Genomic DNA, 72,089 nt, shown 5'->3' on the forward strand with positions numbered 1-72,089 from the left:
GAATAATAATAATGCTTTTGGGAATCGCAGAGAACTGATGGGGGACCTGCTGACGACTTTTCAGATCAAATCGGGATTGATGCTGTGATTTATGATAAATCTGGTACAGCGCTAAGCAACGTGCATCTTCTTGTTCGAGGATCTCAAATACGGCTTGTTGGTTTTTATTTGCTGATCTCATTGCTCTGCAACATAAATGAATGGGTGAAATTCTTCGTTTAACATATAAATTATATATAAATTATTATAAATTATCTCCATTTTCCATCTCACTGACATCCTCTTTTCAGACACTTTCCTTGTTTATTTGCCTCCAGAGTGTAGCCTGACATGAATATCAGTCGGCCATCGGCACCACAGAAACATGCCGCCTCAACAAGGTCGCCTCAGATTATACATTTGTCTGCGCAGACTTATTTTTTCCCACCCGCATTCCACGAAGACCCACCCTACTCTGAATGTGATTGGCTAGTACTCGTTGCCTCTGTTGGTTAAGGTTAGGCTAGGGTGCGGTTAGGGTTAAGGTTAGCCAATCAGAGGCAGAGTTAGGGGCGGGTCTACGCGAAATGCGCGTGGGAAAACTATAATGCATCTGCGCAGGGGGCCCGCCCATAGACATATATACGGGCCCGCCCAACACTTCCTCGCCCCCCCTGTGCGCATGGACAAATATTACGGTAATGGCGCCCCTCCCGCACTCGGCCTAGCTCCAGCCCGTCCTCCCATCCGTATCGATGAAGTTGTTTCAAAGATGGCGGACTTTCTGCCGTCCCGGTCCTTTTTATCTGTCTGTTTTCCCAACTGTCTCCTTACGAGCGGCGAGGCCGAACAGCTGCGGAAATCCAAGGAGATAGACAAGTGCCTCAACCGAGATAAGACGTATGTAAAACGGCTGGTGAAGATCCTGTTACTCGGAGCTGGTGAGAGCGGCAAGTCCACTTTCCTCAAGCAGATGCGCATCATCCACGGGCAGGACTTCGATCAGAGGGCCAAAGAAGAGTTCAGAGCCACGATTTTTAGCAACGTTATAAAGGGTGAGGTCCGGCCTGGCGGTTCTTTTATGCGACGGCGCTGATACGTTTCGAATCTCTTAAATTAGTCTCCTGATTTCAAGTAGCTAACGAGTAACGATTGGAAACGAGATAGCCAATGCTAGTCGTAGCCGCTCGCACCCTAGCGCCGATTGGAGGGGCTCTTTCTCTGTTCCGACAGCGGGCTAGCAGCACACGGTGCTAGCCCAGCCAGCTGGCTAAGCTATCAAGAAACGCCCATGTTATTTGTGTGCGTCTCTGGTGGGTCTGGGAGGACAGTTGTGCTTGCTCACGCTGATATTTATGGTTATTATAAAGCGATACGAGTCAGCGGTGATATCAATCGTGCAGCTGTTCATTGTTTAGTGCTCAGTGGAATCGCGTGGTAGTTTATCTTGTCATGACCAGTGCAACTTGTATTGTCAGTTTTTATGCAAACCCAATGTAAAATTGTGTGATCACACCAGCCCCGCTACAGCCAGGAAACTCGGTTGTTTGTGATACCATCCCGAAAGCGATATCTTGCGTTATTTTAGCAAACTTCTTATCTTTGTGGGATCTTAACGACGAACATGCTCCCAGCATTTGGCGTAACGTTAGCTAATCTGACTCACTGTTCATTAACTAACTACTTTGATTGCTATTTACTACTCCTTTAACTATAAAGCAAGCTCTAGACCCTTAAAGAGTGCATACAATTACAACACGCGCACGCACGCACACACGCACATATCCGGTTAGTTGAGCGTTCAGCTAAGCGTCAATTTAAATACTTGGGCTAAACAAACACAACCCTGCTAAAATGCAGATTGGGAAGTTTTATAGCAGTGAAATGAGAAGGGGGAAAAAACCCAGTCATGGTTCACAAATCCTATTTCTGCAATGGTTTAACTTGTAAATAAATCAGAATTTTTCATGCACATACATTTTCGCATTTTAACTTGGATGCTCACTGTAAAACTCAAAATACAACATTATTAAGTATAATATTTAATAGGTGTGTTCTATAAAGAATACAGGTAAGCGAAACTAACTTTACAACAGGGAACATGTGGATATCATAACGGTATTCACACTTTCAGCTTTGCTTGCATGTAGGCTAATAGCCTGACCATAAACCGATAAAAACTTTACAGACTTCATCAACAGCCATGAGTACACCTTTATCTGATTGTGTTAAGGTCAAAATCAGAGTAATCCTATAGCGTTAAGGCATTTAGAAATTTGCTCTGTCTTTTGATTTACTAGAATATCTAGGTCTATACAGAGTAAATAGATTTCATACAGCTTTTTGAACCTGTGCAAGCAAAACTACCAGATTCAGGGAATGAAATGTGGCATGAATAAGGAAAACAGTGTAATGCCATTTTTGTAGAAGACTTTCAAACCCTAAACAGCGATCAGCCACTTAGGTCTGCATACAGGTAGACAGCATAATGTTGCAAAATGACATTCACCATATGCCATTGCACTGTCAGTGATCTGAGCAGCAGATAAGTGAATGACTTTATTTCCAACTTTTATCACAAATTAAATGGCATAGCATAGGCTTATTATTAAAAGAATAAATGCATACCTGATTTTTTTTTAGAAATCACTATTTCAAACCTTTGTTAATCAAAATATTCAGAATCAGATTTATTGGCCATGTAGGTTGCACAGACATGGAATTTGACTCCGGTTTCGTGGCTCTATGTGTACTTAACATAGAATAGCAACACGACAACACAGCAATCTTCTGATATATACACAGGGATTGACTTGTACAGGCAAACTAAGAGGTGATAAAGTGCAGTGGTGCAAAGCATATATCAGAAATGCTGAAATAGATGTTAGCAGGTTGCTTATACACATGCCTGAGGTAGACGGACATGACAGAGCCTACCAGTATATGCACAATGTACAGTGTAGTATATACAAAATGGTTGGATTTATTTATTGTCTTAACTGATTATTCTGTGTAATTAGGGTATGGGTTTGCATGTAAAAGTAGTCATAGACTATTGCATTGGTATTGAACTTGTAACACCCAACACAATAATTTTATAAAACAAATGATAAATAAAACAGCCCTTTGTTAAAAAACCTAAATTGAAAAAATATTTTCGTTTCTATGTATTTAAAATATAACTTTGGCAGCGTGTGTCTGTGCCTGACTTGACTGTCGCCACTTCCTGTGTCCGTTTCAAATCAAACGCCCTCGTGTGTTTCATATGGTTTTTGGGTTTTTTTTGGGCGTTTCATACCGGGTTTTTTTTTTTTTTAACCCTGCGGTTAAGCAACTGTTGTCATCGACTGTTTGGTCGACTATAAGGGGCATCCCTAGTGTTAAGTGTGAATAGTTGATTTAGTAGTGTGAAATTAGGTGGTGGATTTCAGTGTAGAGTATTAGTTTCCATGATGATGCAGGGCTAATGGAAAGGCATGGGCTGTGGCGTCTGTACACTTCAGTTATAAAAGAGAGAGAACTGTTCTTATGTCTGTATGTTTTTATGGCTATTGCTGTTCATTGACATGAGAGTAAACTGTAGAATGCCAAGTTGCACCAATATAATTTCATTTGTAGTGATTATAGGGTCATATGGCATATTCAAGCCTTGTCTTTTCATTTGTCCCCCCCAGTGAGACATTCTGTTGATATAATTCTCAAACGAAAATTTTGGAACACTGCTCTACAACACTTTTTGGTGTCACCTCCAGAAATTTCCAGTTTTCCCCTCAATATTCTGCTGTCTTCTTTTCTCTGACATCTCTCCTTTATCCTTTAGTTTAATGCCGGGATCAGACTACACGATTTCAGCCCGATTTTTACACAATTTTGTCATCACCAACAAATTTCTAGCACCAGGCCCCCGATTATAAACGACAAAAGGGCGTCTTTATCCTGTGTAGCGTGACATATTCGAAGAATAGTGATGTGGCGTCAGGGACACCCCACAACACCCAGACAAAAAGTCTAGTATGTCAGAATTTTTTGTATTTTCCAGTCTAGTCTGACATCTCCTACAGTGTGTTCCTTGACGTTTACCAATTAGATGACAGATTGCTCTCCGGTGCACATATATGTGAACATGGCAAAGAGAAAGCGATGCTGCTATTGCTGCTGTCAGGTGGAACGATGGAAGCGAGAAAAGGTGCATTGAGCAGTGGCAACAATATGCCTTTTTGACATTTCTCTCGAAGGAGGACCATGACGGAGTCAAAAATAAGATAGTGGGTGTCTCACCTGGTAGAGCGTATACCACATAAGGCTGAGTCTTTATCACAGTGGCCTGGGTGCGTTCCGGCCTGGGCCCCTTGCTGCATGTCACCTCTTCTCTCTCCTCTGCATTTCCTGTCTCTTTCTCGACTATCGCTGTCAAATAAAGGCGGAAAATGCCAAAAAGGTAAAAAAAAAGGCTAAGTGATGGTGAGAAATAGCGCAGGCACTTCAGCAACCCAGTGAGTAGCTGGTTAAGCTATGCTAGGTTATCATTCCCCAGTAGCGCTAGCTGCAACAGCATCCACAATCGTTTTTTTCTTTCTTTTCTTTTTTGTTTCGGAACACAAGACTGCCATCATCACACATAGTGTATCTGTAGCCATGATTGGCAATTTCTTGACCCTCCTCCCCAACGACCTATGAAATTGCGCAAGATCATGAAAAGCAGCATACGATGATTGGTCGGGGTCATACTTGTAGTGTTGGCAGTCTCCCGGCCAAGACATGGTAAGAATTTATGGCACAATGATTGCCTAGTCTGACATGGTGACCATCGTGAAAGAAAAAAATATCGTGTAGTCTGATCCCAGCTTAACGGGACATGCTGCGATCTACTCATGGCTAGAGAATACGGCCTTTTTTCTTTTCTTTTTTTATTCCAAAAACGTTAGGATATATTGTAAGGGTCTTAGTTCAAATGTTTGTTTTTAAACAGTTCAGCTGTCTTTATTGTTCAGATAATGCACAGTCTGGATAATCTATTAATTACCTCAAACTAGAAATTCACAGTCATTTTATTACGGTTTGAAGAAAACATACATATGATGTCAATGGAGGTACCTTCTCAAATGGATTGCACTTTCGTTTTAACCTTAGACCTGGTCCGACCTGCTTACCTTTACCTATGCATGACGGCTACCTTGCTGAACTGTTGCGGTTCACATGCGTGTGGTGTCCACACAGACAGCATTGCTGCTGCGGCGCTGCTACTGCCAGCCCTATCATTCTACATCGAGTTTGCCTTTGATAATGGCCATCAATAATCGAATGTTTGATTTCATTTATATTTAGCTTAGACACATGTAGCCTCTGCTTTCCCCTAACGTGCAACTGCTAGCTAAAATGGTTAAAAAAAATTTTTTTTTCATGTCTGTGACATATTCTACAGATATGGACATTGAACGTATAGTGAATGGTGACAGTTATTTAATGTTGCTGGTACGATGTCAATATGACTATCAACAGATCATTTTCAGTGTTTTTGCTAAAAACCACCCACCTCACGCAGAGAACATAGGTTTGACGCTGAAACTAGATGACGTGTTGCCGCAGCGCGGCTCAAGCTGCACCTGAGCTACGCTGCTCATGCAGGCTGTGTGGCTGCTCTAACCTCTTAACACGGGCACTGAAATGAAAAGCAAGCAAGAGGTTCTGCAGCGCACATGCACTGCTCAGGTAGGCAGCGTGGCCTGGACCTTACTTTGCCTGTCTGCTAAGGACTTTCCATCGGCAATAGTGATAGTAAAAGCATCATTTGTACTACAAAGCCAGGGAGGGGGGATTATAGGCTGCAGCAGATTTTGTCATCCTCCGTGAAACTCCTCCTGACTGTATTTTCTTGACCAATATATAATACATTTGAACAATACACAATAATAGCATGTAAAATGCATAATAATAGCCCCCCCCCCCACTGAATTCCACTTTTGCTGAATTCATATCAGTCACTGTCGAAAGGTCAGCAGTCTAAACTCTTCCTCCATGATAAATAATCTTTTTTGTTGATTTTTCTCGCATTACCACTTAATTAAGGTGGTCAGGTAACAAATACCACATCTGCTGAGCGTTGCACAGTTAACAAGCTCTTTCGCTGAGAGTAGGCGGTCAAAAGCAGGAACTGTTTGACTAAACTTTAGCATAGTTGAGATGATGAGGGAAATGGGGAGGAAAATGTATATGTAATTTATAGGTAAATTACAATTAAAAATTAAAATGTATATGTAAATTAGAGTTTGCTCAAATAAAGTACTGAATCCATGATGTAGGGTGAAGGTCTTTGGCTGAGATGATGGAAAGAAAGGCCTTTTCAAAACATGTTATTATTTTACGTCAAAACATGTTATAATTATTTTGTGTCTGTTGAAAAATCACTTCTAAGACCCATAACTGGAAAGATTGATTTCCATTCTTAATGGGCAAGAGCCATAGTGGGGCATTCAGTGCTGAATATTTACACATTTTTGTGTTTTTCTCTTGATTTTTTTTTTGAATTATATATTCTGCAGTGATGTGGAAATGTGGGGTCTGCATCAAATAAACTACAAATTTTACAAAATTTAAGCAGTGGCACACAGTAGCACAGTCATTGACTGCTGTTGGGAAACGGCTCACTTGTAGTCTTTGCCTCCTCCTTCAAAAACACTCCTTCAAACTCCTTCAAAAACCCTGTTTAGGCCTCCTTAGTTAACTGATGGCAGTGGTGATAGTCAAATGAAGCTACGGTTGTTTGCTATTTGCATTCTACAGGGATGGCCTGTTTTTCAGGCTCGGCTTTGTCACAGCGCCATGGTCCTTGTGGTAAGACCCTATAGCCCCTGGCCTGTGTCCATTTTAAAGTAGGCTGTGCGTTAAATGCATTATGTGACGTGAATAACAACGACTCAGTGACTTAACCACAACAGTGTGTGAGCCACTATATCTGATTTTACAGAGATGTGAACGGCCAGGAGCTCTAGTTAATCACACATTGAATAAGTGTTTAACCAGGAAATTTGAACTGTATGGTTGCAAAGGCTTGTGCAGCTCTACTTGGAGGGAACTGATTAACAAAGAAATTTGTCATGGAGTTTCGCTTAATGTCCTTGAAAGCAAGAATAGACGTCTAGCCATCCCTTTGTTATTTTTGCCATACTTCAATTTGCTGCAAAACATTGATTATGGTCATTTTGAGTCATTAACATGCCTTCAGTTGTGGATGGCATTAAAATCTGATGCTCAGACTTAAGTTTGATTTACAATTAAAGCTACAATCATGTGGAAATTGATGTTTGAGTCATCCAAATCATAGGGATCCAATGGAAATTAATTATTTCTGTGTGGTTATGGGTTGTTTGTGAGAGTAAGTGCACATTTAAACTAGGGATGGGAGGTTTTTTCCAACTAGTCAATTAAACTAGTTGTGCTTGTCTACTTCAAACTAAACATGTCGGCTAAACTAAATTCAGTGCCTATTAGCCACATTTTGCCTTAACACTGTGCAAAGTCATTTTGTCTCAGCTATTCTACTGTGCCATGAGAAATTGGATCGAACTAAGACACAATGACATACTATATTTAGAGATGAAGCAAGTTGGCCACAACAAGCAGACCAGTATCTCTTCTTTGACTTCTCCAGCTAGCCAAGAGATGTGACTCTGTTCTGCAAAATGTAAAAGGATATAATGATAAACATATACTGTTACCAGAAATTAGTTTCCACCTCTTTTTTTTTCTTTTTCTTTTTTTTGCAAATTGAGTATCGGCATATATTCAGTGTTTTGATTGGGAAACATATGTTTTATTCAAAATTTAGTATAACTCTGTGTGTGTGTGTATGTGTGTGAACTCAATGAAATAGATCTCAAATTACATAAGTTTGGCATCTTAAAATTGTTTTAGACTAGTTGAATAGCATGTTGCATAACTTTGGTTTTTATTACGTTATTTTTGAAGACAATTTTCATCCTCATATTAAAAATCATTTTGTTATTAATTTAATGAGAATATATACATATACTGAATGAAAGCCTTTTGGGTAGAAAGTAAAAAGATTACCTGTATTGTATACAAGCATTGAGGTGTAAAAATCCATGTAGATTTTTGATGGTGGTTAAAAACCAAACTATGCTGATTCAAGTAAAAGATTGAATTTGTTTCGCTAATCACAGTCATTTGTTGCTGGTTAATTCAAGAGAAATGGGAGGTGTAGATTGAATGCAGGGGAGCTTTTGTGATGGTGTGGGTTAAATTCACACTGGCAGTGGTGTGTCCAGACTTTTTTGACTGGGGTGGCCTAAGTGGGGCACTGACTTCCGCAAGGGTGGCATGAATTACGAGCACACACACACGTTGGAATAATGCTAATTTTCCATTTTTGTCTCCATTGCCCATATCCACTTTAATTACTAACATTACAGTGTCTTACATTCCTGTGTTTTAAAGTTAATTTTTAAAGATCAATGTCTGGCAATTAACCACAGTGTCATTGATATTATCAAGGCAATCAAATAAGTGCTTACTAAAGACAAATTTGGAACTATCAGGATTTTACATACCCGTGTGTACAGCTAAAGCTGGAGGCTCCTGTTGTACATCCCTACTGATGTGAAGTTGGCTCTCATCCTCTGACTAACATTGCTGGCTGGTCTGTCCCGCTCTGCTGTTGTGGATTTCTTTGTTTTGAAGAAATCCTGAATGTTCTGATTTCGTTTCATACTGTTATTGTCGCATGACGCATGTCACTTTATATCTTGCAAAATACATTTAATTATGTATGCATGATTTAATGTGACATGCAAAACTTACTCAGGCCTTCAACGTTGCACAAGACAGATTTACATGGATGGCGTTGGCATCGTTGACAATAACCAAACAATGACGACAGGTTTGCTAGCAAGCTGAGAAGATGACAGACTTGTACCATATCATCATGAAAATCAAGAAGACGGGGGAAACGTTTAGTTTACTACAGCTAAAACTTTTAATGTCTGGAACAGTATGTGTATCAAAAAGTGTACTCGCATCTTTCAGGAGCGACAAGTATTGAGACAAGACCAGCGTAACAATGTAGCCCAGAATCCCAAGAGACATCTTAATGTGGGGTTGACTGCGCCACTCCAAATCAAAACAAGATCTTATGGGTTTTTGGCAGGCTAGACACTACTCTGGCACATTATTGCCTCTCAGGTTTAAGACTGAATTGCACCTATAAATGAAAGTTCAGTTTACTCGTCCAACAGTTAAAACTAAGTCCCGCCTCTCACTTGGCAATTAGCCAATCATAGTTTAGGATAATGGGTTGGCCAATCAGATTCCAGGGGTGACCTGTGCCACCCCTGGCCACTCCCTGGACATGCTCTTGCACATTGATAGGGCTGTTTTGTATAGCTTTTTTTTCAAGCTTCAGCTATTTTGCGCATTTTTCCGGACAAATATCAAAATATTCCTTCTAATTAAATTTGCCAGTAAAATCAAACCAAGGCCAAAGACAGGAGCCTAAATTGAATGCTGTCACAATGGTTAAAAAAAAACAAGGCTAGTATATTTTTTTAATATTATTAAAAAATGAACGCAGGAACATTTTGAGAACAGAAAAGCCTAAAATGTGTGTATATTTTGTCCCTGATGCCATAAGAGTCAATAAGGGTCAATTTTTTTAGGAATAGGCTTTCAGCTCATTGTTTGGTTTTGCTGGTCTGACAAAGGGCACCTCCCTCTCTGGTTGAGTCCCTCCTTCTCTCACCGGACAAACTCACCGCAGAGAGGAGGAAGCAAGTGGGATAACATAAAAGTATGTGAATTCAGCAAATTCCTAGGTGAACAAGGTTAGTAAATTGTGTACTTACACATCCAGAAGAAATGGAGCCATATCGGCGGCACTTATGACTCCTATGCGAGCACTATCCAGCTGAAAAAATGGATAGCAAGCATGCGCTGTTTATTACAGATTGGCCAGCATGCAGACATGGAGGGGTGAGGAGTGACCTAGTTGAATTAGACTTTAATATGTGTTTTAGAATCTGTTGCATTACTGATTGTATCTAGTGGTTTAAAATCACTTAATGCCGCTTTAAAAGAATAGTTTGGATTTTTTTTTTGTGTGTCTCTTTATATTCAATGCTCATGTAGTATATACTGTAAATTCTCAAACAGTAGCAAGGGCTTCTATTTACTTGGGCTGCCCGGAATACAATTTTTTGGGGCTCCAAAGCTTCGGTAGTAATCAACAGCGAATAACTTGGAGCTTTGGCCGGGGGGGAGGACTCGGGAAGGAGTCAGCCAGACATTTCTCCGTTGTTGGCTGAGATGGACGGCATAGCGCTGCAACATGTGTCTTCAGGTTTAATTAAAGACATTAATTGTTAATGATTCTGTTATTCTACAGTATTTTTGTATTGCTATTTATTAATAAGAAACACTTTCCAAAAGGTCTGTGTTTTATGCATGTTTGTAATCCCGAGGGATTTGCTTGAAGAAGGTCCTATCTGTGCAGTTTATGTGCCATTAAGGCTTGTGGCAATTTTTTCTTATCATGGGTACATTATAGATCTACATGAATGCTCATCAACGGATCAACTCTTTACCCTTGCGGAAGTGCTGAGGGGAACATGGGAGTTTAACCAGCCAGTCTACATGTGTTTTGTGGACTTGGAGAAGGCTTATGACCGTGTACCCCGGGGCACTCTGTGGGGGGTACTGCGGGAGTATGGGGTACTGGGGCAGTTGCTACAAGCCATCCGGTCCTTGTATAACCAAAGTGAGAGCTGTGTCCGCATTCTCGGCACAAAGTCAAACAAGTTTTTGGTGGGTGTCGGACTCTGCCAAGGTTGTCCCTGGTCTCCGATTCTGTTTGTGATATTCATGGACAGGATCTCAAGGTGCAGCCAAGGTGAGTAGTGTGTCCGTTTAGGGAACCTCAGAATTGCATCTCTGCTCTTTGCAGATGATGTGGTTTTGTTGGCTTCATCAGAACGCAAGCTCCAGCATGCACTAGAGCGGTTTGCAGCTGAGTGTGAAATGGCTGGGATGAGAGTCAGCACCTCCAAGTCTGAGGCCATGGTTCTCTACCGGAAAATGGTGGATTGCGCCTTCCGGGTTGGGGATGAGTTGTTGCCTCAAGTGAAGGAGTTCAACTATCTCGGGGTCTTGTTCATGAATGAGGGTAGGATGGAGTGGGAGATTGACAGGCAGATTGGTGCAGCATGAGCAGTAATGCGGCTGTTGTACCGGACTGTTGTGGTGAAGAGAGAGCTGAGCCGGAAGGCAAAGCTCCCAATTTACCAGTCAATCTTCGTTCCAAACCTCACCTATGGTCATGAGCTTTGGGTAGTGACTGAAAGGGTGAGATCGTGGATACAAGCAGCTGAAATAGTTTCCTCCGTAGGGTGTCTGGGCTCAGCCTTAGGGTGAGGAGCTTGGGCATCCGGAGGGAGCTCAGAGTAGAGCTGCTGCTCGTTCGCATAAAAGGAGCCAGTTGAGGTGGTTCGGGCATCTGATCAGGATGCCTCCTGGGCACCTTCATTTGGAGGTTTTCCAGGCACATCCATATGGGAGGAGACCCCAGAGTAGACTACATGTTCAGTCTGGCCTGGGAACGCCTTGGGATCCCCCAGGAGGAGCCGGAAGGCGTTGCTAGGGAGAGGGACGTCTGGAGTGCCCTACTTGGCTTGCTGCCACCGTGACCCAGACCGTTGTGGTGAAGAGAGAGCTGAGCCGGAGAAACGGCTGAAGATGAATGAATAAATGCTCATAATAGGCTCTGAATCCGAGAAAACGCCCGAGAAAGCGCTGTGAAACAAAAGCGCAGAAACGGCACACTAGCGGCGACAAATTTAAGATTTATATTTATTTATAATTTCTTTGTCATTTCTCTGTACTCGTATACGTTGAAAAGAAATATGTCGTCCACAATTAATCCTTCCTATACACTAGAAGCAGTGGGCAGGGCCAACTCCAGTTCCACATTCCGTCAGCTGTTAGCCTCAGTCTGTAACGTTTGTAACAGCTTTGTGTGGTTGTCAAGCTTTTAGCTAAGATGCTGGCAACACGTCTAGAGTCTGTCCTAACGACTATTCTTTCCACAGACCAAACAGGGTTTGTTAAGGACAGACACTCTTTTCATAATGTCAGACGGCAGTTTGATATATTATACTCACCTTCATCCTCAGATTACCTGGCATTGGTCAGTTCAGTGGATGCCGAGAAGGCATTTGACTGTGTGGACTGGCCCTATCTGTTTTATGCACTAAAAAGGTTTGGTTTTGGTAATACATTTATTTCATGGATTAAACATTTATATACAGTGGGGAAAATAATTATTTGACCCCTTGCTGATTTTGTAAGTTTGCCCGCTTACAAAGAGTGCAACAGTCTATAATTTTAAGCGTCGGTTCATTTTAACAGTGAGAGACAGAATATGACCCAAACAAATGGAATAAGACGTTGTATGAATTTTATGAATTTATTTGCATATTTTTGGTCCAAAATAAATATTTGAACCCCTGGACAAACATTATGTTAATATTTTTTTTTATATATATAAATTTATTTCTGATTTTTCCCTTTTTTCTCCCAATTTAGTGGCCAATTGATCCCTATTTTAATTCAAACACCCACCCTCGTATTGCATGCGTTCGCCAACTGCATCTCTCCGGCCGGCAGTCTCGAAGGAAAGCGCCTCCCCACCCTTGTCCTCTGATCATTTCCGCAGGACTTGGTCTGAGGATCTCAATATTGAAAAAGAGCCTGAGGTCTGACAGTCAGTTTTGAGGCGGGTCCACGCATCGTCTGTTTGTGCCCATCATAGGGTTTTACAATGTAAGGTGGCTCATAGAGTGCACTGGTCTAAAAGCAAACTAGCCCCCATCTACCCTGGAACTGGTCCAAACTGTGATAAATGTCACTCGGGACCAGCTAATCTCATCCACATGTTCTGGGCTTGTCTCACACTCTCCTTGTTTTGGAAATCAGTTTTTGATTCCTTTCAGCTATCACATCTACTTATATCTACCCCTCTCCGTTAGTTACCATTTGGTGTCCTACCCACTGGCCACTCTTTGCTGTCCTATTTTGCGGAACTTGTAGCTTTTTTCACATTGTTAGCGAGGCATGTTATTCTGATGCAGTGAAAGAGCCCTCATCCCCCCTCTCATGCCCACTGGATAAAGGATGCCTATCCTTTGTGAAGTTGGAGAAAATTAAACACTCCCTTCATGGTTCTAATGGACAATTTTATAAAATCTGGCAATCCTTCCTGGGACATGTCAGGTCCCTCCAACTGGATTTTGTCGCCATTGACTAGGTACCCCCCTTCCACTGTACCAACATCTTGCACTTCCTGGCTGAGTCCTGTTTTCCCCATATAAAAAGCACACAGATGTATAGTCTGTTACTGTCGCCAAATTGTCTCATTTGTCTTGAAAGTTTTTTTTATTGCTTTCTTTTAAAAATTGTGTATATGTGTTTTATGTTATGCTATGTAATGTTGTATGTGTTGAAAATCTTATGAATAAATCATATTTAAAGAAAAAAAAGTCAGAGATACAAAACATGCTTATTTCTGTTATAACAATACTTTTTATGAGCCGTAACAGTCGGCTTAACAGTGTAATACTCCGACATTTTTCTGACGAATGAATGTAAATGAATGGCCATATATAGAATAAGATGAACTGTAATAAATGGAACAAGGTAGGTAGTGCAATTAGCGTAGTTATAATAGCATCACACATTTTAATAAACAATTTCTTTCCAAACATTCAAAAAATAAATAAATAAAAAGCTACTTGCTTGTAATTTGGAATGGCAAATGCGTCCGCCGCTTCTCAGAGCTGTTGGGCAATGCTGACTTCCATGTGGCTCATCTCTATTACTTTGGTTTCCAATATGAAGGCACAGCATTCCCACTACTGAGTTATAAAGTGACAGGTGACAGCCATATATGCCTCCATACTCACCGAGGTCCAAATGTCTGTTGTGAAACTTAAGGCAGTTGAGTTTTCCAACTAGAGTTAAATTTTGGTCTCGCACATTGCTGTACTTCAGAGACAGGGCGTGTGAAATACTGGAGCATTTGGGGACATTGTAGCCAGGCTCCATCTTCATTAATTTTCTGAAGCCTCGACTACATTAATGGATCTCGTATCCATAGCGATGAACTCAACTATGGCATCTGTTATTTCTCTCTTTCTTTTCTCCTTTATTGGTTTTTGGAACTGTAGGCTCTGATGTATAGTTTTGGGTGTGGTTGAGGATGTTGATGGCTGCAATGCCTGGGGATGCAGCTATGGACAAATTATTATTAGGCTTTTTTATGCCAATAATTGCCTTAGCCCCAGATGTTCCCACATTACTCCTTAATGAGGAGTAAAATAAAACATAAGGAGTCCTTATGTTTTATTTTAACTATTCAGATCAGTTGAAACTATTTTCCAAGCACCGTAAGTGCACGTTTTTATCATGTGTAACATTACTTTTTAAACGGTGGGTAAAAGCAGCTTGATAATGGTGACTGGAAAACAGACATGAGCTAAGCTAAGTTTGCTAGCTAGTATAGTCTCAGTTTTTTACACCGTATGAGAAGAGCCTATTACTTACAGCATTCAGGTGATTTATCATGATTGTTGTGCTACTGCGGTAGGCCAGATTCAAATTGCATATTTGGCACACTGCCTTGTCATTGCTCAATTTAAAGTATTGCCACACAGTTGAGGTCTTTGGCAATTTGTTTTTCCTTTAATGGCCGAGGTGAACTGAAGTGTGACGTCACTGCTGTGGGTGAGAGGGATGTCAGGCACCACAGCTAAGACAGTATATAGTTCCCCATTTTAACAGTGCAATTAAAAAGTATAAATGTAGTACAAGAATAGGCTGATGAATGTACTTTGTAGTTCGCCTTTATTGACAGCCTACATTTAGCAAAAAAAACCAAAAACAAACCAAATGCCCGAATCCCAAAATTGAAACTGAATACCTACTCAACGAACGAATATCCAAATACTCGGATATTCGGGTCTGGCCGCACTATTTACTTATTTCTATTCTACATTTACAATATGAAATATACTTTTTCTGTCCCCTGTCCTCTCTGCACCAGGTATACGGGTGTTAGTGGATGCTCGAGAGAAGCTTCACATTCCATGGGGTAACCCATCAAACCAACGACATGGAGATACCATGATGGCATTCGATACCCGCACAGCCATGGCTCATGGCCATGGCATGGTTGAGACCAAGGTCTTCCTGCACTATTTCCCCTCCATCCGTGCACTTTGGGCTGACGAGGGCATCCAAAATGCCTACGACCGCCGACGAGAGTTCCAGTTGGTGAGTAACGCTAGAACTGGTTTTCCATCCTCAGAATTTTTGGAATGCCAGGCCAAATTTAGCAGTGCCCAACTCGTTCCTATAAGGCTTCATTAATTTTTGGATTTTGAATGAATTTTTGCTGCTACCACAATTGTTATGACTTTTTTTTCATGCGCTTTACTACATGGTTATGAGGAACAAAATTTGTGTTTTGATGCACACACTATCATTAGTAATAGTATATCAGTCCACAAAATTCAATAATTTGATGTTTTGTTTTGTTTTTTTGTTTTAATATACCACAGAGTATATAACATTCTAAACAAATTGGGTGGTGTGTCGTGTCATGGGAGGAAAAATGGAAATGTGCATGGTGTTTGTTTGTTAGTGCCCTGCAGGCTGCTTTTGATAAACCATAGCTAAATGAGCTAAGGAGACAAAAACTTGGTAAGTTGCTTTCTGCTCCTACAGCAAGCATGTGGGCACATTGTAGTTTCTTTGAGATTCAAGGGAAAAACACAGTTTAGAATTGCCCGACTACAAGCAAATTCCCACAAAGAGCTGTAGTTATCTAAGAATATGAGAAATGTGAGAAAATGCATTTCACCACACTTTTCACATTTCAACTTGAGTAGAGGAAAAAACAGCCAGTTTTTTTAGCAGCAGGGTTGGGTTTGTATTTTTATTTATCTATCTATTATTTATTTATTTTGAACTTTTATTTACCCAGGGTAGTACGCTGAGCACATGTGCTCTTTTTCAGCAACGCCCTGCTACACGTTCACACAGTTCCACACATTCACATCTGGGAGCTTCCCAGTACAACCATGGTCTTCACTGGTGGCCAATGAGCCGCTCCACTAGAGCAGTTGGCTGGGGGGGAGTGCCTTGCTGAAGGGCACATCAGCTGTGGGTATTGAGAGAGGGGAGAGCGCCGTTCATTCCCCCTCCCTCCCACATTTTCCTGCCGGTTCAGGGATTGGATTGCCGACCTTCTAGTCACAAGCCTGCTTCTGTAACCTTTAGGCCACAGCTGTCCCATTGATTGAGAAGTCGCTCTGACTTGGCGCTGGTTTGAAATTTCATAGAACTTATATGTTAAGAAACCCAAGTTTCGAAGCTGCTTATCAAATCCTTGAAGCGTAGTTTCAGTTGCATTCACAAAACAAGTGAAATAAATCAAGTAATGTACTGAGTATTAATTAAGTCTATAAAGAGGTTTTCGCCAACTGCCAGGAATTGCTGACCTGTTATCTTGCTCTATGGTTAGGTTGTGCCAACATAGCATGTAGACCGTTTATGACAGCAACACAGCAAATTGCCATTGCAGTATGATAATTTCATACAATGGAAGAATTAACTCCAATATGGCAAAACATTTACTAGAGAATGATTTATACCATGTCACCGAGCAGTGACATGATATTGTGTGAAGGAGTTACATTCCTTAACTGTTGAGCCTCCATCATTAAGATATGAAAAACACATGGTTGATATCAGATACTTGTTTTGCTGGTTGAAATTTGGACTTCAATGTTTGGATGTTTTGTTGTAACCCCCCCCCCCCCATACAGCTACATCAGGGGACTTTATATACAGCATCTTGACTGTTATGCTCATCTTCTTTATTGACTAATGAGTTGCGAAAGTGGATGACATGTATGTAGAGCTTGTGCCAAATTTTCGCTCCCCACCGGGATTCCATTCCCCTTAGAACAAGTGCACATTAAGCATCTCCATTGCTGTGTAAGCTGCAATAGTCTTGATTTCGTTTCAGTACCCTCCTGTTGTTGTTGTTGTTTTTTTGTTTTTTTTTAGATAAAATCTGTTATCAGAATGATTCAGCTCAGTTGGATGTTGTCTGTGATAGGTTTGCTAGCAATATAGTGTGTGTGTGTGTGTGTGTATGTATGTATGTATGTATGTATGTATGTATGTATGTATGTATGTATGTATGTATGTATGTGTGTGTGTGTGTGTGTGTGTGTGTGTGTGTGTGTGTGTGTGTGTGTGTGTGTGTGTGTGTGTATATATATATATATATATATATATATATGGTGATAGGTTCTTTTAGCAGAAATGCGAACAAGAGAGCCGAGCACGCAAGTCTCTCCCTGCCAGTACATAGCCTCTCCAACAGCAAGCCCCATGTAGCACCTCCTCGTGATAACACACGGTAACTGGGTACACCTTGGACCCTGGCTGAACTATAAGGGACTTGGAGGAGGTCTGACCCCTAGACGTGCGGTACGCAAGCCCACCGGTGTGTGGATATTCCCTGATGCCCACCAACCAGCCCCCAGCTATGGGTTAAGTAGTGTCACTGCCTAGTGGATACCTCGGGGGAGGAATAGGCTACGGGAGTAAACCCCTACAGAAAATCAACATCCACAGTGCTGTTGTTTTTTGTTTTTCTTGCCCTTTTGTATCTGTTTAAGTTGGAGAGTATTGCTGGCGTCCTGTGTGGCTGCCGCTTCTCCCTCTCGTAGCCCCCCCTTCCCATCCACCCCTGTATGTCTGTGTTATGTTTATCTGTTGTCTTGTTTCACCCCGTTTATTGTTAAGTGACTTTGAGTGTTAGAAAAGCGCTGTATAAGTTTAATTTATTATTATTATGACTTAATGATAAATAGGCTATGATCAGAAGAGAATCTGGTATTGTTTTCGAGTGCGCATATGACTGAGACACTACCCTCAAACAGTAACTGTGTGAACCGATTGGCTGGTTTTGATCTGTTACCTCCCAATGTGACAATCACAACCAGCTAGATTTTGAAACGGCTTGTAATTGCTGATTGCCTGGGCAGGCAGTGGCATAATACCAGGTCTTTAATGTCTGCAAGGCCAGGGTTTTGCAAGGCAACTTAGCTACTTTTGCAGAAACTGAGCTACTTTTGACACAAATAATATGATTATAGTTTGACAGCTTAATTTTGTTGAAAAATAATTGAAAAACATTAATGTAATTCTGCTGTAATGCAAGCCATTTTTTTCGTAATGCAGGGCTGTTCAATTTTCAAGCATATCTTACCCAAAATGAAAAGCTTTATAATTTAAATAGTCTAAAAAGTACCACTTGACAAAGACAAATCAACTTAATAGGTGTATGGAAGTTTGATTGCTAATGGGGGCGGGGGGGGGGCAGTTAAGTCCAGAAGGCAACAATAATGATATTGATAATAAAGATGAATAAATGTTGTGCATTGAGGGCGTCCGGGTAGCATAGCGTTCTATTCCGTTGTCTACCAACACGGGGAACGCCAGATGGAATCCCCTTGTTACCTCCGGCTTGGTCAGGCGTCACTATGGACACAATTGGCCGTGTCTGCAGGTGGGAAGCCGGATGTGGGTATGTGTTCTGGTCACTGCACTAGCGCCTCCTTTGGTCGATTGGGGCATATTGCCATATGAGAATGGCGATACGTCGAGCATGGCCACCCATTTGACGCGACATCACCCGGAATGTTTTCATTTAAGGCCATGGGCAAAAGGTCCTTGCTTGAAGTGTTTTACAGAATAAATAGAAAGCTAACTTGTCTTTTCTTTCTTTTTTTTGCGGAGAGCATGTCAAAGTGTCCTTGAGCAAGACACTGAACCCTTAACTGCTCCTGATGAACAGGTTGACACCTTGCATGGCAGCCTCCGCCATCAGTGTATGAATGTGTGTGTGAATGTGAGGCATGCACTGTAAAGCACTTTGAGTGGTCGGTAGACTAGAAAAGAGCTACAGTCTATTTATTTATTTATTTGTTAATTCATCCATTGCACCCTTAGGGCTTATTGTGTTTTTCCCTCCCCAATAAAAGTTGAAATTAGCTCCCTTGGTGCTTTTATTTATTTGTTTGTTTGATTGTTTGTTTATTTTATTGACCCCTTGACATTTAACAATTATTTTACAGAAACATAGGGGCACATTTTCCACCATGGAAATATATAGCTGCAGTGTTGATTGTTAATGAAAGCAGTGGGGAGAAAACAAAAACATATAAGTAACCAGTAACCGCCCACTGCCACCTCATGAACACAGTCACTCTTCCCACAATCCCTTCCTTAACCTGAAGACATGTTTAACACAGACCCATGCATGTTGTGCTTGTGTGTGACCGGAAACTACCCACACAAATGAAGTGTAGCATAGAATACCATAGAACATGGAAACAATGGCCTTCCTCTCTGCCTCCCCTTTTCTCTTCCGTTTGCATGTCTGGGTGAGACACCAAAGGGGCTGCTGCTCAGAGAGAGAGGCCGAATGTTGGACCGGAGATCTGCAGCTCTGAGTTGCAGACAGAACGGAAAAAGCGAGAGTGCAATTTAGGGGGATGCGTTGGTGAGAAATGTGCTTGAGAAAACTAGAGTAAGAACAAAACAGAGGGCTCAGAGTGAAAGAGGGGAGTTGAGTGAGGCACTAAGCAAATGCCGAAGAGAGAGGCTCTTCTCTCTTCTCTTCTCTAAGGCATTGAGCAAATGTCTGAGTGTCTTCTATCCTGATATCAAGTGACATCAGCACCCAGATGATTTCCTTTTCCCAACCCCTCTTTTTCCTTTACTCTTTTCTCTCATCTCTTCTCTTCAGTCAGAACAGAACAGAAATGGACTAAGAACAAAACTGTAGCAGTAGGGTTTTCTGATAACCATAAAACACTCCTCTTTTGACACCCCTACCAGGATATGTATCTGATAGTTTCACTGATTTGGCCACACCATATTTTGTCAACTATCAAACCTTTTGATCGAAGCGCTGCTGTACTGTCTCCAATGTCAAGTTTCATTCTGTGGCTTATCGTTCTACAAATGCAATACTGCAGAGATGTTGCATGGTTTCAACTTTAGCCAACTGTCAGCTGACATCTGTCCACTCTAGTGCTAAACATAGGCATGCACAAATACTGTCACCTCCAGAAAAAATTGTCAAAATAATTAGAAGATGATCTTTGTGAAATTTTGCTGAACCAGATCGATGACCACGTCTTTGTCTGTCAGATTGTTTGGTCCCCACTGTGTTTTTCTGTTACCAGCACTCCAGCAGTTGTACTTGGAAGACCTGAAGTGATGGAGCTGTGTGAACCTTCTGGCTCATTTTTGTTAGTTTCAAAATTTGGCCCACTTGTACATGCGTCATACAATGTTACAATCCAAACATGCTGTTTTCAAAGCTGAACAAGTGTTATATCTGTCAAAATACATATTTTTGTATATTTAGTAGGCTTGTCACAGTAAGCAGTGTTAACAGCAGCATACGTTTCTATGATCAACACCAGCGTTATTTATGCCACACTGTCAGTTCCATTTTGTAATGGAAAATAAATAGAATAAAAGCTTATATTTAGCGCTTGAATGGCACCTAGTGATTAACATTTTCCAAAAAAGTTCCCCATTTTCAAACCCAGGAATGTGTTCTCTCTCTCTCCTAGTTGTTCTGAGAATCCTATGCTGTTAACATAAGTTATGTGTAGCATGGACTGCAGAAGTTGCTTGCGCTGCTGTTTACAGAGGGGCTTATTATAGACTCACCAGACTTTTTCCTCATAATTCCTACAATATACAGATGCATCAGTGATAATATTGAGTATTTACAAAAAACAAAACAAAAACAAAATGCTCCATTAACAACAAAACGTAGGAATAAAGAAATTTGTGTCGTAGAATGAGTTGTGCATTTGCAAGAGAGGCAAGTCATGACATTCCTCGACTATAGACATACTGAGCATAAAGAAAAAAACTTAGGGTGCTCATGTTGTTTGATTAATGTTCTGAACTCAGCCACACTCTGTTAGGAAAGCAGGCTAGAGCTTATTTCTCTAATCTGAATTTGAGATCTAGTCTAGTTATGAGCTGCTTTCCTTTTTCCCAGTGTCCGCAGGAGGAGTTGCATACATGCAACTAGTGTTATCAGGCAATCAGTAGTTTACCCACACTTTGGAAATGCTAGAACAGATTGAAGAAGGTTGAATCAGTTCATCTGGACACGTTTATTGAGAGAGAAACATTTCATCACTCATTGAAGTGACCTCTTCAGTCTCCACTGCCTGCAGGTATCCCCACCTTGGTAAACAATACAGTGGCACAACAACCGAAAACAATCAGTTTCATATGTAAATTGCCGTGAGCATTAACTAGAGTTACAATGGCCATGTGTACTATTCACAGAGGATTGGGGAATGTTTGCATCGCAGCATGGTAAAATGGTGACAGATATACTCTTAGCCCGCCCCCGGTGTTCAGGGATGGAGGTTCCCTCTTCACATAGATGGCCTCTTTGACTCCCTGTTCAAACCAGCGTTCCTCTCTATCAAGGATGTGCACATCCTCATCCTTGGAAGAGTGGCCACTGGCCTGTAGATGGATGTAGACTGTTGAGTCCTGGCCTGACGTGTTAGCTCTTCTGTGTTGTGCCATCCCCTTAGCCAGCGTCTGTTTGGTTTCCCTGATGTACAAGTCACGGCAATCCTGGCACTTAATAGCATGCACTATATTGTTCTGGTTGTGCCAGCAAACCTGATCATTGGGGCAGACCAATTTCTGGCACAGTGTGTTTTGGAGGTTGAAAACAACTGAGACGCAATGTTTGGAAAATACGCATTCATCTTACAATGCTGTAATTGCGACCATTCCCCAATCCTCTGTGAATAGTACACATTGCCATTGAAACGCTAGATAATGCTCATGGCAATTTGCATATGAAACCGATCGTTTTCATGAAACTGATCATTTTCAGTCATTATGACACTGTATTGTTTATGAGGATGGGAATACCTGCAGTCAGTTGTGACGGAAGAGGTCACTTAGATGAGTGATGAAACCTTTCTCTCTCAATAAACGTTGTGTACAGATAAACTGATTCAACTTTCTGGGACTTTTTTACCTGGATTATTGAGCATGCATAAAGATGCTAGAATAAAGTTCTTAATTCATGAACTACCACGTTATTGAATTTGCATTGCCTTGCTTTTATAAACTACTTGCACATGTCAAATGGTTCATGTATTTTTTTTTCTCTTTAATTCACATCATTGTGGGCTGAAGAGGCTCAGGGTCTTGTTGTGAATGGTGGTGAAGTTTTAAATTTTGAATGGTGTGTTTGGTGCATAATTGATGTACAGTGTTGTTGTGAGACTTTGTGAAACTTTTTGTCTTTTTTGCACATCTAGTGTTTTTTGCATACTAAAACAAACAAAATTGCACCAAAGAAAAGTTGTGCAGTTAAGGACGAGGAAGTCGAGGACATATAGAAATCACTCAGCTTTATGTTAGAAGAGATTGCAACTATCTCTAAACAGGAAATGGTAATGGATTTGATGGGAGAGGTCAGGGAACTGAAAAGACAAAATGGCGAGAAGGATAAGACCCTCTTAGAATGTCAAGTAGCAGACCTTGAACAGTACTCCCGCATGAACAACACAATTATCAGACCCAGCACCGGTCATATGCGAGGACTGCTGTGGCTGCAAGTGGAGAACCGCCCCAAGCCTGAACTACACTCCCTTGAGCAGATCGCTTTCTTTGACAGCAAGAGCACATCCATAGACGGCAAGAATATCGTGGGGTGTTGGGGTGCCCCCCCAGAAAGACAATAGCGAGAAATCTACCATTATAATGTGCTTTGTGGACAGAAAAAAAAACACACCGCTCAGGCAGGGGAGAAAGCTGAAGGGATCCAACATGTACGTGAATGAACACCTGACAAAGAAGAACGCTGACATTGCCAGGTGGGCATGCTTCCTAAGAAAACAAAACAAGATCCAGTCAACGTGAGCAACAAACTGTAAGGTGTTCATTAAACTGAATGGGTCAACAGAGAACGTGGAAGTGCTGGTCATCAGGGAGATTGCAGAATTGGGCAAGTACCAGTGATGCCAACTCTAGGGAGAGCAGCACACCAAGGTAATGAACTAGCCGCTTGTTACTAACTTAAAATTGGTGGTTACTTGAACTTAGGACAGCTTGCTAAGAGCATGGAGCATGAGGCGTGTACTGACTGTGGACTGGGATGATGACGGAGTCGTGTAATGGAAGGGATTGTTTAAATCGTAAAGCAGCAGAAAATTAGCTTTGCAAAGATGGCAATATCAGTTTTCCATTTAACAGCACTGGTGATGAAGAGAGATCAAGTGTATAAACTTTTACATTGGCTGCAGAGGGCTGGAAGGCCTATGTGGAAAGTATGATTGTTGGAATCTCAAAACTTTTAAATACACTGAGCATAATGTGAATTTGAGCAAAATATTGACCTGTGTGAAAACTTTGAAAACATCCAAGAATATTTGTGTCAATTTAAGAAACCATTCAGTGTTATCGCTATATCTAAGACTTGGCTCAGCTCTGAGAAGGGTCTGGATCTTGACTTGAATGATACGAATTGGCGTATCTAAATTGGAAGATAAAAAGGAGAGGGTGTGGCTCTGTATGTGGATAAAAGCTTCAATTATAAGGTAGTGCAAAGTATGACAATGACTATTGATGATGTGCTGGGAGGTATTACCATAGAAATCTGTATGGGGGGGATTTAAGTGTTAGCTGTGTATATATAGTGCACCTGGATCTGACATTGAAATATTTAAGGATAGTATGGAGAGAATGTTTGTCAAGACAAGTCAGAAGGTTATGTGTATTTGTGGGGATTTCAATATAGATTTTGCGTCGAAAGAGCCAGTTGAGGTGGTTCGGGCATCTGATTAGGATGCCTCCCGGGTGCCTTCCTTTGGAGGTTTTCCGGGTACGTCCAACTGGGAGGAGGCCCCGGGGTAGACCCAGAACTCGCTGGAGGGGCTACATGTCCTATCTGGCCTGGGAATGCCTTGAGATCCCCCAGGAGGAGCTGGAGGGCGTTGCTGGGGAGAGGGACGTCTGGAGTGCCCTACTTGGCTTGCAGCCACCGCGACCCGACCCCAGGGAAGCAGCTGATGATGAGATTTAAATATAGATTTGTTTAATCCCAATAAGCACAAAATGACTTGAGTTTATTGATGCGATGTATAGTATGAGTTTATATCTAAAGATCACTACACCAAGTAGAATAATATCACACTGTGCCATTCTAATAAATAATGGATAATATACTTACACGTTATGGAGGGCTAACTAATAAATGACCTCAGTGACCATTTACCATTTATTTGTAGTCTATGACTGTAATTATAAGAAGGATAAGGATGCCAATAACTTTAAATACAAACGAGTGCGAATGGAAGAATCCATGAATGCGTTTAGAAGTGAATTACTAACACAAAACTGGAAAATAATGTATGAAGAAGATGACGTTGACAGAGCATATGAAACATTTTTTAAAATATTCAAATCATTGTATGACAAAAACTCCAACAAAACCATACAGCAGAAAACAAAACTAAACGGATAGTCCATGCCTGCAAAAAAATATACTCTATGTAGAGAATTCATAAAGTATAGAACTATATATTCAGAAAATAAATATAAAAATAAGTTAACTAATATTATGACTATATATAAGAAGGAATATTTTATAATTAAATATTAGGATAACAAAAATGGCATTGTTTGTTTGTTTCTCTAATTACACATATTACACATAGAGGCATAATTACACATGCACGGTGGCACAGTGTTAGGCGCTGTCGCCTCACAGCAAGAAGGTCCTGGGTTCGAACCCTGGGGTTGTCTAACCTTGGGAGGGGTCATCCCCAGTGTGGAGTTTGCATACTCTCCCTGTGTCTATGGTGGGTTTTCTCCAGGTGCGCCGGTTTCTCCCGCCATCAAAAAGACATGCATGTTAGGGTTAATACTCCTGTCTGTGCCCCTGATCGAGGCATGGCAAGATGAACTGGAGTTGGTCCCCTGGTGCTGCACTGCGGCTGCCCACTGCCCCTAGCTACACAGCTAGGATGGGTTAAATGCAGAGAAGAATTACCCCACGGGGATCAATAAAGTATCTCAAAATAATAAATAAATAAAGTATAGAACTATGGGTGCAGAAAATAAATATAAAAATAAGGTAACTAATATTATATCTAAGAAGGAATATTTTATAATTAAATATTAGAGGATAACAAAAACAGCATTGTTTGTTTAATTACACATATATAAAAAAAAGATACAATATATAATTGGAAACAGAATGTTAAGGAGAATTGCCTAAAAACTGTCAAGGAGCTTGAAAAGTGTCATTCTCCAGGTAGCACACTACAGGAAACAATCACAGCAATGCATTGTGCACAATTTGTATCTAGCAATAATTCCAGATATAGCGAAAGATGGAGACACAGTTCAGCACAGCACCCGACAGAATGCATCCCATAAACACCCATGTTACAACATTACAGTGAGTCATAGTCACAAGACACACACACGCACATGGACACTCATTCATGATACGTGCAAGTATACACAAACACTATCATTAACAGACTAAGAACAGACACTCATGTGATATGACTTCGAGTTTTCAGAAGACACGAAAGATAAAGGAGAAAATAAACACAAATATATGCACACACGCGCACACACACATACATAAAAAAGAAAAGAAAAACAAGCGATAGTCATAATAGGCCTTTAGACTGACAAAGGAAACTATTGGTTGGGTGGGTCTAGTTCATATAGGCAGACCATTTGGAGAATATTGGTTGGTTAGGAGAAGTGATTTCAGGGCTCTTTTAAGCTGTAGTGTGAATGCATTTCCTCAATCTGTCGGCAAAGGTAAAAGTCAACACCTACGCATTTTTGTGGCCAAATGCTGCTGTTATGTGACTTATTTTACTGCAACAGCAAAACAGAGCAACTTCATCTTTTGCAAATGATGGACACATTGGACAGCAGTACAGAATAATTTGGTGCACCGGCTTTTTTCTCAAGCTGCATGTAAACAAGGATGAAGTATTAAAGAAGTGATGGTTAGACAGGACCAAGTGTGATCATCGATTTGCTGGGTGTATCTGAAAGATGGCTTTTCAGGAATAAAACTTGGAATAGACATAGTAGTCTGAATGAGGGCGTGTCAACAATAACAGCATTTTAAATTTAGGAAAATGTTTAGATTGTGGTGCAGAAAAGGTTTAACACATAAGTCAGGCTTTGAACTGCTTGAAGAGTTTGCTGTGGTTATTATTGAGATGCTTCTCTTATTTCCACAGTTTGCATGCCTTTCTGAGACATACTTTAAGATGTCTTTTTTTTTTTACATTTGGGGGCTGATTTGTCAGCACGATTGATTGCAAATGTGAACAACTTGTTTTTTGTTTTTGTTTTTCGCAAAGAAGACAAAAGATATAATGGAGAAAAGCAGGGTATTCTGTTGATTGCCAACATGACATACCTTAGGCAATTCTTGTTTGTTTTTGTTTTTTTTCCTTCCCTCATTTTCTCCCCAATTGTATCCGGCCAATTACCCCACTCTTCCGAGCCATCCTGGTCGCTGCTCCACCCCCTCTGTCGATTCAGGGAGGGCTGCAGACTACCACATGCCTCCTCCGATACATGTGGAGTCGCCAGCCGCTTCTTTTCACCTGACAGTGAAGTTTCACCAGGGGGACATAGCACGTGGGAGGATGACACCATTCTCTCCAGTTCTCTTCCCCCGCCCCCCCCCCGAACAGGCACCCTGACCAACCAGAGGAGGTGCTAGTGCAGCGACCAGGACACATACCCACATCCGGCTTCCCACCCACAGACACGGCCAATTTTGTCTGTAGGGATGGCCGACCAAGCTGGAGTTAATGCAGAGATTCGAACCGGCGATCCCTGTGTTGGTAGACAACAGAATAGACCGCCACGGTACCTGGACCCTCAGGCAATTCTTAAAGAATCAATGTGTACACGGGTTATTATAGAAATCATGTTCTTTCAGACCTAATAAACCCATTAATCGAAATATTGCCTTTAACTAATTACTCCCCATAATTGGGTGTTAAGTTTCATGTAAACGTTGTATGCTGCCTTCACAAACACTACTGAAACGCTGGGTTTACACAGCACATGGAACGGATTTTACGTAGAGTGTGGCTGTTTGTTGTTAACGTCAGACACTGAGTGGGCGTGAAGTACACTATATGGCCAAAAGTATGTGGACACCCCTACTATTGAGTGGATTTATCTGTTTCAGCCACATCCATTGTTGGTAGATGCATAAAATCAAGCACACAGCCGTTCCCCTTGGGGATGAATAAAGTGTTCTGATTCTGATGCAATCTGTATAGACAAACAGTGACAGTAAGAATGGGTTGGGTCATAATGAAGAGGTCAGTGGCTTTTATTAACATGGCACTGTCATAGGATGCCACCTTTCCAACAAGTCGGTTTGTCAGATTTCCGCCCTGCTAGATCTGCCCCAGTTAAATCTTAAGTGCTTGTTATTGTGTAGTGGAAATGTGCAGGAGTAATAACAGTTCAGCCGTGAAGCGGTAGTGCATAAAAATCGTCTGTCCTCAGTTGCAGGACTCCCTACCGAGTTCCAAACTGCCTCTGGAAGCAACGTCAGCACAAGAACTGTTCCCCTGGAGGTTCATGAAATGGATTTCCATGACCAAGCAGCTGCACGCAAGCTTAAGATCACCATGCACAATGCCAAGCTTCGGCTGGAGTAGTGTAAAACACACCGCCATTGGACTCTTGAGCAGTGGAAATGCGTTCTCTGGAGTGATGAATCATGCTTCACTATCTGGCTGTGTGACGTACAAATCTGGGTTTGGCGGATGTCAGGAGAACACTACCTGACCGAATATACGTATAGTGCCAACTGTAAAGTTTGTCGGAGGAGGAATAATGGTCTGGAGCTGTTTTTCATGGTTTGGGTTAGGCCCCTTAGTTCCAGTGAAGGGAAATCTTAACGCTACAGCATACAATGACACTCTAGAGAATTGTATGCTTCCAACTTTGTGGACACAGTTTGGGGAAGGCCCTTTCCTGTTTCAGCATGACAATGCTCCCTGCACAAAGTGAGGTCCATAAAGACGTGGTTTGCTGAGTTTGGTGTGGAAGAACTTGACTGATCTGCACCGAGCCCTGACCTCAACCCCATCCAACACCTTGAGGATGAATTGGAACGCTGACTGTGAGCCAGGCCTTCTCCCCAACATCGGTGCCCGACCTCACCGATGCTGTTGTGGCTGAAAGGGAATCAATCCTCACAGCCATGTTCCAAAATCTAGTGGAAAGCCTTCCCAGAAGAGTGGAGGCTGTTATATCAGCAAAGGGGAGACAACTCCATATTTTTGGCACATGGTTTTGGAATGAGATGTTCAACAAGCACATATGGGTGTGATGTCTGGGTGTACATATATTTTGGCCATGTAGTGTATGTCTTTTCTGTGTGTAACAGCTTGAAATGACTAAACAGCTGTTTTTAATTTGATATTTCAGTGGCAAAGCTAATTTTTTGGAAGTAATATTGAATGGATCAGACATTTATCATAATGTTAGTTTACATTGGTGGTCACATAAGATAAAAGCCAATAACCACAAGAAAACAAAAGTATATGTAGGATGCTATAAGATGGCACAGTATGAAGCCTGGACCTATATGGATGTAAGATATAATGCATATATTTTTATAAAGTACATTCTGCAATGTATTTTTGTAAAAGCTGCACGCAGAAATACTAGATGTCGAAACTACAATTTTATTTTTGGGTCAAACAGGTGAGATTTTGATAACAGATGTGGCCCTAGGTGTGTGTGAGCACCAAAACCTCCTGCCGTACCAATAATCCCAACATAAACTTGTGTATAATTCTGATAAGATGGTTGACAGAAAACAGTTGAAGTTAGAGGGTAATTTTTCCCAGTGATTAGGGATTTGAGACGACCTTGAAGCACTCTGCCATCAGACATGACAATACAGGCGGTATAAGCTTCATTTCTACTACCCTGTGGTGGCAGCAGATACAATGGCTGCAGTGTTTGACTGTCTGGCTTGCTTCCTAAAGAATCCAGGGGATGACACAGCATAGATGAGTTTGTATATGGACTTAGAACAGTGACAAATGCTTAGTAATCAACACTTCATGTGCATGTTTGTGTGTTTCATACTTGATTTTTTTTAAAGTGCTTAAAACATTGTTTTCCACTCTTGACTTTTCCTTATCATTTTTGTTAAGGCAGTGTGTCCTTAAACCTTACCTTACTGTAAAGGAAAATTCCATTGTTTACAACCTGGGTCTTATTTTCATAGTTTTTGTCATCATGCATAATGCTTACCATATCATTTTACTCATCAGCTTCATTTTGGAGATTTTGGACACAGGATCACTGCTGGACACAGCTTTACAACAGTGTCTTAAGGGGCAACTGAACACAAGCGTTAAACCTGTCCTCTCAACAACAACAATATTTAAAAAAGAAAAAAAAACCCTTAGTGCCTAAGTTAGAATGTGTACATGATTTCCCTTTACCTATGAATTTTCAGTTGTGCTGGCCACATAGTTAGTCGACGGTTACTACTACCGACAGTAGGTATAGGCTGATCATTCCTGCAAGTTGAACCAGGAAGTAGCTCAGCAGTGCGATCGACAATTGATATTATTAAATATTCTGAGTAATAACTTCTAGCTTGCGCTTTAATTTTCACTCCCAAATACACAGTTTAGATAACTGGATTAAATTGGACTTGCTGAAACATGTTTGACGCCAGTGCTCTGTTGCCCCATAAGACGGAGTTGTAAAGCTGAGTCCAGTGGTGGTCTTGTATCCAAAAACTCTCCAATGAAGCAGGTGAGTAAAAATACATTATGAACGATATGTACAATGGCAAAATATAGGAAAATAGGACCCAGGTTGTATAAAAAAATCTAGAATTATTGTTTAATTGTACTAAGTAATTAGAAACATGATGATAAATCTGCCTTAGAAAGTGTTTGTAACACTGGCGGAGTTATAATATTTGTCTTGCAATCTCCTGTCTTTCTCTTGCTTTTCTCACTGTCTCTCTCTCTGTCTGTCTGTCTGTCTCAGGGGGAATCAGTCAAGTATTTCCTGGACAATTTGGAAAAGCTTGGACAGTCGGTAAGTCCTCCCACCAGCACCGCTGAGGGTCCACCAATTACACAATCTCATAGCTAGAATGCAGTGACTGGTCATCAGCAGATTGCTTGATAGTGGCAGATGAATTTCCTGTAAAAGGGAAGTGATAGTGTTGACTCCCCTCCACCCCGTTTTTGTCTGTACCTCCTTGTCATCTTTACTGTCCCTAGTTCCCATGTATGGTTGTTGTTCCAACTAGCTTATGAGCTTTATCTCTTCTTCTTCTTTTTTTTTTAAACTTTTTTTTTAAATGTTCAAAACCATTTCACTTTGTTTGAAATTTCACAAATGCTCATTCTTTCTCCCTGTGCACTTACAGTACACATACAGTTAACGCACAGATGCTGAAAAGTTAAGACATTCAACAGTGTAAAGTAAATGGAGGCATCCACAGGCATATGGTTAAAGACAATATAATTGAAAAAAATGTAATTAAAATTGTGATTTCTCATTCTGTCCATCCATTATCCAAGCCGCTTATCCCAATCGGGGTCGTGGGATGCTGGAGCCTATCCCAGCAGTCATTGGCGGCAGGTGGGGAGACACCCTGGACAGGCTGCCAGGCTATCACAGGGCCCGCCAGGCTATCACCCTGTGATGTGAGGGCGATCTGGCTGCGACATCTGTCACCGCATTGATCGCTAGGGTTGATTCGGCTGATCTGGCTGGCTAGGCAGGTGTCCCCTTCCTCCCTCACCGCTCCATGTGCATCCCTCCCGAAGCGCCGCGCTCGGTGGATGAGGACGATTTCCCCCGGCGGACGAGTGTCAGTCGTTGGTATTTCTCATTATGTAGAAGAAAATAAAAGTAAAATCTTACGAAGCACAATCTGTGGTCTTGACACCATCAACATTTTGAAATGCTTTCAAAAGAGAACAAAAATCTCTTTACTGCATACCTGCCATGCAGACATCTGAAAACATTAAGGTTTCCCCCATTCTGTTAGCCTACATCCACCAACACAGCATGATATGAGATGAAAAGTGAGAACAAAATGAGAGCCGTTCCATTGTCAAGCATTTCTGGCAGGGCAATGAATTGCAATCCAACCCTATCTTGTGGATCATAGCCGTACGTGGGCTCATGACTGGAAGCAAACCAGACAGCACTGCTGTCTGATATGAGAGAAAAAAGAGGAAAAAAGATGAGTTCTTTTAATCTCCCTTTGACAACTTTCAGCTAAGTGCCTTGGTCCAGCCACATTAATCCTACCCACAAGCTCCAGTGGACCTGTGTGTTGATCAGTGGTAGAAAACTGGTAACACAAAGAATGTCCCGTGTGTGGATCTGGTTACTGTCAAGAGTCACAGAAAAATCCCTTCTCAGGATAAGCAACAGTTTTTAAAATGGGTCACGTCTTCTTGGTTAGTCCACTTTTTGAAAATTATTCCCGACCTAAATTATAAAGTTGAACAGATATTTGCCTGCTACCATGGGTACTCACATTTAACAATAAAGAGAAGCAGGTGAAGTAAAGCATAGTGTGGTCCAAGTATTAAACAAATGTACAGGTTGGAGGTTGTCTAAGTTCTAGAGGAGAGAAGTATTTTTCCTTAGAAGCAAAGTCCATGAATTTTTTTAGTTTTATCTTAATTTTTGTGTTTAACGGTGAGGTCTGTAACAGTTGTTACTGGTTGCAGTGTAACAAATGGCAGACACCCCTTAAGATATATTGGACTTAATACAACAATTATTTCAATACTGAAAAAAAAGTCTCTAGGGGACAAGCAATTACATTTTTGTCTTTTGCTTAGTTCTGCACTGACAATTGATGTTAGCTAAATGAGGCACCTGGCTTCATCTTGCGATTAGATTTATATTTGTTTTGCACAGAATGTCATTAAAGCAAATGGATGCATATGCAGTCCAACTTCCATATGCCAGTTTGCGTGCTCAAAAAAGAGTTCATTAGATGAGGCCTGTGGGTGTGATGCAATAGGTTCCAACAGGAAGAGGAAGTTGACCAGGACTCTTAGAAAAAAGGAAGCCCACACTTGAAGGGCTAAGAAGTTGTGATACTGGGAAGTGAGGATTTAAAGGAAACCTCTGGTACGTTTTAAAATGTAACTTCTCCCCTCAGGTCTGAAGGATATATACCAAGTCCAGTTGCACTTGATTCAACTCCTTTGGATAACCATGACCTGGATGAATGAGAACATTCACAGACACGTCTGAGCCTAACTCCACCCACTGCATAATTTTGAAAAATGCTAAAACGTAGGCAAGGGGCTGGGGGGGTGGATGTGTGAGGCAGGAGCATGGGCAGTAGTAGGGAGATCTGCAAGAAGGGCCCGGCGCGACTGTACCTAGTCCTTCCTTCCGGCACGGCATCAGATTCCACCCCGCAAAGATGCCCTGATATGCATCACAGACGGAAGGCGGGACCGACCGCGGCGAAGAAAGCCGGGCAACAGTGTGGTTGCTCCCCCAGCCGCAGCGCGAGCCCAGCCCGACTGACCCAGTGTTCTGTTGGTGCTTCTACAGCCGTCAAAAGCACAAGTCCAAACCATTGCCCCAAAATGAAAAATTATGAAATAATATAACCAACTGTAATTGAGAGAAATTCAAAAGGTTGGTAGAAAATGTAATAAAAGCGCAAGGTTAGTGAGTAAACTCCTTTGAATGATGAGTCTCGATCAGCATATATTTGAAAATGAGCGCAGTTTTACAGAGTCACACTCAAGGGCAGGGCTGGGGGAGGTGGGTTCCCTACCTCTGATTAAAGGGCATTAACATTTTTTTTCATTATGTATTTAAGTCCCAATCGGTTGACTCTACGTCAGCATTGGCCGTGCGAGGTTCAGGGCTGATTTAAACAGTAGATGGTGTGTTGAGCCATTTTCAACCCATGAAATTTCCATTTTTATGTCTGTATTAACACCAGCATTGAGAGTAGTTTAGTACCTCTTTAATCAAACACTCCTTTTTCCTATAGTAAGGAGTCAAACTGAGCAATGGTTGACAGAATCTTTGTAATCTATTCAGCAAGCTCGTGTCACCCGACTGCTGCACGCCAAGCTGTACTGTAATCCTTCAGTGCGATAGCCAAGTAATTTTTTTTTTTGTTGCTACAAACGGACTCAGAATGTTATGAGAGGAGTCTGAAGAGCCTTAGCCACAATATCAATCGTGGAATTATCTAGATTTAAATAAATTTCTCAACCCGGAGTCAACGTGTCATCTGTAATCCCATGAGGAGTGAGTTGTTGCAGTAAGATAACAGTGGAAGCATGAGAGAGTTGGAGAGAAGTGCAAAAAAGAAAATGCAAAAAAAGGTCCATCATTGTGCTGACTGACTGGGATTGTCTTTTCATAATTGAAGGTGTTTTCAGGCACTTTTCATGGCATTCTAGCCTGTTGGTGCCAAAAAAAGCTCTTTTAGTGAACATTATTTGGCAAGCGCTATTGCCCCTAAAGGATTACATTGCAGGTTGATGTGCAGCAGTCAGCTGATTCTTGCTCACTATCGCACCACTGAATCAGATTCTGCTACCCATTGCTCAAGTTTGACTCCTAATGATGGGAAAATGGGGCTTAGATTAAAAAATACTAAAGTCTCCCTTTAATTTCATGTTTATCGAGACATCCAGGTAGCGTATCGGTCTATTCCATTGCCTAGCAACACGGGGATTGCTGGTTCGAATCCTCGTGTTACCTCCGGCTTGGTCATGTGTCCCTACAGATACAATTGGCCGTGTCTGCGGGTAGGAAGCCAGATGTGGGTATGTGTCCTGGTCGCTGCACTAGTGCTTCCTCTGGTCAGTTGGGGCGCCTGTTCAGGGGGGAGGGGGAACTTGGGGGATTGGCGTGCTCCTCCCACGCACTACGTCTCCCTGGCGAAACATGGTTGGCGATTCCACATGTATCAGAGGAGGCATGTGGTCGTCTGCAGCCCTCCCCAGATTGGCAGAGGGGGTGGAGCAGCGACTGGGACGGCTTCGAAAATAGGGAAATTGGCCAAGTAAAATTGGGGAGAAAAAGGAGGAAAACTAAAAAAAAAAAATAATAAATAAAAAATTCATGTTTATCCAGTATATTAAATCAATGCTCTCCTTTAAGTTCATGACTTTTCTTTAATATAACGCATTAAGATACCCGAGTTCTTGGAATGATAAAAATTCTATAAGAAAATAAATTGAGACAATTAAACATCAGTGTCTCCACGGAAAAAAATGTGCTTGTTTGTGCCATTGTGCAGCCCTGGGTGACTGGGCTTTAGTACCCAGCTGTAAACATGTCTCATCATCATGGCATGGTAGATGCATGAACTCCTGGTTATCGCCATACCCCAGTCCTTAACAGCATAAAACTGCATAAACCAGGACTCAGTTGACTTATCAGTTCCTCAGTGTCCAGTGCTGTTGTTCTTTAGCCCACTACAACTGCAGATCCTACCTAGTTTTTGGCTGAAAGAAGCTCTGCTGGATTATAGGGTGTCATGCTTCAATCATGTCAAGGTGTGACAAGCTTTTATTGGTCTCTCATCAGCAATGTTCTGGGGACTGGCATTTGGCCAACTGTAAACCATTTGTTGCTTTACACAATTGATGGCAGCCTCCTTTTTTCTTTAAATTAACTCCATCGGCCTTGTTTTGGCTTGGTGCTTGATTCTAGTCACACACAGACCACTGTTGTGTAAAGCTGTGAAAACCTCAGCGCTGGTGAATTTCTTGACACATTCAAAACAAGTGCACCTGCCATGTACCCAAGCACTATTCTCACCAATCCTCTTCACATCACATACACATTCCATTTTCCCATGGGCTCAAGCTTTCCAAAGCCTTCTTAAACCTGGCTCTTCCCATTCACCCACACCGATTGAAGTGAATTCTACGAATTGAAATCCACTTAGGAATCCCACGTCTACCCACTTTAATAGATAGTTTAGGTTGGACAACCCCGGGGTTCGAACCCAGGACCTTCTAGCTGTGAAGCGACAGCGTTAACTACTGGGCCACCCACATATAGTCTATGTTTGTGTAGGTACAGACTCATCTAGTTCAGACTTATTTAATCAAAAATGATCCTGGAGACTCTTGGGCTTGTTACACAGCGTTTTCAAGGTGAGAACGTTGCACCATTAAGTCATCTTGCTTTTCTGTGTAAAAGGTACGAAGTTGGAATGGGGGGGGGGGGTCATTGTTGTTCCGGCGTTAAGCCGGCGGTGGAAGCAGTCACAAAGCCGAATCAATGTCTGTAAAAGGGACAGCCGGTGTTACACGTCATGACGCCTCTGCTTCTGAAACGCCAGCATGCTATGTGAAATCACACATTGGGGCGCGATTATGTTGCCTTTGTTTGGTTCAGTGTAAAAAAACAAAGCCGGCATGAAGATGAGTCTTCATTACACCATTTTTGCGCGATCTGTGTAAAAACGCCTTCTTTTACATAGTAAGGTTGCTCAACCCACTTATGTAGCCACACAAATTCACCCACTCTCCTGAGCCCACCAGTTGTTTATGTGCTGTGGTATTTGAACAATGCAAGTTGTTTGAAAAAAGAATTCCTGCTACAACAGCCATTGGAAGCATGTGCAATTTTTTAGGCTTAAGCATATACCCTGTTTGTATCTTAAACTTAAAACTGTAGACTTCCCTTGTTTCTCTGTTTTACAGTTTATTATGATGAGTTTTACATATTAACTGAATGAAAGCAATAATGAAATGTAATGTTGTTGTCCCTCCTGTATTTTCATAGTTGAGTGGCATGGTAGCTCAGTGGTTAACACTGGTGTCTCACAGCAATAAGGCCTGGGTTCAAACCTGACCAGGCCTTTCTGTGTGGAGTTTGCATGGTCACATGGGTTTCCTCTGAGTTCTCCAGTTTCCTGCACACCAAAATACATACAGGGAAGCACGGTGGCCCAGTGGTTAGCACTATTGCCTCACAGCAAGAAGGTCCTGGGTTCGAACCCCAGGCCGTCCCAGGCCCGTTCTTTGTGGAGTTTGCATGTGCTCCCCATGTCTGCTCGGGTTTCCACTGGGTGCTCCGGTTTCCTCCCACGATCAAAAAGCCTTGCATGTTAGGGTTAATACTCCTGTCTGTGTCCCTGACCAAGGCAATGTAAAGAAGCGGAGTTGGTCCCTGGGTGCTGTACTTCGTTTGCCCACTGCTTCTAGCATACGATGGGTTAAATGCAGAGAACGAATTTTGTTGTATGTATGTACAGTGACAAAGTGGCTTCTTTCTTTTCATGTTGGGTTAAAACTCTTGACCAAGGCCTTAGAACTGGAGTCAGTCCCCGGGATTTTGACTGCTCCTAAGTGATTAAAATAGGTCAAATGCAGAGGACTAATATCCCCACAGGGATCAATAAAGCTACCTTAATAGTTAAGGTTTGGATAGAATCTTAGAGTTGAATTTTCCAGGCCTGTTAAAGCTATGGAAAAATTCTTATCTTCAACCCATTTTGGGTAACTCATAGTAATTGGTACATTTTCTCATCTTCATAGTGATTTTCTCGGGCTGCTAATAGATCAGTTATCTGTAATACTAATCCATAACCATAATCCAAATAATGGATGTCCTGATTATATCTCAAATGATTAACGGTATTTATCCAAAACAAGACCAGAGACTCTCAAACAAGCTATTTAACTAAGTAGCAATTGTAATAACATTTACAGATACTGTAAAATATTGTGGTAGATTTGATATGTATTCTGAATTAATGTGGAAGATAAAGAACTGGATTAACAATTGTTCAGAACTCCAGTGTCCAATCTTACCCTCACTCCTCTCCAAGGGATGGGGTTCTCCAGATTTTTATGGACATGCATTCATTGTAATAAGATTTCAAATAACTTTTTTTTCTCTGCTCTTCTTGTCATCTTGATCACATTGTTGTTTCCCTCCCACCTTGTTCAATCCTCTTGTGTCTCTCTATGCCTCTCACTCCTTTAGGACTACCTGCCTAGCCAACAGGATATCCTTCTGGCCAGAAAGCCCACCAAGGGCATCCACGAGTATGACTTTGAAATCAAAAACGTGCCATTCAAGATGGTCGACGTCGGTGGCCAGCGCTCAGAAAGGCGGCGCTGGTTTGAATGTTTTGACTCGGTCACCTCCATCCTGTTCCTTGTTTCCTCCTCAGAGTACGACCAGGTGAGCTAGGCCGCTTACACTAAATTTGCAGTGAATGCACACGGCAAAAAAAGAATATACCTCCACTGTTATGCACGCCTACCCAGACGGAAGATAGCAGTTGTCTATCTGCTTAATTATCATACCCGTTAAGTTAATTTTGGTGTTTAAGCTAGCTTAGTAGTTGAGCATTTTTCCGGTTTGTGTGTGGTTGGTGGTTAGGTTATCAGTCTCGCCATTTTCTTTTTTTAAACTTTTGGTTGACAATACTTTTGAAGAAAGGAATCCCAAACTGAATCTGAAATGCCCCTTCTTCACATGTGCACACTCTGTGCTCAGGCATGTTGCTCTGGGCAGTTAATAGAGGACAATATGATTATTTAGTTGAATGTATTGTGAGAAAGTCTGAGGCTCAGAATCTTCAAATATCAGCACAGCAGTCTCCCTAGCCGTTGGCACAACCTTTTCTGGAAATCATGCCGTTTTTTTATTTTTTACAGGTCTCACAGAGTCACGTTCAGTGTGTTTTGTTTGACACACCACATTTAACATTAAGGGAGCGTGGATAGTCACAACATTTAGCTACATTGCTTTATTTAACATAGCAAGTACAAAGATGTTATTGTGCCACCCCTTAATGAATTATATAGTCTACATTAAAACCAGTCCAGAGCGACTTCCATCTTGCAGCAGTCGTAGGTGACTTTCTACCACTCTGAAGACTGAATTGTCTATTTGAGAGGAGGCTTTAAGCAATCTGTGCTCAGTGATGAGTTGGCCTAGATTTTGTTTGCAATACAGTATGCCAAAATGTAGCAACTGAACTGTATAACACAGATATAAAAAAAACAGTACTGGAAATACCTGACAGTATAGAGAGACTGATGTTTGCGTTGAAACTGCTCATTTGAATTTCTCGACTTGCAGCTTTAAACCAAGTCAAACTTCTCACTTAAAACGTAGAGTTTTGTCATTAATACATATGGGCTAGTACATGTCCAAACCATGTGTCAACTGTGGTGAAGAAACACAGTCCCATGCCACGATGCACAAACATAGTAATTACTAACTATATTACCTCTCTTTCTGAAACACACACATGCTTCCATCTCTTACGCACACCTAGCCTTACACTCCCACCTCTCCCCTTCAGGTGCTGATGGAGGACCGACAGACCAACCGACTCAGTGAGTCTCTCAACATTTTTGAGACAATCGTCAACAACCGTGTATTTAGCAACGTCTCCATCATCCTCTTCCTGAACAAGACGGACCTGCTGGAGGAGAAGGTCAAACAGGTGTCAATCAGGGACTACTTCCCCGAGTTTTCGGGAGACCCTGCGAGCCTGGCCGATGTTCAGCGCTTCCTGGTGGAGTGCTTCCGCAACAAGCGGCGCGAACAGCAGCAGAAACCACTCTACCACCACTTCACCACGGCCATCAACACGGAGAACATTCGCCTGGTGTTCCGTGATGTCAAGGACACCATCCTGCACGACAACCTCAAGCAGCTCATGCTGCAGTGAGGGAAGGAGTAGATGGGGAAGAAGGGAAGGTATGGGGGGATGGGATGGGAGGCAAGGAGCATAATGCCCCTGCACACACCCCCCCCCCCAGCCTTTCTACTGTGGCCCACCCACTCTTGACTTGGAACTTTTAATGTAAAGTGTATTAAAGCCACCACTACCACCGCCACCACCGACCCTTCCCCACATTCTCTTCGCCCTGCAGCCTCAATGAGCTGGTTCAACATGATCTCCAGCAGCCACTGTAAATGTCTTCTTCCTTAGCCACCCCAGCTTGCAGCCTTGCTGGGACTTTACCAGCAGGGATCTGTCCTACCTTTTTTCATGTAGATCTCTATATATTTTCTGTCTCACCCATTCAGAATGTCGTCAGTCTGTGCCACAAAGCAGGTGGAGATATTAAGAGGGTTTTGTGTTGCTGGCTTAACTCTAGTGGCCTTCATGTATTGGGGGGGCTTTACATTTTTCATCCACTAATAATACCCATTATGCTTCCTTCTCTTCTAAAAGCAGTCCAGCAGTCAACAGGGAGAACTTGGCCAACACACACACACACACACACACACACACACACACACGGGTTTACATTTCTGTTAGGGGATTGCTAATGGACATTGTTATAGCACACGCAGGTAGACCACTGGGAAAACTGAATCACTTTGTTTGGGTAGCTTGTGAAGGGCTACAAGTCAGTCATATATTTGGCTAATTCTCAGGGCACACTGTGAACCACTTATTTTTTATTTTTGAAGGAATGATGTTGTGCCTATGCCCTTAAACACATATATACACACAAAATGGGGGTCAAAGATGGTTTCCTGTCCTCTGTCCTCTAAATTTCTCCATCCAACTCCACCACACACACACACTCTCTCTCTCTCACTCTCTTGAGTCCCTTGCCTTTTTACAAGCCCTGTGGAATCTCACATCATGGCCCAGTTTGTATCTCTGCACCAGGGGACTAGGTAGAGGTAAACGGTTGTCTCTGTCCTTATTTATTGTGTCTCTTGTCCCCTTTGTGAAGCCATAGTATGGCTTGTAGCCTTAACTGTCCCATATTGGGTAACTAATGAGTGAATAGTGCTCATTCTGCATCTTTGCCTCTTTCTTTTGCCTCTTTCTATCTCTGATGTGCCAGCTTATTTTCCTAAAAGGTACCTGTTATCCTGCCAATGACCCTTGTTCAGCTGTCTCTCCCCTCTTTCACGTGTCCTTGGTAGAAACAAAAGGGATAGAGCCAGCCTGTGTATTACTAGTGAAATTCACCGATCACTTAGTTGACAAGTAGCATCAATTTGGAAGTCGGTGTAACACATGTTTATAAATTTGTACAGCCCAGTTTTGTTCTTCCAATACGATTTCTAATGTGTGTTTATATATAGCTATGTAGCTCTTTCACCAGTTTCACTCGCATTTCTAACCGCTTTCTTACATTCCACATATGTATCCGTATGTGCGACTCTGGGTGCTTTGTTCATTTTTTATTTTATTTTTTTAAATCAGCTTTACTGGCATCACGCACCAGTCCATCTGTTCTTCCATCTCATTGATGGCATCTCCATTTGGCCAAAGATGCCGACGTGTAAATTCTACACAGGCACACACTGTGCTTTGTCATTTTGATGACATAAATGTCCCTTCCAAGTACATTCCAGTACAACACACTGTCCGAACTGAGACGGTGCATTATGTACCTACTTCGGCATAAAGGCTTGTTGCCAGACCTCAGAAGAGATGCCACCATTGAATCTACTAGAAAGGTGTGGCTAGTTCAAGATCACACACCAAACAGTCATACCAGAGTAGGTTTGCATCTATCACTTGGTCGCCTTCATCAGTGCTGAACAAACAGATTTTTTTTTAGAAAAATCTACACAAACATCCAAAGAGTATATGGTGGCATATACATTTGCAGATAGTAGCACCAACATATTTCTGACTGATGCCACATTTTCAGAGCCCAACCCTAAGCCTTAAGCTTGCACAGCTCTTCATGGACCCTTTGTCTGGGAGTAAGTCGTCATTAGAACAAGGCTTCTATGTTCAGCGGTAACAGTCAGTGTTCTGGGTCTGAGTCAGATGCCTCAGGCCTCTCTTGGCCACAGCCTCATTAGATTCTCATGAGTCAGAGACAGCAGTCTCCCAGAGCATCCTCCCTGAGCCAGTATTACATCTCCACTCTGAATTTATTCTCTTAGAGGATGGGATGGGTAAGAGGATCTATTCTGCAATTGTTGTTGGGGATTGGGTGAGAGGTACGGGTAGTCTTGATGCCTTTATTCATTTAGTTCTTACAAAGCTTCACACTTGAGCGGTGTTTAACCTGCTCTGCCTCAGTTTTTATCAAAGCCTGAGTTTGAATTAAAATGCAAGATGTGAAAAAATGCCTTAAATATGTTACATTCTCTAATGTTTTGAATTTTCCTGCGATAATGCCCAGGGCTTTGATATTACACTGCATCCTGTGTCCTGTGAATATCTGTGAATTTTTTTTCCTTTCTTTCATCACCACTGATGTATGAGTCTGGTTACCTGAGTTGTCTGGTTATTTAGTGGGGAAAATTGCCAAGGGCTGTCTTTTTTTTTCTCTTCAAAGACTGTTGAGGCTTAATCTGAATATATGTGAGAAATCTGTGTCAGCACCTAGGTAGTGTGAGATATGCAACAACACTGCTCCACAGTGAAGACATGAATAGTAATATGCACATTAAGAAGAATAATGAAATGGATCATTACTTTCTTCAATTGCAGAAGTCTTATTGTAAACTTTTTCAGCCCATGCAATCAGGTCAGTTGATGTAAGTAAATCTGCCAAAAACACTGAAGTCTAGTGCCTCTTGTTCCAATCTCTGCGCCCCCCCCTTTCTTTTTTAAAGTTTTTATACACAAGACTTTCAAATTTTGCCACAGAAGCGGTTTTATTTCCTCATATCAAGATAACTCAGATAATGCAGAGTTCAAACCTTTTCTCTTCCAACTTGATATTTTTGGAAAGACAAGCTTTCACTGTACAGTCTAACTTATGCTGTCTTACCATTTTACTCAATAAAAAATAAGCATTTGGTCTGTATCATTTCATGTTTGTCTGTTTGGCATCCATGCTGTTTGTAGGCCAACAAGAATAAACCAATGTACTCTCAAACCACCATCTTGAAACTTAAAAGGCTAGTTCATCTTTTGAAAAACATTATCAAGTTTAATGTAATGAAGTACACATTCTGGTTTTGTTTTTAGACCATTTGGGAACAATAAGAATAATTTTTCTAGAACTCTTCAAACAGTCAGAACAGTATTTCTCTACATTGGTTGGGTAACCTCAGTCACTGAGACTGGTGGAGGGTAACAGAAGTAAGGAAACAGGAGATGGAGAACCAGAAGCTGAAAATGGGGAAAATTGGAGCCAGAACTTCAGAAACGGGAAAAACACCAGATCTCAGAAGTAACTGGCACAATTTTTAACCCATGTTGAAGATTTCCTCTTTTACAGGGGCGATCAGAAAACGAAACCTAACATAAAATGTCTTGGTTTCTGATGTTCGTCACTGCAAACTTCAGCAAACAACAATGTTGACTTGCAAACAGTCACCAAAAGTGTTTCAAATACTGATGACGATGATCCAATTAACACCTGGTGCCTTTGAAATTGCTGGAAAAAATGGGACACCCAGTGCTACGTAAATTAGCCTGTACTGATTAAACATATATCTAATATCCATTTGGATTTATAAAACTGCAGTTGAAAGGATTCGCTGAAGGGCTGAGCCATGATGTATGCTGAAATAAAATGGAAAGCCCATAGTTGGTGTTGGTGATGAAACGGGTTCAGCCAGCCCCTGACCAGAGATTTGGCTCCAAGCCTCAACTAAAAGCAACACGTCTGACATTTATACTTTGCTGCTTTTGGCAAATGTGTGAGGACTTATCTGGGAAGTTAACCGGACTTAGTGAAATAAACTTGTTTTTTTTTTTTCCTGCACAAAGCTCGGTTCTTGAAGTACCACTAAGGTCTCTTTTTGGTTTATGGAAGTGTTCTGGTGAGCTCAGTATCAGGCGTCCACATAAAGGAGAGCAGATTCCGCTTCCGGTGTGGGAAGATGGCGGCGCGAACTCACGTTTGCGGCGGCCTCACCCGGTACCGTCCATGCAGTATCTTTGTCAACATCTGCGTCTAATTTTTGTCTTCGTTTGTGTTAAAGTGTGTTGTTTCCTTCTACTAATGAGACTTTACAACTCGTTTCAATCCCACTGGGCTATAAACTTTAATAATAACTTCGGCACGTAAGGTTATACATCATGCTCGGTCCGTTATTCCAGGTGCAACAACATAAACGACCCCTGTGTAAACAAGGAACTAAAACAATGGTTCCTAACAATAGTTCCTATTGTTACATCCTTTCTCTTTTCAGAGTTTCTTCTTTTTTAGAACCTTTAATACATTTTTTAATTGTCTATCGCTGTAAACAATAAAATATAAACAAAACTCTTTGCTACTAACAGTGTATGAATATCAACATTCAAAATGTTTTTCATATTAACAATGACATATATTTATCAGTTACTTATAGCTCCTAATGAAAATGAACATTATCAACGACTGTGTATCAAAGTGCTATGGCTTCTCTTCACAGTTTAACATAACCAATGTTTAAATGAATACCTGAACTTGCAGATAACCAGGTGAACAAGAACACATGTACACATTTGTGATTCACTTTTTTTTTTTCATGCCCCCCCCAAAGTCCATTAGTGCTACAGATCCATTCATCTGTGTGAGGTCACAAAGTCTTTGTATTGCTGCGGCTGCACAACAGAGCGGCCTGATCTGGTGGTAACAGGGTTGGCCCTGTCACCAGTGTCCTTGGTTTTGTTTCCTGCTAAGACACTGTGAGAAGGAACACTCTGAATGTCCGGGTTCAACACTCTCTGGCTGACTGGGGCTGCTGATCTCCATGTCCATAGTGTCAGTGAAGATTGCTCCTGGTGCATGCCTGAGGTGTCTGCGATTTCTCCTGATGACACCACCCGTGTGCAGCTGGACCTCATAGGATCTCCTATCGACCGGCCTCAGCACCTTGCCCACTCTCCAGCCAGTGTGGGGTGCGAGAGGCTGAACTCTCACACATTCACCTGGGGCAAGCGTGTCCAAGTCTTTAGCCGACCTGTTGTAGTATGCACTCTGACGTTGTTGGTTATTTTGTAAATCCTGTTTCACCTGCACAACTTTCGGCTGTAACAGGCTTGCCTTGGTTGGCAGTAGTGTTTTGGTACGGCGACTGAGCAGCCGCTGTGCTGGTGTGGTATCAGTACCCTGTGATGGTGTGTTGCGGTGGTCCAGAAGGGCGAGATAAGGATCCTGTCCAGCAGCCTTGGCTTTGAGCAAGAGTCTTTTTGCTGTCTTAACGGCTGACTCAGCTTTGCCGTTGCTTTGCGGGTAACCTGGTGATGAGGTTTTATGTTGAAATCCCCACAGTCGACTGAACTTCTGGAATTCTTGTGACGAATACTGTGGGCCACTGTCCGAGATTACAATATCTGGGATACCTTGGCGGGCAAAATGAGCTTTCAGCTTCCGTATCACTGTGGTTGACTTGGTATCTGCCAGGTAATCTATTTCCCAAAAATTTGAGAAAAAATCAACAATTATGAGGTAGTCTTTGTTTTCAAACATGAACAGATCCGTGCCCACCTTTGCCCACGGCCTGCTTGGCACATCATGTGACATTAGTGTTTCTTTTTGTTGCTTAATGTCCATTGATCTGCAGATGTCACACTTTGCTATATATGATTTTATTTGGTTGTTCATGCACTGCCAATAGACACACTCCCTAGCCCTCCGTAGGCATCCTTCCACACCCAGATGTGATGCGTGTAGGCGGCAAGTGATGTCTTTCCTCAATGCATCAGGGATGACAGCGCGCTCACTCCTGAACACTATTCCATCTTGGTGGCTTAACTCCTCTTGGAATGAGAAGTAGGGCTTGATTTCCCTTGGTGTTTTTGACTTATCGTCAGGCCATCCTTGCTGCATCATTTTGATGAGAAGCTGCAGTGTTTCATCCTCTTTTATGGCAGATCGTATATCATGTAGCCTGTCTGCTGCGATAGGTAAGTGTTGTGCCATGTTGACAGTCTCTAGTTCTGCATCCGGTGCACTCTCAGGAAGATAAGCTCTGCTCAGAGTGTCTGCTAGCAGCATGTCTCTACCTGGCACATATACTACATCTAGATCATACTTTTGTATGCGCAGCATCATTCCCTGCAGCCTTTTGGGTGCACTCAGTAGAGGTTTTCTCACTATTGTTTCCAACGGCTTGTGATCACTTTGCACCGTCACTTTTCGGCCGTATGTGTACTGGTGAAATCTTTCCATGCTAAAAACCATTGCTAAGAACTCCTTTTCTATTTGCGCATACCCACGCTCTGTTTGAGTGCGTGCTCTGCTTGCAAATGCTATTGGCTTACCCATCTGCATGAGCGCTGCGCCTAAGACTGTGTCTGAAGCATCACACTGCACTGTGAGTTCCTCATCTGGGTTGTAATATTTCAGTACTGGGACCTTTGCTATAGTCTCTCTCAATTTGAGGAAAGCCTCCTCGTGCTGTGCTGTCCAGTTCCACTCCCTGTTTTTGTGTGTCAAATCTCTCAACACTATGCACTGGTCTGAGAGGTGGGGACAAAACTTGGCTAGATAATTTACCATACCTAGCAGCCTTTGCACTCCTTTCACATCAGTCGGTGCCGGCATCTTCTCAACGGCAAGCACTTTCTCTGGATCCGCCCTGAGTCCATCAGCCGTCAGGCGGTGTCCAATGTATGTGGTCTCCTTTTGTCTCAGCTTGAATTTGTCTTTGTTCACCTTGATGTTCTTTTGTCTGCATCTTTCAAGAAACAGTCTCAGTTTTCCATCATGGTCACGCTCAGCTTCCTCCTGTGTTTCCCCTTGGCCTGTGATCAGTACATCGTCAGCTATAATGTACAAGCCCGGTACACCGTCCAGCGCTTGTGTGAGCTTTCTCTGAAAGATTTCTGGGGCCGGACTTATCCCCATTGGCATCCTCAGCCACCTGTAACGTCCAAATGGAGTGGCAAATGTTGTTAAATAGCTGGACTCCTCCTCCAGCTGCACATGCCAGAATCCACTCTTGAAATCACACACTGTGAACACTTTTGCTTTTGACAAGTCCGGTAAAATGTCCTCAATGGTTGGCAGTGGGAAGTGACTGCGCTTTAGAGCTTTGTTCAAAGGCTTGGGATCGATACACACTCTTGGTTTCCCACTTGGTTTCTGTACCACCACCATTGCACTGATCCAATCTGTACTGCATTCCACAGGTGTTATGATCCCTCTTTGCTGTAGGTCCTGTAGCTCGTCCTTCAGTGGTTTCATCATGGCGACTGGGACCCGCCTCTTTGGCAGCTGTACTGTTTTCACTGTGCTGTCCACCTCTATTTTGTATTTTCCCTCGAGGCAGCCATCGCCAATGAACACATCAGCATACTCATCTTTAATTTGTCCCATTGTCCACTGTCCTGTTGTTGTTTCTGTTGTGACAATACTGTCTATTGTCATGATGTTTTCCTATTGCACTTTTATCAATTTCATGGCCTCACTGGCTCTCCTACCCAGCAGAGGCACTGTACCGGCTGCATTCACCACCTGGAACTCTAAGCGATATAGCTTGTTGTTTCTCGGGTTTCTTATTTTCACTTTACATTTTCCCAGTGGTTTTAATTTGGTTTTATTGTACATTACTAGTACACTCTTCGTGTGTTCTAATTTGGCATCTGGATTCAGCAGGTTAATTGGGATGATATTGCAACTGGCACCACAGTCTATTTGGAATTTGATCATGTCCTTGCCTAGAAGCATGCCAGCATAAAGAAGCTGAGTTTTCTTCCTTTTCTCAGTTTCTTTTACGTCCTCTACAGTCTCTGTATGCACATCTTTCCCTGTGTCAGTCTCTACTGCATCCACAGTTTTTGTCTCAGTTTCAGTGACACAGGTGATAATATCTTCATATTCATCACTCTCAGATTCAGTTGTTATTTTCCTCACATATTTATTTTTCCTTAGTTCCGGTTTTGCTCTGCATTTTGCTGCAAAGTGGTTCTCTCTTCCACACTCTGTGCACTTCTTCCCAAACGCTGCGTACTTTTGTTTACTTTTCTCATGCGTTTTTCCACAATATCTGTACTCCACAGTGTTGCTCGTCTGTTTCCGATACTGTGCTCCTTGCACAGCATGTACCTCTTCCACCATCGATCCCGAGATGGTTTTCATATTGTCCTTTGAGAGCTCAGCGGCTCTGCACAGCTGCAAACATGTGTCCAGTGTCAAGTTTTTCTTTCGGAGCAGTCTTTCTCTTATGATTGTGTTGTTGCCTCCACACACAATCCGATCCCGAATGAGCGAGTCTCTCACTGTCCCGAAGTTGCATGTTCTTGCCAACACTCTCAGTTCCATGACATAATGGTCTATATTTTCACTGGTGCCCTGGTTTCTTGTAAAAAAAATGATAACGTTCCACAGTCTCGTTAACGCTGGGGTCGCAGTGATCATCAAACTTCTTGATAATGTCATCTAACGTCCATGCATCCTTCGGTGTGTCGCCCAGTAACGTGTCCATAAGTTCCCTGCCGCTCTCCCCGACAAGATAGCTGAACAGTTTCACCTTCTGTTTGTCATCGGTGTCAGCCATGGCTAAATCCACATACAGAGCAAACTCGTCCCTCCAGGCCTTCCATGTCTTCGAAAGGTTGCTTGAGTCCAGACATAACGTTTGCGGTGGTTTTAGCCCATCCATGTCACACGGCAGTCTGACGCTAGCAGCTAATGCTAACATATACTGAACGTTGTTTAGTAACACTAGCTGCTCTCCCGCTCCTAGAAACTTTTCCGCACCAAACGTCAAACCGAGTCGTCCGCCGCTGCCACCATGTTAAAGTGTGTTGTTTCCTTCTACTAATGAGACTTTACAACTCGTTTCAACCCCACTGGGCTATAAACTTGAATAATAACTTCGGCACGTAAGGTTATACATCATGCTCGGTCCGTTATTCCAGGTGCAACAACATATATGACCCCTGTGTAAACAAGGAACTAAAACAATGGTTCCTAACAATAGTTCCTATTGTTACAGTTTGAAGGCTGGGAGAGCTTGGTCTGCTGCGTCCTGTGGGCCCAGGGACCACGGCCCTGCCCGGAGCTGCGTCCGAGAAGGTAACACCGAGGGCGGTCTGACAGCGGGCCAGGCTAAGGCTAGAAACACACTTAACATAAACACGCAGACGCAGTTGCCTTCGCTGCGTCGATTTCATCCGTCGTTGCGTTGGAAAATGTGTCAGGCCGGATTTGATAACGCAACGCAACCGCAAGTTGCAATCCGAGTCTTCCCGCAAGGGGCGCTGTGACAGGTAGTGCAGATATTTCTTCTACAACAATTAGTTCTATGGCATTTGTCCATACCAAAGAAAATGGCGGGGGAGTTTGAGGAGAAACTAGCTGAGCTCGTTCGAGCATGTGTGCAAATTTACGATACCGGTTCCCCGTTGCGCTCCGACCGAATTGCGGTGGAAAATGTCTGGGAGGCGATGGCAGAGGCATTACATTGCGACCATGAAACCGTTCGCAAAAAAGTGCTACGGGACCGCTTTGTCCACGGCAAAAAGAAAAAAGGGGGGAAAATGGAAGGGCGTCCATAGCAGTGACGGATATGGGTGTCCGGCAGTAATCCGGTTGCTTGGGTGGCTGCAACCGTCCATTAAACATCGATTGACTGAGTCAGATTTGAATGATTTGGTAACGTTGTGCATCATGCTGCTTTCGTAATGTTTTGGTCAAAAATTATATGTGTTAAACGTCTGAGTAGTTAAATTGGTTTGCCTATTTTGTTACCCATACAGCTGGAGCCCAATGAGGTAGTGTAGACTGGTAGCTCCCCTGTCTCTATCCTGCCGAGACCCACCCTGAGCCCCAGCCTGAGCCCCAGCGCCAACCCAATGCAGTGCCATCAACATCCTCACCCCCCTCCTCCATCCCATGCCCTGCTGCCAAAGTAAACAGAGAGAGAGAGAGAGAGAGAGAGAGAGAGAGAGAGAGAGAGAGAGAGAGAGAGAGAGAGAGAGAGAGAGAGAGAGAGAGAGAGAGAGAGAGAGAGAGAGGGGCAAGACGTCACAGAAATGGTTATCCCTGATTGGTTAAATCAAATAATGGAGGAAAATAGATAATAACATCTACACCGCGTTTACTAATTACTTGAGTAGGTTCATGCTTGACTTACTTGAGGGGAGGGTAAGAGGCTGATGAGGGAGATATCCCAGCTTATGCTGTCATATGGGTAGACCTAAATTTACCTAGATATTGTTGCATGTGAAATAAAGCAGGGCCTAGTATCATATTTTTTGAGCATGTCCTCAATTTTGAAAATGCACCTCTTTTACTTTGATTGGTGTATCTTGCTTTTTATGTTAAAGATAGGCCTGCTACAAGTTCAGTTAAGTTGCTGAATGAAAAATGTGATTAAAACATAATAAAAATAAAAATTATGTATATATATATATATATATATATGTATAGATAGATAGATAGATAGATAGATAGATAGATAGATAGATAGATAGATAGATAGATAGATAGATAGATAGATAGATAGATAGATAGATAGATAGATAAAATGCTTCATGATTTAAACACGATGTTTATTTGTGATATGAGTGATGTTTGATATTTCAAATGAAAAAAGTAGTTCTGATTAGTTATATGAAATTATTTTTCAAGCATATGAATTGGAATCTTATTTATTTATGGTACATAGCACAGGCAGTAACTTGCAATATACGTTCACTGCTTTGAGGTAGCTAATCATACAGTAAAAGCTAGCACACTTCGTGTTGTCATAATGATTGTAGGGTGCCTCGCTAAATGATTCTGTCTTGGTATAGATGGAGAGAAAAAGTCTTTGAAAATTGTCTCTGGCAGACAGCGCTTGTCTAGTTGCTCTCTCTTTTTTTAGGATTTTGAAGGCAGCTGTCACCACTGCAGGTGTGTCTCTACTCGGCCTACTCATCCGAGGGATCCACCAAACCGTCTTCGATGTACTCTGTTCTGTCTTCTTCTGCGTTGTACAGAAAATGATGCAAGGCCACACACGCCTAGACAATGTCAACTGCGTTGTCGGGGTGAGCAATCAATAGGGCGACTGAAGAGAAAGCATTTTCAATTCCATGCTTTGCTCTTGCTTGGCGAAAACTGTAAATGCGTTTCTCCCGGCTGAGGTCTGTACCCGTTGAGGGACAGAAATTACATTAGGCCTACAGTCTGTCTGTCTATCTATAGTGGTGTCATAGAAACGTACTCACTTGTTTGGTAATATGAGTCAGACTTTTTAGGCTATTTGTGCTCACTCAAATTAGTTAGGCTATCACTTTACTTTTAATTGATTTGCTAAAGCAGTGCCTACCCGGGAACGGTCGCATCAGGTTCTCTTTGAGTGGAAACGCCTCGTCAGCCAAAAACACATCGACTCCACACTGCGCTTCCGGGCAAGACCTAGAGCCGCCCTTTGAAGTTTCCCCTCAATGAACATGGATCCAAAGCTGCTTTTAGAAAACACTCCGCCGTCACTCTCCCGGCCGAAAGCCCTGACGTCAATACATGTAAACCTGTAGCGTGCGTCGCAAGCTACCATCAGAACCAGTGAGGAGTAACTTTTATAACTGAAGAAGTCACTTCCCGACTTCACTGGAGCTCTGAGGCACACTTGTTTCCCGTCTATTGCACCTAAACACAGGGAAATCCCACTGCTTCCAAAAATCATTCGTAATCATCTTCCACTCATCACCTGAGGGAAATCGAACGAAGTCATCCACCAGAGCATCCCAGATCACTCTACGGACCTTGGAGGTGATCTGGCAGGCAGAGCTGGACCTGGACCCAAGCTTGTAGCTAGCAGAGAGCGCACAGTGACTCATTCCAGTGGCCAGGTAGCGAAGAGTGACAGCCAAGCACTTAGATGGGCTTCCTGGGACATGGTGAGTCTTCTGGTGTGAAATGAGAGGTCGCACGAGGTGGAGCAGCTCATCGAATTTCCTCATTGGCGTTCAGAAATATTCGAAGTGCTTTGCTTTGTCTCGTCCATATCACGCATAGGATGGATGAGGCTGGTATATTCGCCGTTGATAGCCCTTGTTCAAGTTCAGTGGCCGCACTCCCCACCGCCTGCCATACCATTTCTTCTCCTATATTCAGCAAATATAAAAGAACAAACTCTTCCGCCATAGATATGGCTATCAATGAACTTTCCTACTTCCTGAGAACTTCCTACTTTCCACCAAAAATCCTCCAATAGCGCCCCCTCAGTATCTTGTGTTTATTACCGCCAGATCAACGCATAGAGTATGGACACTCGGGCCTGCGTCTGCCCTACGCCTGCCTTCCGTTGATGCCTACGTTTGCATATTTGTGTTAAGTATGTTTCTAACCCAAACTAACTGCTAGCCCATGCAGACCGGCAGTCCCGATAACACCGAGCGTGGTCTGGCGGCGGCCTCACCTAGCGTTGACTGTGTTTTTGGTGTCATCATGTGGAGTGCGGGGAGGTGTGTAGGAGTCTGGCTGGGAGAGATGGCGTTGGATCGGCTGGGGGAGCCTGGTCTGCTGCGTCCACTGGGCCGAGGGACCACGGCCCTGCCTGGAGCTGCGCCCAACGAGGAAACACCGAGGGTGGTCTGAGAGGATGTGGAAGCGGGGAAGGCTAAGCTAACTGCTAGCCTATGCAGACTGGCAGTTCCGACAGTCATCCTGGCTGGCGTTCGTTCCCCTGGACAGTGATTTTTGTTGTTGTTGTTTAGTTTGAATCTATGTGTTAGTTTGGATATGTGTTCTTGTAGTTCTTGTAGTGTTTGGATATGTGTTTTTGTCTTTGTGTTGCACTGCTGTGGGCTGGGGGAAACAATATTTTGTTTCATTTCATGTGCGCAAGTGCATGAAATGAAATGACAGTGTTCCTCATTCCTGATCAGGAAGACTGATGGATGGTATCAATAAAAGGAATGAGTTACTCTGAATCAACTGGTGACCTTCACTGGAATTCAGCTGAATTTTCTGCAAGTTGATTCCTAATTGTTAAGGCATAATTTTTGGGACGTTTTCATATGCCATCCCCTTTTCCTGGTCAACCCTAATTACAGGCTAAACATCTTGATCTAATAAATTTTGAGGTTATATTAACAACATGAAATGTCGAGTCTGGGAAAAAGCTCTCCAGACACAGAAGAAAACCTCAGCCAACATGCAGCTGAGAAGAGCCAGGCTTTAGCCAAGAGGATTGAGGCCGGAAGTCTGCTAGCTACAAATCACAAGGCCTAGGAGGAGGAAAAGAAAGCCACTGTAACAGCAAAGGACAAATGGCTGCGGGAGATGGGAGATCCTCCAGAAGGAAGCTCTCGTCATATCTGAGTAGGGCTGGGTGATATCAAATCAATATCATGATTATTTCAAACTTTTACCTTGATTATGATTAATGAATGATTATTTATTTGTATGCTTTTTTTACACTGCCCTCATAGTTCTCTGACAAGGTCTGTACTGTAAATATGCTGAACTGCTGGGATATTTTTTTCTAATGAAGCATATCTTATATTTGTGATTTTTAAATAATTTAAGGAAACACACTTTGCATATTGTGTTCCAAGCGATTAACCAGATTGGTGGTGTTCCGTTTGGTCACTGAAATAGTTGTTCCGCAGTGTTTACATTTGACTTCCTTTTGTTCTGTGTCGTCTTCACTGAAGCCAAAATGTGTCCAAACGACGGACCCGGCGTTCTTTTTAGGTATAAGCTGCTCAGGTTGAGGCCTATTTGTTGGCTCAGTGTTAGCTCTTGTGTCACCCATGCTGCCAGCTTGCTTTGAGTGAACTCGGACTAACATTAGTTGGACGGGGCTGAGGCATGTGACTGAACACGACGGAGTATTTTTTTTTAGAATATTTTATGCTTACCCAGTCTCAAAGCTCACGGCACGTGCCTGATCAAAATTTTTTGTTGCATATCTTGCAGTATGCAAGATCACCTTCCACATGTCCTATCCAGTCCCTGAACTCAGGATTTGCCTTCCATTCCTCCTTAAACCTAGACCTCCATGACATTCTGCTCTGCCTCACTCACTTCTGTAATTGGAAATAATCTGAATTAACCATTATGATATATATTTTCTACAACATTTTCTATTGCCATGGCAAAGTTTCACATAGAGTTAAGTGCATAAATCTAAATTTGAAGAAACTTGCATAATCTGTACATTTTCTGAACACACACACACACACACACACACACACACACACACACACACACACACAAACTAGCGCTAGTGCTTAGTCCGTTAGCTCGATGCTAACACAATGGGAATTACCATTAACGCGCTAACGGAAATTAGGATTGCGAGCACAAGTAAGTATAAATAAGTATAAATATAAATATATATAAATATATGCATATATTTATTTTGCTCTGTGGAGCTGCTGACTTCACACTGCTAACACCACGTGCTGGCTTCAACACGCCACACTGACCAGCTACAGCAGCCCCAAACGGTCAAAACAATGCCCAGTGGCTTTAAAAATCGTCAGCCACTAGGTGGAGCTATTGCGTGCCAGGAGACGGTATTTCGGTCATACAGCACAGTTTATCCTATAATCTAGAGCAGTGTTTCTCAACCGGGGGTCCGCGGACCCCTAGTGGTCCGTGGTGTAATTGCAAGGGGTCAGTGAAAATAAAATATCTTTAAAAAAAAGATCCTATGACATTTATAGAAATAGGATTATTTTACTCAAATGTGACTGAGACCTTTATCTACCTAAACTATAAAGGGTAACAGGACTTTTTTCTCTAATTACATCTGTTTCACAAATGTAATTTATTGTATTTTAATAAGAGATCTCGCTCCAGTTTGCATTGTTAAAAGTTACTGCATAAAAATTCTGTTGTTACATATATCTGAAAGTTACTGAATACATATTCTGTTTTGTTACATATATCTGAAAGTTACTGCATAAGAATTCTGTTTTGTTAACTATATCTAAGTTACAACTGAAAGCTCTTATTTTTCCCCAAAGAGTGAATAAATGCTATAATGCAATTTAAAATGCAGTTTCTACTGTTTCTATCAAATTGCAACCCCCCTCCCCCAAGATCAGGTGGAGGGGTCCTCAGGGTAGATCAAAAATACGCAGGGGGTCCAGGACCCCAAAAAGGTTGAGAAACACTGATCTAGAGATGCCCAAATTCTTTTCTATGAAGAGCCAAAAAATTATGATCTCAGTGAGGGGCGAAATACAATTAAAAAATTTCCAGGACAACATAGATTTTGTTCCGGGATATTTGGTAATTTTAGTCAATTTTCCAGGTTTTCTATGACTGGAAATCTAGTCTCTGAATTTCCAGGTTTTCCAGGACGAGTGGGAACCCTGCAGGCATAAGAGTCATTTGACTGCGGTGGTAGAGCAGTCCAATGTCTCTCTTTATTTTGTCTATTTTGTCTTTATTTTGCAGAAATACAACAGAATTGTCGCTTATAATTCAAAGTGATTGTCCATTAGCAGTCTTTAACCTAGCCAGTGGTAATTTTTCAGGAACGCTTCAGTTAAGTAATTAATCATTTTCAAATAAAATAAACATATATGCAAAGCCGCCACATTGGCACAAATTGGTAATTAACTACACAAAAATAAAAACATCTTTTTAAAAGTAACTGCAGTACACAATAATAAACTTCTCATTCACATTTGTCCAACAAACTACATGGATAGCTAATTTAATCGATTTTTTTGCAGGTAGAAATATTTGTTTTTCCACATTTTAACAATTTATGAATGCACACACATATACATACACACATACAAAAACCAATAAGAAATCAAGGCAGAAGGTTAATACAGTTAAATATATAGTGTGGGTAATCCGGTATGATGATGGGATAATGGCATATCACAATAGGACCTACATCAGGAATCAGGAACAGGAACACTTTATTTGAAATGAAATGAAATTCCGTTTCCCCCAGCCCACAACAGTGCAACATACAGACAAATCACATTCAAGAACTACAAGAACACACATATTCAAACTAACAAATATATCCAAGCTAAATAAATAAATAAATACATAAAAATCACTGTCCAATGGAACAAACACCAGCCAGGATGACTGTCAGAACTCTATGGAGGTGTAATGTGAGATCTCAGTCCATGCTAGACCACAGAGACCACTTCGGAGGGCCTGGGCTCTGTCATCTCTAATAGAGTCCAGAAAGGGATCCCAGATATGAAAAAAAAACTTTTATGGTTTGTCCTTGAGCCAGAAGCTTATGGCTTCTAAAGGGATAAGTTCCATAACACACCAAATCCAATGTGAAACTGTAGGGACAGAGTCTGAAATCCACCGAAGAAGCACACATCTCCTTGCACCGAAAAGAAGCACCATAGGCAGCTTCAGTGAAGAAGGGCTAAGATTTAGTGCAAGTGAATGTATTCCCAGAATGCAAAGAATAAGTTCAAGGGAAAGTTTTTTTCTTGAATATAGTATCAATTTCTTTACATACTTTGATCCAGAAACATTAATAAAAGGACACTCAATACAGTGGAAATATTAACCTTCAGTGATTTTACATTTATTACAGTATTTTGAAAGTAAAGAGTTAAACTTGTTACATTTCACTGGAGTGATTTGAAGCCTGTGTATGACCCTAAATTGCAACTCCCTGGCTTTGTTAGTAAATAAGCAACCTGAGGAGCTTGACTAGACACTGTCCCACTCATCATCTGATAGACTTTCTAAAGTCTACTTCCCAGAGAGATCTGGCACGAGCTGTACAATCATTGTATGGGATTGACAGGGCCCTATAAAACCTGGTGACAACTTTTCGGGTGTCAGAATTTTTAATAGCCTTCTCCACAGCTGAAAGACAGAAACCATTAGAGTGTAACTTGATGGCCAAGGTGATAAAACTGCGTGTTTGCAAATATCTAAAAAAGTTATTCTGAGGAAGATCGTACTTCTCTGAGCTGATCAAAAGACATCATAGTACCATCCATTATCAAGTTGCCCACAGTCTTTATGCCCTTGTCAGACCACAGAGAGAAAGCTTGATCTACCAGACCAGGGGGAAATTCTGGGTTTAAGTTGACATGTGTAAGGAGAGAGATACAGCCTTCTTGGTTTTCTAGTTTTCTTGTCAGTCTTCAAACTTTTAGAGTGTTCAATAGGATAAAGTTGCCCTTAATATGGAGACTAACCCATTTCTTAGAGGCATATAAAATGCTACAGAGAGGAATAGGGGCCACGGGGGCAGCCTCCACAGCAAGCCAGGTAGATTTAGGGTCGTCTCTAAACCAATACCACAGGTAACTACAGAGTCACGCGATTTGGTAGCATTTAATGTCCGGCGCCACCAAACCGCCTTCCTCAAAAGGACGTTGCAGTGTGGTAAGTTTCAACTTAGCCCACTTATTTCTCCAGAGAAAGGAAGTATACGCAATGTTTATTGCCGAAAGAGATTTCCTTGTCAAAAGAGCCGGGATCATTTGAAAAGGGTACAACAACTGACGAAGTATATCATTTTAAAAAGGTTCACCCTTCCCAGGACAGACAAGGCAAGTGGCAAGGTTGTCCAGCGGGCCAGGTCTTCTCTAATTTTGCATATTAGGGGTACAAAATTAGCTTGGTACAGGCTAGGGAGGGAAGGGGTAATGTGTATGCCTAAGTAGAAAAAACCTAGTGGGGACCAACGGAAAGGGGTAGCACAGGATGGGGATCAGGATATATTAGAGTCAGGGGCATTGCCTCAGACTTGGGGTAATTAATCTTGTAACCTGAGAATTGGCCAAAGGATAATTATCTCAACTGCTCTCGCAATAGAGGCCTTAGGGTTGCTTAGATAAAGTAGGATGTCGTCTACATATAGCGAAATTTTGTGCTGCACGTGACCCACTTCAATGCCAGTCATTACCGGGTCCCTCCTAATGGCTTCTGCCAAGGGCTTCATGACGAGGGCGAAGGTGAACAGAAGGGGCGAGGCCAGGCAACCCTGTCTGAAACCACACCCCACTGAGAACACAGGAGACTTCCCCCAGCATATATAAGAGATATCCATTTAATAAAGTTTCCCTAAGTTAAATTTTGAGAGGACCCCCAACAGGTAAAGCCACTCAATCCTGTTGAAAGCCTTGTCCGCGTCAAGGGAAATAACTAAGAGATTTGGCTTTTAGTTTTTTGCCATATTGTATGAGGTTTAGGAGGCTCCTTACATTATTACAAGAATTACAGCCCAATATAAAACCAGTCTGGTCCACTGAAATTATACATGGGAGGATATCTTCAAGCCTTCTGGCCAGTATTTTAGCATTTAGTTTTCGGTCAACATCCAGCAAAGCAATTGGCCTGTAGGAGGCCCAGTCATCTGCAGGCTTGCCTTTTTTTAAATTAAGGAGATGTTTGCATCCATCATAGTATTGGGGAGAGCCCCAGATTCAAAGGAGTGAGACAGCATATTTACCAACTGCAGTTTGTTTGTTTGAGGCTCTGCCTACTTTTTAAATTTTAACCATTTTTAACAACCCCATGGGACCTTCGATCATTTCAACTGATTTTATGGTTTGTGTATTTTATGGATTTTTTACCCGATCATCGATTATATCAATTGACAACCATATAGATGGCGGACACTGCACGTCATTGCCGATCTCAGATTCGGTTTTGTACAGAACTTGAGATTTATGAGACTAAAGATGGCAGAAGTATTCTGGAGGATGAGCTACTCAGTTTCCTGGCTATAAAAATTAAGACACTGACCCAGGATGAATGAGATCGTGTTGTTGGTTGAGAACAATTTCTACTACGAGTGGATGGAGACCTCAAGGAAGGTGCTGTTTAACCTTTGCCATCCTACGCAGCGGCTCATTTCCCATAAAGGGCCTAAGAAAGATGCCAGTAACATAAAATCTTGTCTTAATGTACTGAATGAGTGTGGAAAGAAGATTCCCAGATTTGTCTGTCATTACTTGGATGCTCTGCCTCCGGTGACATTCTTCAACATGGATGTCTCGAGCCTGCTTTGGAGAATGGAGCAGCTGTATGTGGAGATCAGCTCTATGAAGAATGCAATGCAGATACATGCTAATCATCATGCAGATACATACTAATACATCTAATCAATGATTTTATAACTTCGTACAAGCTTGATTTTATGTTTTTAACAGAGATTTGGTTGGACACCAAGAATGGGAATGCTATCCTTATTGAATCCACCCCACCAAATTTCATATTTGAGTTTGAAGCATGACAGAACAAAAAAGGAGGGGGTGTTTGTGCCTTCTTCAGAGATAGGTTCCTTTGTAAGAAGCTGTCATTTGGAGAGTTCTCATCTTTTGAATATGTGTCATTTAAAATGGAAATGAAATGCTCTCCATGTATTCTATATATAGTCATATACAGGCCACCAAAATACTCTCCACATTTTCTTAATGATTTTACTGAGATGATTTCCATTATCTGCACTGAATTTGACTGTGTAGTCATCACGGGTGATTTTAATGTACACATAGATAATGTTAGTAACAAAAATGTCATAGAACTTTCGGCCATACTTGATACGTTTGATTTGTCTCAACATGTGAAAGGGCAGACCCATACTAGGGTACACACTCTAGATCTGGTTATTACTAAGGGTGTTAACATTTCAAATGTCACTGTACTTGATGCTGCTTTATCAGATCATTTTTGTTTATTTTTTGATCTGTCTGTTACACCAAAAATCAACATTAGATCTGAAACTGTTAAAAAAAAGGTACATTGATGAGAATACCAGAATTCTTTTTATGGAAGCCGTCAATGTGAAACTGTTCCAGCTTCAAATCATGTTGATAATCTACTGAATACTTTCAATTCTAAAATTTTGAATGTAATTGATGCCATTGCTCCTACTAAGATTAAATTGATCACCAGTAAGCAAAAGGCGCCATGGAAAAACACTCAATCTGTAAGGGCCCAGAAAAGGGAGTGCCGGAAAGCAGAGCGAAAATGTCGTAAATCAAACCTTCAAATTCACTTTGAAATCGCTAACGAAAAGCTACATACTTATAGTCTGAACTTGAAAAATGCTAGGCAATAATTTTTCTCTGAGATTATCAACAAGAATAATTCACGCATCTTATTTACTACTATTGACAGGTTAACTAACCCCCCATTCCAACATCACCTGAATTAGTTTCTACAAGCAAGTGTAGCGAGTTTGCATCCTTTTTTAATGACAAGATATAAGACATCAGACTTTTTTATTAACTGCTCAATGAAAAACAAAAAAAGCATCACTACTGCAGTCTTCCAGAACCAACTTAGTCGGTATGACTGAATTTATTCCCATTGATGAGAAAACTCTCGAAGAAATTGTCTCAAATCTTAATTCATCTACCTGCTGTCTGGATGTTTTACCCACTAGCTTCCTTAAAACAGTTTTGAGCAGCCTGGCGAAGGAGCTAATACTTACAATTTAGTAACTTTTTAACATTGAACATTGCTTTGATACCTTCCAGGCAGGATTTCGGCCCCATCATAGCACTGAGACTGCACTCATAAAGGTACTAAATGACATCCACCTGAACAATGACTCTGGCAAAGTCTCTGTTTTAGTACTGTTGGAGCTTAGTGCCACTTTTGATACTGTGAACCATACAATTCTATTACAAAGATTAGAAAATTGGGTGGGACTCTCTGGGACTGTCCTTAAATGGTTCAAGTCATATCTTTATGACAGAAAGTACTCTGCTTCCATCGGAAACTGTGTGTCCGAGCAGATGGCCATGACTAGCGGGGCTCCACAGGGGTCCATTTTAGGTCCTCTTTTGTTCAATCTGTATACGCTTCCTTTAGGCCAAATCCTACAAAACAATAAAGTATCCTACCATAATTATGCAGATCACATGCAAATTTATATATCACTGACACCAGGTGACTATGGACCTATTGAATCGCTGTGCCGCTGCATTGAACAAATCAATGACTGGATGCGTCAAAATGTTCTCCAACTAAATAGGAACAAGACCGAGATAATTGTCTTTGGAGCACAGAAAGAATGACAGAATGTCGGCTCTCATCTTGAGTCCCTGTCTCTCATAACCAAGAGTCAAGCAAGAAATCTTGGCGTTATCCTGGACTCAGATTTAAATTTTAATAGCCACATTAAATCGGTAACCTTGTCAGCCTACTACCACCAAAAAAATATTGCTAGTCAGAGGCATAATGTCCAAACAAGATTTAGAAAGGCTTACCCATGCCTTCATTTCCAGTAGATTAAATTATTGCAACGGTCTGTTCACAGGTTTGTCAAAAAAAGCTATTCGGCAACTCCAACTTTTTCAGAATGCCGCTGCTAGGGTCCTAACACAGACTAGGAAATATGATCACGTTACGCCAGTCCTAAAATCCTTACACTGGTTACTAGTCACTCAGAGAATTGATTTCAAAGTATTGCTGCTTGTTTGTAAATCACTTTGTGGCTCTGGGCCCAAATACATCTCTGACATGCTTGTGTCATATGAACCTTCTAGGACCCTTAGGTCATCTGGGGATGGCATATTGGCTGTCCCAAGAGTTAGAACAAAACATGGTAAGTCAGCGTTTTATTATTATGCTACATAGATCTGGAATAACCTCCCAGATGATATCAGACAAGCTCCGACCCTGACCAATTTCAAATCAAAGTTAAAAACTTTCCTATTTTGTACTGCTTACCTTGCCCTGTAACATCTTTTTAGCTAAATAGCCTTGAGCTTAACTAGTTTACTTTTATGTCTTTTATCCTTTGTATTTTTTGTCTGTACTTTTGCACTTTTTTAAGATTTTTAGTTGTAACAATTGTATATCTTTTACCTTTGTAATTTTGTCACTCTGTAAAGCACTATGAATTGCCCTAGTTTATGAAATGTGCTGTACAAATAAAATTGCCTTGCCTTGCCTTGCCTAATGTAAGCAAAGATCTTCAGTCTATCATTGAGAAGATTGACTGCCGAGTGTGTGCATTGGAGTGCTCCACTGACCTGACTGGGGACAATGGTCCAGATATGTCGGTGGCAGTGGTTGGGGCCACTGTCATGGACACGATGGATGGAGCTGCCAGCCTGGTCGGCACTGCATCTGGGGCTGCACCGGTGGAAGCCTCGAGCCTGGGAGCAGAGGAGGGAGCTTCGGCAGTGGTCTCCGCTCTGGAAGTGGAGAAGGCTGAGATAGCAGAGGGTCCTGGTGGATTAACGTCTCTGCCAGGCACCTCAATGTGGAGTCAAGTCGTGAAACGTTGCCCAGCAAAAGTTGTTATTCACTCAAGATCACGTACTGTTAACCCCGGGCAGAAAAGAAATCCGGTAATGTTATTGGTACCGGAGCTGGGAATAATATCAAGGTTGTAAAGACGAAGCTGGTGAGTGTTTTTGCCACCAAGTTCACACTAGACCTAGATGCTGACACTCGATCTCAGTCTCTTAAACTTAGCCATGATGTTATCTGTCAAAAGATTAACCCTGTACTCAATAGATTCGGCTCATTTAAAATATCTGCTGAATGCAGTGAGGTTGGTGAAATGTATAATCCGGAGCTCTGGCATGAAGGGGCGCTTGTCCGGCAATATTATGAGCCATGCAGGGGTGGAGGTATGGAGTCAAACACTGCTTTTGGTGCGGTGGGGATGAGTATGCCTGCTGGTGATATGGTCACTCACTAGTCTTGCTAAATGACCATTCGGGTTTTGTCATACAACTGTCATGGCCTGCGTCTGGGCCAGAGCACAGGGGATAAAGCTCGCCGCACAGCTGTTGAAAACCTTTTAGAGAACTGTGACATAATATGTATGCAAGAGACATTTTTAGAACAGCAAGAGCTGGAAAAACTAAACTCCTTCAATGAGAACTTTCACAGGGCTGGGGAGTCTACAACTGACCTTGGCGTGGGAATAGTCAGAGGCAGGATACCAGGGGGTGTGGCTATTGTATGGAACAAGAAGCTCGACTCATTGATAAATGTGGTTAGGCTTGGTTTTGACTGGTGCTTTGCAATACAATTTACTCACAATGACAGGGAATTCTTTATCCTAAATGTGTATACACCCTATGAATCCCAGCAGAATGAGGATGCATTTTTAAATAGGCTTGCATTCATCAATTCCTTTATACAAGATAATACTTCTTCCAGTGTGTATGTCATTGGGGATTTGAATGCTGATATCCCAGACAGGAATTAGTTATTTGCTAATCACATGGCTCGGTTCTGTCAAGATAATCTTATATTGTCAAGCAAAGTCTTGTTGCCTACAAATAGATATACATACATAAGTGAGGCCTGGCACACTACGTCATGGCTGGACCACTGTATTTGCATTGCTGATGCACATGCTTCGTTGGGGAGTATGGGTATTATGTATGGGGCAGCAACGATTGATTACATACCTCTTGCTATGGCTACAAATGTCAAACATCTACATGTGCTATCTAGTAATGGAGATAGTGATAATGCAGGGAGGTTGGACTGGTCAACTCTTACAAAGGAGGACATCTTAGCCTATCATGCCCGTACAGATGAAACCTTGGGTAATATGTACATCTGCTTAGACATACAGTTATATGCAGAGACAGTAATTGTTAAGATATGAGGCATAGGAGAGATCTCTGCTGCATGTATGATGATAATGTTAGTGCTCTGTATGAAGGTAGTAAGCCCTACTATAATATAAAAATAAGACACATAACATCAGGCCTGGTTGGAACAAGTATGTAGCTGGGTATCATGAAGAAGCTCATGAAGCCTTTAAATCATGGGCTATGGCAGGCAGACCCAAGGGCCTGAGCTTGAACACAAGAAGCTCACTAACACAAGATACAAGTACACCATTTGCTTCATTTGTAAAAAATTAGCAAGCCATGATGGCAGATTCCATGGCTAAGAATCTGCTAGGAAATAATCCTAATTTTTGAAAAGAAGTGAGAGTTCTCAACAACTATAAAACATCTCTACCATGCACTGTTGATGGTATCTCCGGTACAGACAATGTTACTGAGTTATGGCAACAACATTATAGTACCTTATTCAACTGTGTCCAAAGCGATCTGTATAAGGTGGGCAATATTGAGAGCGATGACTCAATGGTCATCATGTCACACTTAGTGTACCAAGCTATAAACAAGCTATCTGTTAACAAGGCAAGTGGCTTAGATCATGTTACTGCTGAACACCTTAAATATGTCAGTCCAAGGATAGCTCCTCTCCTTGCTATCTGTTTTACTGGCTTTATGGTCCATGGCTTGTTACTAGACTCAATGTTGTCTGTACTGTTAGTGTCAGTCATTAAGAACAAAGCTGGAAAGTATGCAGCCTAGATAACTACAGGCCTATAGCTCTAGCCAGCATCCTGTCAAAATTCCTAGAAAGAATACTGCTGGATAGAGTACATGAATTTATCAACTCCACAGATAACCAGTTTGGTTTTAAAGCCAAACATGGCACTGACTTATGTATATAGGCCTTAAAGGAAATTGTAAACAAATACAAAGGCCAAAACTCATCAGATCTTATGTATTTTACTGATGCTTCTAAAGCTTTTGATCATGTTAATCATAGAAAGTTGTTTGTTAGATTGAGTCAAAGAGGGGTGCCTAAATACATTGTGAGAATCCTGGTTTATTGATATGCCCACCAGACTATGCAAGTAAAATGGGGTAATAGCATTTCAGCCCCATTTGGGATTAGCAGTGGTGTCAGACAAGGGGGAATTCTGTCCCAGTTCTCCACAATTTATACATTGATGATTTGTCCAAGCAGTTGAAAGCCTGTAACACTGGGTGCATGACTAGTAATACCTTGGTCAACCATATTATGTATGCAGATGACCTTGTCATCCTTAGTCCTTGTAGCGCTGGTCTCCAGCAGCTCCTTGATATATGTTCTGTGTACAGTGTGGAGCATGATATCATATACAGTGTTAGTTGTCATGATCTGCAGAACCAAAGAGGTCAATCATCTAAAATTTCCTGATTTTAAATTGTCTAATAATAATCTTGTGGTATGTAATAAGGTGAAATATCTTGGACATTATATTACTGAGCAAATGACAGACAATGATGATATTTATAGGCAATGCCACATGATGTATGCACAAGCAAACACTGTCACGCAAGTTTGGTATGTGATCAGTTTGTGTGAATATGTCTCTGTTCAGAGCATATTGTACCCCACTTTATACTGCACACCTGTGGTTAAACTACAAAAAAAGCAAGCTTACAGAGGCTTCAAGTAGCTTATAATGATGCTATGAGAATACTACTAAAAAGACCTAGATGATGTAGTGCAAGTGAAATGTTTCTGGCTGCAGGAGTCAGTACCTTTCAGGCTCTTCTACAAAATCCATCCATCCATCCATTATCTTAACCGCTTATCCTGCTCCCAGGGTCGCGGGGATGCTGGAGCCCATTCCAGCAGTCATTGGGCGGCAGGCGGGGAGACACCCTGGACAGGCCGCCGGGCCCACACACACACACACACACGCACACACACACACACACACCCATTCATTCCTAGGGACAATTTAGTACTGCCAATTCACCTGATTTACATGTCTTTGGACTGTGGGAGGAAACCGGAGCCCCCGGAGGAAACCCACGCGGACACGGAGAGAACATGCAAACTACACACACTGGACGACCCGGGATGACCCACCAAGCTTGGACTACCCTGGGGCTCGAACCCAGGACACCTTCTTGCTGTGAGGCGACCGCGCTAACCATTGCGCCACCGTGCAACCTCTTCTAAGAAATCTCATGTATAAATGTATTTGCCGGCTCAATGACTGATAATGTAATCATCATGAGTGCCACATGCTACCAATACCGGCAGTGGGACCACTGGTATAGCTGCCTTCTTATAAGACACTGATTTATTCCATTTATGTTATTTTATTGTGTTTACTCTGTGTATTGTCTGGGGTTTGTCTTTTGCCTATTTGTCTGTCTGTTGTGGACCCCGTGTCTGCAATAAGTTTTGAATTGAATTGAATTGAATTGAACTGAGCAGAGGATTGACCAGCAGGCCCTAAAAAGCCTTATAAAATTTATGAGTCAGACCGTCAGGCCTCGGAGCCTTGTTATTATGTAGATCACCGATAGCTTTTATGATTTCTTCACGGGTGACCGGCCTGCTCAGCAGCTCTTTCTGTGTATCCAAGGCTTAAGGAAGCATGATAGATGAAAATAAAATTATGCATCAAATCCTCTGAATGATGGCCTGATTCAGAATTGTACAGGCGTTCACAGAATTCAAGAAACGAGTTGTTAATAGCCTTGTTATGAATTCTTTTACCAGACTTGTCTTTTATAACTGGAATAGCCTGGGAGCCAGCCTTTGCTTGACTAACTTTGCTAAATATTTACTTGACTTGTCTCCGAATTTGGCCTGTCCAGGGTGTCTCCCTGCCTGCCGCCCGATGACCGCTGGAATAGGCTCCAGCATCCCCGCAACCCTGAGAGCAGGATAAGCGGCTAAGATAACGGATGGATGGATGGATGGATGTATGTATGTTTCCGAATTCATACATCTTATGCTTGGAAAACAGAATGGATTTCTGGGCCTCTTTAGACAACAGAGTGTCCAGAGCTACTGTAGTGGCTTCAGTTTGAAGTCCCAGGTCCTCTGAAGGATTAAGGTTAAACTCTCCCTGCAGCTTGGTTAGTTGTTGTTCAAGAATGAGCTGTTCAGCCCTCTGCTTTTTCTTTAGATTTGCTGAGAAAGAAATAGTGAAGCCACGGATAACAGCCTTAGCGGTCTCCCAGAGTAAATTAGGAGAAACACCAGGAGTGTCATTCTCTGTAATAAAATTATTAAACTGCTCTGTAACATACTGTCCAAAATTTTGGGTTTTAAGAAGGTGATTTGGAAACCACCACTGCCCCCTGGGGCATTGGACCTTGCTGGACATGACCAAAAAACACTGGTGCATGATCACTAATAATAATAACGCCAATCGAACAGGAAAGAACCCTCTGGAGGACATATTTAGGAGTAAAAAATTAATCAGTTCTAGAGGACGAATTATGAACCTTTGAATAAAATGTATACTGCCCGTCAGTGGGGTGGAGAGTCCTCCATGTGTCAATTAAATGGCTATCACTGCAGCAGCCAAGTAGAGAACGACCATGGGCCACATTAGACTGTGTTGTTTTACTGGATCTATCCAGGCGTGGATTTAAACAACAGTTGAAGTCACCAGCTATTACAGAGGACTCAACAATCTAATTATTCTTACCCTTCCACCTTTGCCTCGGGGTTCTGACTTTGTTTTGTGTACTTAAACACAGAGGGCACAAAAGACAGATGGGCATTCTTTGTCATGGCCGTTGCCATGTTTAGGTGAAAACGGAGGTTAGCTTTCTCGCTAACGTGTCGAGATTGAACTCGGTCTGGACGCTCCTGGCGAGAATTGTTTCTCCTATCCATACTGATTTGTATCTTGAACGGTCCAAAACTACTAATCAGTCAAAGTGGATCGACAGATTTACTAATGAATATTTATGCAGGAGCTGGCAAAGACGCGTCTACTCGCTCCCCATGCTGACAAGCCTCCCTGATCGATTGTTTTAGTGAGATTCATCCATCCATCCAACCGTTTATCCAGCCCTCATGGTCGCGGGGATGCAGGAGCCTATTCCAGCAGTCATTGGGTGGCAGGCGGGAAGACACCCTGGACAGGCCGCCACAGGCCCACCACACACACACACACACACACACACACACACACACACACACACACACACACACACACACACACACTCCTAGGGCCAATTTAGTATGGCCAATTCACCTGACCTGCATGTCTTTGGACTGTGGGAGGAAACCAGAGCCCCCGGAGGAAACCCACGCTGACACAGGGAGAAGATGCAAACTCCACACAGAACGACCTGGGATTACCCACCAAGGTTGGACTACCCCGGGGCCCGACCCAGGACCTTCTTGCTGTGAGGCGACCACGCTAACCACTGCGCCACCGTGCCGCCTAATGAGTTTCATGAGAGAGTGAATTTCACTTCCTACCTTGCAGAAATACAACAGAATTGTGACTTAAAATGGCCACAACAGCTGAACCAGAACAGAAACAGCAAAAAACAAAACAAAACAAAACAAAAACAAAAATTAAAAAAACAAACAAAAACGAGCGCGCCCTCTGGTGGCTACTCTAATTAATTTACCTCCTTACACCTACCCCCTCCTTGCTTGATGACGTCCCTGACTACGCACCTTACACCTTTAAATACTTCAACTGTTAAAAGTAACGGGGAGTGCAGAAGAGAGGTGAAGAAGAGAGTGCGGGCAGGGTGGAGTGGGTGGAGAAGAGTGTCAGGAGTGATTTGCGACAGCGGGGTACCAGCAAGAGTTAAAGGGAAGGTTTGGTCGGGCGTCCCTATAGACACAACTGGCCGTGTCTGCGGGTGGGAAGCTGGATGTGGGTATTTGTCCTGGTCGCTGCACTAGCGCCTCCTCTGGTCGGTCGGAGCGACCCCCTGGATCGGCAAGAGGGGGTCGAACAGCGACCGGGGCGGCTCAAAAAGAGCGGGGTAATCGGCCAGATTCAATTGGGGAGAAAAGTTAAAAAAAGAAAAGAAAAGAAGAAGGTTTCCAAGATGGTGGTGGGACCAGCTATGTTGTATGTTTCGGAGACAGTGGCACTGACGAAAAGACGGGAGACGGAGCCGGAGGTGACAGAGTTAAAGATGCTAAGATTGTCGCTGGGAGTGACGAAGAAGGACAGGATTAGGAACGAGGAGACAAAGCAAGAGAGGCAAGATTGAGATGGCTTGGACATGTGTGAGGAGAGATGCTGGGTATATTGGGAGAAGGATGCTGAATATGGAGCTGCCAGGGAAGAGGAAAAGAGGACGGCCAAAGAGGAGGTTTATGGATGTGGTGAGAGAGGACATGCGGGTGGCTGGTGTGACAGAGGAAGATGCAGAGGACAGGAAGCGATGGAAATGGATGACCCGCTGTGGCGACCCCTAATGGGAGCAGCCGGAAGTAGTAGTAGTAGTAGTAAATAGATTATATGTAAATAGGGGGTTGTAGTCAGATAGATGTTACTTTAAACGGCTAGAGCATATTGAGCTTCAATATTAAAGATGTAATCTTATTTGATACCTTTTCTTGCTGGCATTCGATGTATTAGCGCTCTTTACTGGCTCCTGTATGAGCTGGTTTCTGTTGGTGCTGGTGGGGTTCTCCATTTCCACCAAGTAATCAAATGTAATGGAGCAGCACAGGAAATGTGCCTAGCCTTTCACAAAATGAAGGGAAAAAAAACAAGAAGAAGGCGCTTGAATGTCAAATGTGAAAGAGTAAGCAATACGCACTACAAAAATAAAACAAATATCCATTTTTTTATTATGTTTAAACATTTGATATGGCTTGACACTGCTCAATATTTTTGTGTCGGATGACATTGTTGATCAGTCCCCTTCCTCCAAAGTACACATGCTACCACTGGATTATCGTCTCAGCACCATGCTAATGCTACACTGCACACTGAGCCCACACAGACATATAATGTCAGCAACATTTGCAATTAATTTATGAAGTTAACTCAGTCGATAAAGACAAACTAATCTGCAGGATTTTGCAGCACTTCAGCTACAAAAAAAGGAAATGGCCACACAGCAGCTTCAACAAATTGTATCAATAATCAATAATCTCTCTCTCTCTCTCTCTCTCTCTCTCACTCTCTCTCTCTCTCTCTCTCTCAGTTCAATTCAATAATGCTTTATTGGCATGACTGCATACATTACAATGTTGCCAAAGCAGGTGACAGTGAAATGGATTAATAGAGTATTAAAAAAAATAAAGTAAATGGAAAAAGGAATAGGTAGAACTTTTAGAAATATAGGATAGTTTTGAACAGTAATTGACAGTAATTGGAACAGTAATTGATGGTGTTTTGGTCACACACTGACCCTTAGGCTATGGCATTCTGACACATATTGTGCTGCAAGGTGTGCGCTTTGGCCCTCTCCTAAAATAAGTGGCCACTTCTCTTTCTCATCCAGGAGTAGAAAATGTGGAATCTGGTTTTCAAATTTCTGCTGGTATTTACTGGTACTCTCTCTCTCTCTCTCTCCTTCCTCAGCTTTTCTCCTTCCATGGCTGGTTGGCGGGGTCGTCCGTGGCCTCTTCCCCCTGCTTGTCTTGCTGATTGTCTCCTTTCTGGTCATGAGGAGGAGGAGACACCGAGAGGTTGAAGTGAAGACCAGCGATACAGATTGTGAGTCTGAACTCTGCTCACCTTCTGACACTTGTGCTGCACTGCAGATTTCACAGAGACTGACTGTTACAAAGACTGCTTTTAACCAAACAAGCAGTAACAAGAAAAAATCAGAAAAACACCATTCAAAATAAACTAGTTTTACATTAACTATCAAACGTTCTTAACAACCATGCGCACAATTTGCAGGCACTCTACCTAAATATAAAAGATACATCTTATCATCTCTTTTTTTACTTTACAAATTTCTCAGTAATTTGTCAACTGTGGAAAAAGTTAAAGTCCAGGAAAACTGACGTTAAAGAAATGGTTTTATTTATAAATAAACGGGGGGCAGCATGGTGGCGCAATGGTTAGCGTGGTCGCCCCACAGCAAGAAGGTCCTGGGTTCGAGCCCTGGCATAGTCCAAACTTGGGGGTCATCCCGGGTCATCCTCTGTGTGGAGTTTGTATGTTCTCCCCATGTCTGCGTGGGTTTCCTCCCACAGTCCAAAGACATGTAGATCAGGTGAATCAGCCATACTATATTGTGTTTATGTGTGTGTGTGTGATACACGTCACATCTAAATGTCTTTCTAGCACCTCACAGTCAGCCACAAGTGTAAGTCTAGTGCAGTCAGAAGACAGTTTACCTGCTAAGTGCCCTGCGAAGGAAGCCAAAACAAGGGTTCCCCCTGAACTGCCAACAGAGATACTTGTGTGATTTACAGTTACAAACTGGAACGTTTAAAAATTAAAATATGTGGCATCAGATTACCTCTCCTGTCATCAATCTGCACCTATTACATATTTTTAAAGAAAGTAAAGGGGGGGTCCAAATGGGGACTGTTTATTTACCCACAGGCTATGCAGGAAAAGGGAAACGAGGGGAGCTCTGGGGGGTCTACTCTGCGAACTCACATTCTGGCTTCTGCAGTCACTTCTGCCACCTATGTGCAGGGTTCACACAATAAATGAGCCATGGCATCTTTAAGGCACCTAACAACATACACATCATTCCCCATGCACACCTTACACTAACGATTCCACTGGTATATATTGTGCACACCAAATTACTGTAATTGTTTCCTGTAGTATGCTGCCTGGACAATACCACTTTTCAAGGCCTTTGACGGTTTTTAGGCAATTCTCCTTCACATTCTGTTTCCAATTATATATTTTATCTTCTTTTTTTTTAAAATTTGTCATATGTGGAAATAAAGAAACAAACAATCAAACTGTTATGGCTCCCGCTTCAGCCCTCGATTCTGTATAGTTAATTTTAACTCCACTAGTCATCTCCCTTTTTTAGTCATGTGTGTTATATACTACGTCACCTGTATTGTGTATTTTCCAGTAAGCTATTTATTTCCCAGACTGTTTCTTAACTGCAACCTTCAGTCTTTGTAGCTTGGACGTCCATGCCCTCCCCAACGACCTGCGGGGTTGTGCAATGGTGAGAACACAAGATAATATCGGCCAAGTTGAGAGAAAATGGGGGAAAAATTGAAAAGCGTCCAAGAAAAATCTATCATATGTGGAGAATTTGTTCTCCCTTTCTCTAAATCTGAGGAGCAAAGTCATCAGGTAGCGAAGCCACAACAAATAGCCCTGTTCTACATCCACCGTGGAAAATACTGATAATGTATTGATGTTTCTCTATGTAGGTCCGTCCAACTTCTCTCTGTATTTCAACTTCCAGTTCTTGTCTTCAAGCTGCACCCAAGTTATTAATGCAGACATTTTCAAGTTGAACTTCGCACTTATCTACACCTGCAAAGCATGTTGTGCAACGAAAAGATTAGATGGTCCCCCCTCCGTTTTTTCTCCCCAATTGTACTTGACCAATTACCCTATTTTGCTCCACCCCCTCTGCCGATCCGGGGAGGGCGGCAGACTACCTCATGCCTCCTCCAATACACGTGGAGTCACCAGCCGCTTCTTTTCACCTGACAGTGAGGAGTTTCACCAGGGGGCGTAGCACATGGGAGGATCACGGTATCCCCCCCCAACAGGCGCCCCGACCAACCAGAGGAGGGGCTAGTGCAGCGACCAGGACACATACCCACATCTGGCGTCCCACCCGCAGACACAGCCAATTGTGTCTGTAGGGACACCCAACCAAGCCGGAGGTAACGTGGGGATTCAAACCAGTGTTCCCTGTGTTGGTAGGCAATGGAATAGACCACTACGCCACCCGGACGCCCCTAGATGGTCTTTCTGATAATAAACTAGTAAGGTCCGTATAAGAATTTCTGGTAGCCTTGACCTGAACGGTATGTCATTTTATCCAGAAGAGAATCAGCATCATTAATGTACAGTAACATATGTAGTCTTGGCCAGCATATCACCATTAGCCTGTGGGGTTATTGAGTACCTACCTAAGAGCCTCGACTTAGGTGCTTTGGTTTTCCAATGTCATGGCAGAGTCTTAATAAGATTATACAACCATTTCCCTGGCAAATGCATTATATTTAAATTTTTTGCGTAAGCTATAAAGGATTTCCATCCCCATTTTCAGTGAAAAATACTTCTTGAGAGAACTCGTTCATTACTAAGTCTCTCTTTTTTCCCCCAGTAAATCTCTCTTATAATACTTGTGATATCCACTTCTTGCCAGTCTTGCTAACTCCTTGTCTCTTAAGAGGTACCTGAAAAGACTGCAGGACAGAAAGAATATTCAGAATATTAAAAGTAAAATTTAATTTCATGTTCAATTGAACATACATCATGAAAACAAACAGTAAAGCGCTTAACAGGCATGCAACTGCCTGGCACCCATTTAAATCCCAAGATTACATTTTTTCGGTAAAAATGTACAGTGCGATGCATATGTTAATATCGAATCAGAACTGTAAAAAAACTATTCTAATAAAAGAAATACAAGA

At 42.2% G+C, this 72,089-nt stretch overlaps 2 protein-coding genes across 2 annotated transcripts in view; one reads left to right on the top strand and one right to left on the bottom strand.

Annotated features, from left to right (window-relative positions):
- The first annotated feature begins 751 nt into the window (after positions 1–751).
- On the top strand, positions 752–41,949 carry gna13b (guanine nucleotide binding protein (G protein), alpha 13b). Its single transcript, XM_056287331.1, has 5 exons — positions 752–1,034; positions 15,086–15,315; positions 30,217–30,267; positions 37,189–37,389; positions 38,522–41,949. The coding sequence occupies exons 1-5, from the start codon at positions 752–754 to the stop codon at positions 38,891–38,893; spliced, it is 1,137 nt and encodes a 378-aa protein (XP_056143306.1). The 3' UTR covers positions 38,894–41,949.
- A 29,947-nt stretch (positions 41,950–71,896) lies between these two features.
- Positions 71,897–72,089, bottom strand: part of slc16a6b (solute carrier family 16 member 6b) — an 8,517-nt gene continuing 8,324 nt past the window's right edge. The window contains exon 6 of the mRNA XM_056287955.1: positions 71,897–72,089. This exon is cut by the window's right edge and continues 2,314 nt beyond it. The gene's annotated coding sequence lies outside the window, so the exon portion shown is untranslated.

The sequence above is a fragment of the Lampris incognitus genome, chromosome 10 (assembly GCF_029633865.1).
Source record: "Lampris incognitus isolate fLamInc1 chromosome 10, fLamInc1.hap2, whole genome shotgun sequence".
Taxonomy (NCBI): domain Eukaryota; kingdom Metazoa; phylum Chordata; class Actinopteri; order Lampriformes; family Lampridae; genus Lampris; species Lampris incognitus.

What these genes read in the sequence shown, in the direction of transcription:
- gna13b (XM_056287331.1), top strand. Translation starts at nt 752, where the DNA reads ATGGCGGACTTTCTGCCGTCCCGGTCCTTTTTATCTGTCTGTTTTCCC. An exon ending in GCCGACGAGAGTTCCAGTTG is followed by an intron (nt 15,316 to 30,216) that starts GTGAGTAACGCT and finishes TGTCTGTCTCAG; the next exon opens with GGGGAATCAGTCAAGTATTT. An exon ending in CCTCCTCAGAGTACGACCAG is followed by an intron (nt 37,390 to 38,521) that starts GTGAGCTAGGCC and finishes TCTCCCCTTCAG; the next exon opens with GTGCTGATGGAGGACCGACA.